Source organism: Enhydra lutris, unplaced genomic scaffold (genome assembly GCF_002288905.1).
Source record: "Enhydra lutris kenyoni isolate GAN:26980312 unplaced genomic scaffold, ASM228890v2 scaffoldscaffold5, whole genome shotgun sequence".
Classification (NCBI taxonomy): domain Eukaryota; kingdom Metazoa; phylum Chordata; class Mammalia; order Carnivora; family Mustelidae; genus Enhydra; species Enhydra lutris.
In genome coordinates, this window is record NW_019154089.1 from 50,395,007 (window position 1) to 50,467,095 (window position 72,089).

General features: G+C 41.5%; 1 pseudogene; it reads right to left on the reverse strand.

The window, feature by feature from the left end:
• Positions 1-1,705: 1,705 nt before the first annotated feature.
• Positions 1,706-30,316, reverse strand: LOC111140781 (annotated as a pseudogene).
• Between the last annotated feature and the right edge of the window lie 41,773 nt (positions 30,317-72,089).

Genomic DNA, 72,089 nt, shown 5'->3' on the forward strand with positions numbered 1-72,089 from the left:
TTTGTACCTGTGGCTCCCACATACGGGGCTGTACTGATGAACAGGGTGACAAAGTGATGGAATTTAAAATGGCCTTTGCTCTCAGAGGGAGGGACATGGACCGTACTGGGCGTCATGTTGTTTGCCTGGAAGTGGCTTCCCCATTGCAGGAAGTTTCTTTCCCTTGCCCCCTTTTTCCCTGAATTCCGGGTTCCGATTCCGTGGCATTATTTTTCCTCAGGGTCCTTTCAGTGTCTGCCTAATGAGACCGGTGGTAGCTGAGTGTGTGACTGACACTCGGTATGTACCGCTTGTATTCATCTTCCTGAGAAAGGGCATTGCACAATAAAGGATTGCCAAGGGCAACTGTAGTGGCATTTCTGGGAGCCCCAGCAGCATTCCCAGCAGCTCCGTTCTCCACCCCAGTGGAAGGAAACACCACCCCCCCCACCGCCCCCGGGGAACCCGTGGGTGGAGGGAGGCGGGGCTTCGAAAGTAATTAAAATATTCTTATGCAGAGAGACCTTGAGTTCTTTGCTCATTAGACCTCTTTACTTTTTACCCACATACGGTTCTCCTGATTTCCAGGACACAAAGCCAAGTCTAGGCTGGAGGGAAATACTTTTGGAGTAAAATCAAATCAGTTGCAAATGAGTTACAACATCTCAATTGCCTTAATAGATCAAACAAAACTGCACTGTGTACTCCAGGCACCAGAAATGATCCCCCTCAGTGGAGTTCCCCAGCGCAAAAAAAAAAAAAAAAAAAAAAAAAATGCAAATCTTTGGCTTGCCTATAGCGAAGTCCAGGTCCGAAGCAATGCCCTTGAGGGCTTACCCAGTGGTAGTAACTTGGAAGAGAGCTTGCTGCGCATGCGGCCTGCCAGGATGGTGTAACTAGCAAGCTAGCTGGAACAAGCTGTCCTGCTTCAGGCCAGGGAATACTTACGTCAGGCCAGAAGTAGGGAAAATGGATTTTTCTAACTTTGTACCCTGTGTATTGCCTGCGGAGACGGTGGGCAAATGAAGCAGTTCTTTTGTGTTGGTAGCTCCAGCAAGCCTTGCTGCCCATACCCTCCGCCCTTCCAGCTTCTCTCCCTGTTCTGTCTTCAGAGCGGAATTCTGCATGTTGCACGTAAATGTGCATAGAGTAGGCACATGCCTCTGTGTCTCAAGTGGGTCCCTCTGAATATAGCTGGATGGTCCTTCAAATTCAAACTTTAAAAGCAGGCAGACCGAATGGAGATTTATAGAAACGATCTTTCAAATTGAAACAAACAAACAAAAAAACAAACCACCCCAAACTCCGTTTCGTTGATAAATGTGGTTTACTGATTGACATAAAATAAACTTACATACTTAAAGTATACAGTTTGATAAGTCTAGACATATGTATATACCCGTGAACTCATCACCATAATCAAGCTAGTGGGCATAATCATCACGTCCAAGACTTTCCTCTTGCCCCTTCCTAACCCACCCCTCTCTCTTCTTCCTGGCCCCTGGTCACACGCTCCCACACACTAGGCAACCACAGATCTGCTTTCTTTCCTATTAGAGTTGTCTTCACCTTCTAGAAATTTATATAAATGGAATCACACATGTATACTCTTTTTTGTCTGGCTCCTTTTACTCTATTTTAAGATTTATTTATGCTGACTGATTTTTTTACATCTAATCTTAGATTAATTAATCTTATGTTAATCTTTTGTTTCTCTTAGAAAATCTCATTTTTGATTGGATTCACACCTCGAGGTAGATGCTCCCAGAATGAACAGCCTCCTTCTCTGAGCAATCTGTTCCTGGTGTTTTTCTTTGGCTTTCTTTAGTCTCTTGGCCAAAAGTATAGCATATTTTGCAGCCTCCTCCTTATTTTTCTTAATATGCTATTTCATTAGGGCAATATGCTGACATTTGTGTCGTGTGACTCCGGGAGTAACACGATTTTGAATCTTGATTGCTCTGGTTCTTGGTTTCTTACTGTCTTTGTTCAGGGGCTTTCTCACTACTTACTGGTGGGCATTATCTTCTTTAGAGAGGTACGAACGTTTGCGGATTCTTCTAGCTCTTTTGAGTCCCAGGCGGCAGGGCACAGTAATATCAGTGAGTCCAGAAATATCCTTCTTTCTCTCTCTCTTTTTTTTTAAATTAACAATAACCAAGTTGAGAACACTAAGATCAACATCCACAGTGCAACCTGGAATAGATTTGTGCTTTCTTTCTTCAGTCTTCCTTGGTCTGTAACAGGAATGTCCCTTACACGGTAGCGGGCAGACATAGCCATGGGTTAAGACACCCTGCTTTACGCGGAAGCCTTGTCTGTCATTCCCACCACTGACTGGGACCACACAATCCTTCCATTCTTCGCCCAGAGCATCAGCACCCACTTCTGTGGTCATATCCTTCTCATAAATTTGCATTTATTGTCCCCTTCAATGAGTTTCTGGCAGCCAGTAGCTGGGAAAGAGATGTTCAGCTTCACCCTGAAGCAGCCGACCACTTCTGAGGTGCCATGAAAAAGAACCACGCTGAGTGAACCTTGTTAGTTTGTACCTTTCAAAGAATCGGTCTATTTAAAAATTGTTAAATTGATTGGCATAAAGCTGCTCATAATAGTTCCTTATGATTCTTTTACTATCTGTAGAATTTGAGGTAGTCACCTCTGTCATTTCTAATATTATTAATTTTTGTTTTCTCTGTCTTTTTCTTCTGATGATTCTGTTTAAAGGTTCCTCAATTTTATTGATATTCTCAAACAAGCAGCTTCTGGTTTATTGATTTCTCTATTATTTTTCCTGTTTTTGGTCATTAATTTTTGCTCTGATATTTATTCCTTCCTTCTTTCTACTTTACTTTAATTCTTTGGTATAATTTTTTTTCTTTTTTAAAATTTTTAGAGTGGAAGTTGAAGTCATTGATTTGAGAACTTTTTTCTTTCTAATACAGGTAGTTACAACTGTATATTTATCTCTATGGACTGCTATAGCTACATCCCGCATATTTTGATATTGTTTTTCTTTCTTTCTTTCTTTCTTTTTTCATTTTAAAATACTTTCTAATTTCTCCTTCATTTCTTTTTTGATCCATTAAGTTATTTAAAAGTTTATTACTTACAAACCTTAAATATACACAATTTTGTGTCAATTATACCTAAATAAAACTGTCAAAAACCTATATTACTTAGTTTCCAAATATTTGGGCATTTTCCAAGTATCTTGCTGTTATTGGTTTAGAATTTAATTTCACTGTGGTCAGAGAAATACTTTGTATGACATGAATCCTCTTAAATTGACACAGATTTTATTGCTCAGAATGTGGTCTATGGTCCGTGTGCAAATGAAAAGAATATGTATACTGTTGTGTGGAATGTTCTAGAAATGTTAGGTCAAGCTGACAGTGTTGTTCAAGATGTCTGTATCTTAACTGATTTTCTGTCTACTTTTTCTAGTAGAATTATTAAGAGAAGGATATTACTGAGAGATAGATATTAAAATCTGTAATTATAGCTATAGATTTGAAAAATTTGTTCTAAAGTTCCATCAAATTGTGTTTCATGCATTTTTGAAGTTCTGTTATTAGATACAAACATTTTTGGAATTATTTTGTCCTCCAGAAGAATTGACAGATTCCTTTATCATGACATAATGAGCTTCTCTATCCCTGGCAATATTCTTTACTCTAAAATCTGTCTAATATTAAAAGAGTCACTCTAGTTTTATTCTGATTAGTGTAAACATGGCACATCTTTCCCCATCTATATTAGTTTCCTATTGCTGCTGTAACAAGTGACTACAAACTTAGTGACTTTAAACAATACCAATTTGTTATTTTATAGTTCTGGGTTTGAAGTCCAAAATTGGTCTCCTTAGGTTGAAGTCAAGGTGTCATCAGGGTTGGTTCCTTCTGGAGGCTCTAGGAAAGAATCCATTTCCTTGCCTTTTCTAGTTTCTAGAAGCCTTGGCTCATGGCTTCTTCCTCCATCTTTATAGCCAACAGCATAGTGTCATTACATCCTCTTATCTCTGTTTCCACTGTCACATGGCTTTCTCTTATAAAGACACCTTCCTGTCTCTCTCTTATAAGGACTCTCATGATTACAGTAGGTCCACATGGAAATTTTGTCATCTCAAGATCCTTAATGACATGAGTGAGATCCCTTTTGCCATATAAGGTAATGTGTTCATAGGTTCCAGGGATTAGGATGTGGATATCTTTCAGGGGACTATTTTTTAGCCTACCAAACCATTTTTTTCCTTTTAACCTGTTAGTTTCTTATATTTAAAGTGTTTATGGAAGCAAGTTCTTTTTTAAAAATCCTTTTAATTACAGTGTTTAGGCTATTCATGTTTAATATGACTATTGATAAAGGTGAATTTAAATCTTCCCTTTGCTTTGTGTTTGCTCTTTGTCTCATCTGTCCTTTGTTCTCTTTATCTTCTTTTGTGCCTTTAGTCTGCTATAATAAAATGCCATAGACCGGGGTGCCTGGGTGGCTCAGTGGGCTAAAGCCTCTGCCTTCGGCTTGGGTCCTGGGATCAAGCCCTGCATCGGGCTCCCTGCTTGGTGGGGGACTTGCTTCCCCCTCTCTCACTCTGCCTGACTCTCTGCCTACTTGTGATCTCTGTCTGTCAAATAAATAAATAAGTAAAATCTTTAAAAAAAAAAATGCCACAGACTGAGTGGCTTAAAAATAATAGAAATTTACTTCCAGTGATTCTGGAGCCTAGAAGTCCAAAATAGGGTACTTGCATGATTGGGTGAAAGCACTTTTCTCAGTTGCAGACTTCTGTTTGTGTCCTTACCCAATAGAAGTAGATGGGGATATCTCAAAAGTCTCTTTTCTAAGGGCACCAATCCCATTCATGAAGGCTCTGTCACCATGATCTAAGCATCTCAAAGGCCCAACTCCCAATGCCATCAACTTGGACGTTAGGATTTCAACATATGAAGTATGAAGGGATAATTCAGACCATATCATGCCCTTCTTTTGGATTAAGTATTTTTTTTTTTTTTGGATTAAGTATTTTTGATGATTCCATTTCATCTCTGTTTTTGGATAATTGCTGTAACTCTGTTGTATTTTTTAGTGGTTGCTTTATGTTTTATAGTAAACATCTTTAACTTATCACAATATATGCTTATGTGATATATAATTTCAAATATGATATTAGAACCTTATTATGATATACTTTCATTTTTTCCTCTTAACCTCTGTGCTATTATTATTTACATTCTATTTTTATATACATTATAAGCTTCACAATTTTTTTTTTTAAAGTCAATTGTCATTCTAAAAGATTTAAACAATAAGGAAAACATCTGATTTATATATATAGTTATACTTTCTGGTGCTGTTTAACTCCATGTGTATATCCAGATTTCTATCTGATAAAATTTTCTATCTGCCTGAGTTACTTTATTTGATATTTCTTATAGTTGTGGTCTGCTGGTAATGTCCTCTTTCAGCTTTTATATCTCTAAAAAACCAATTATTTCACATTTTTTTAAAAAAAGATTTTATTTACTTTAGAGAGAGTGCAAGAGCAGGGGGAGGGGCAAAGATAGAGGCAGAGAATCCCAAGCAGACTCTGCACTGAGTGAGGAGCCCAGATGGGGGCTCAATTCCACTACCCATGAGATCATGACCTCAGCCAAAATCACAAGTCAGACGCTTAACTGACTGAGCTACCCAGGCACCCTAATTATTTCATATTTTTAAAAAAGATATTTTGGTTGGATATAGAATTCCATTTCAGTACTTTGAATATGTGCTCTAGTCCCTTCTAACTTGCATTCTTTTCACTGGGAGTGTGCTATAATTATGTGGTAAATTATCTTTCTTTTCTTTTCTTTTTTTTGCATATTATAACCTTAATAATAGGCCACATAATAACCTCCCTGTGTGTTTTTAAGATTTTCTCTTTATCACTGGAATCTCTTTATTAATGCAATCTCATTATGAGGTACTTCAGTTTTCTTCATGTTTCTAATATTGGATTTTTGCTGAATGTCTTAGAGCTGTGAGTTTATAGTTTTCATTAAATTCCTGACCATTATTTCTATTAATTATTATTATTATCTCCTCTTCCTACTTCAGGAACTCCAATTACCTATGTAACAGACCACTTGAAGTTGGCCTGGATCTCACTGATGCTCTCTTCATCTTTCTCTTCAGTCTCTTCTGTTTTTCATTTTGAATACTTTTGTTATGGTATCACTAAGCTTACTAATCTAACAGTATGATTCTTTTGGGTCTTGCTTTTAGCTTTTGTTAGACAGGACCAGAAAGCTTTTAGTCTAGGACTAATTTTCACCCATTATGAAGGTAAAACTTGAATATGTGCTAATAGCCCTGAATTGTGAGGTTTTCTTCTCTGGTCTGTGGAACCAGGGACTGTTTTTTTGGCAATGTATGACCTTTGGTCTAATTTCATTGGGTATCCCCACCCCCTGACCTCAGCGGGCCTCAGGTAATTTCCTGATACATAAATGTTGTTCAGCACTCAAAGACTTATGATGGGTTACCTGCTGATCTCAAGAGCTCCTCATTAAGCCCTGTTCTTTCCAGTACTCTCCTATGCAAACTCTACCCATTTTGGTCTCCTCAGACTCTCAGCTATATCTCTTCAACTCAGGGATGATGCTGGTTCCAGCTAATTTTTCCTTCTTCTTCCACATCCTGAGAACTCTATGCAGTAGGGTGGGACAATTGCAGATTCATTTTAATTTTTTCTCCTCTTTTAGTGTTCACTGTGTTTTATTACCTGCTGTTCAATGTCTTGAAAACCACTGTGTCATCATTTTATCTGGCTTTTTAGTTGTTTCAGCTGGGAGAGTAATTTGGTTCATGACATTTCATTTCAGTTCATGGTAGAAGTTCTGCAACACTTCACTTAATTTTTTTTTTTTTAACTCAGTGTTTATTTAAGTAGGAACTCCACTATTATATTTTAAGTGTTTATGTATTTCTTTCATTAAGGGATTTGACAGAGAATTGGGTGGCTAGAACATGAGAGCTAAAATAAAAGATATCATTTCCCAAAATGCCAATGAAGTGCCTCTGAAATGAGAATGGAAGTCAATTGGAAACTAGAGTACTCTTTATAAGAATTGATGTACTCATCTACATTTATCCACCTATTACGTAAATATTGAGAGACAATTATCCAACTCTCATGTTTCTGCATTTCTGACCTTTGTTTTAGACTATCTTCTCAAAGATTTTTATATAGCAAGTGTCTTGGAAGATAGAGATAGAATCTTCTAGAACAAAAGACAAGCTTGCCTATAAACCTGGTATAAAAAAGATTTCTCCCACTAGAGCCAAGGTCAGGCTTTTTGCTTTGTTTCCTTTTTGGCCATTATAAAAGATTCAGGTTCTATAAACTTTCCTGTAAAACAACTCCCTGTGTGTGTGGGTGTCACTTGGTTCTCTTCTCATTGCCTTGTGGGAATTTGGGCTTGAGGAACTGGCACCAATATTCTGATGTTTATGCTGTTTGCTGTGCCATGAGCTGTAAAGTCTTGTCTCTGACCCTGGAATCTTGTATCTTCTGCCAGCATCCATGAAATTGTGTAAGGCCAGTTTGTTTGCTTGCTTGCTTACCTCCATACATACCAGATTTTTACTGTTTTGACAGTCATATAGAGCACGTTATACCTAGTCTACAGGCAATTTGACTATGTTTCCTTATACCAACAAGATCCAAACTTACAGAAAGTGGCAGACATGGAGTTGATGAGGAAGGTATGAGAGGACTCCAAATGAGTGGCAGCTATGGTGTGACCATGTTCTGTGGCTCATAAGTAAGTAAAGCATTATTCAAACACCAGGTGGGGTTACTCTAACATACTTATTAAGGAATCTGAGGATATTTGGCATGGAGAAGGGAGGACTTGGCAGGGCGATATAGCCATAACCAACTATGGGAAGAACTTTGAGATGAAGAGTGGAAATATGTGGTGTGGACAGTTAGTGAGATCTAATCCTCTTTCTAATCTTATGTGGGTACTGCACATATAATCAGGTGTGACCCTCAATTAGTGGGAAAGGAACTGCTGCCAAAGACAAATCTCATGTGCACGTCACCACTAGCCATTCTGTTTAAGCTAAGAAATATGAAAATATACAAATACAAAGGGGGAGAATCTCCAACCTTGGGCATAGGGCTAAGGAGGGTCCTCTAGGGATTACTGCTGTCCTTGTCCCCTCTGGCCTTATCACTGCAGTGCCAGACTTCTAACACCCTAAGTCTTTTTTTTTCAGTAGGTGAGAAGTGCCTGAGGCTTTGTTTCATCTCCTCCACACAGCAGTCAACAACCATGACCCATGAAAACTGGTGTATGAATGAATCTTCAGCTCCCTCCCCTCTTGGGTTTGGTAACTTCAAAGCATATGTCCTAAATGACTCTTTTTTTTTTTTTTTAACATTTTATTTTATTTATTTGACAGAGAGAGATCACAAGTAGGCAGAGAGGCAGTCAGAGAGGAGGAAGCAGGCTCTCCACGGAGCAGAGAGCCCGATGCGGGGCTCGATCACAGGACCCTGGGATCATGACCTGAGCTGAAGGCAGAGGCTTTAACCCACTGAGCCACCCAGGCGCCCCCTAACTGACTCTTCGTGTTCCCAAATGGAGTTTCGCTCCAGTTACTTACAGCAGAAGGGAGCTCTGTCTGGCACTGTTTATTTGTTGCCTTCTTTCTCCTGTTTCATCTCCTATTTCTTTTTCCACTGTTACTGGGATCACCTCCCCCACAAACTCCATGTACTTGACTCCTTTTATCAGGATCTGTAAACAAGCTAAGCAGGTAAAGGGAAAGGGATATGGACACATTAAAAAAATTCACATTTGTTGTACTGTCCCACTACTAATTTGAACATCAAAAAGAAAGTTGATAATCCTCTCTGTGGGGCTCTGGAGCTAAACTCTAATGCAGTTATTGGCAAGAGGAATGGGTTTTTTAAAATGTCCCTTAGGACATGTCCCCTTTGAAGGAGAAAAATGCCCTGAAAGTTGTGGTACAATGCATACTCAGGAACATAAAACAGATGTCTTTAAAACCCTATCAGTGAGGCTGAGAGTCCAGAGGGCTGTGATGGCTCCCGCCTTGTGCTTTATTTGCTGGCAAGATATTTTGGATCTACCAGAGCTTCTGGGGTTGCCATAGTATTTGTAAACAAAACTGTGATCAACAGACTCTGGGGTGGTACAACAATGCTAAGGGAAGTTTGGGGGAAGACAGGGTACTCTTGCTGGGAAAGTCTAGAAAAATGACATCTCGGTAAGGTCATAGAGCACAAAGCAATGGAACTGGCTGCTTTGCTGATTGGAGCAGTCACACTGATTCTGTTCCCTCCCTCTCTTCCTCTTCCAGCCTCTTCTCAGCAGATGTTTCACTATTCTTCCATAGAGATGGAAAAGAAGTTAAAACCATATGAGGAGATTTTCTAGGTGCCACAGAACATGTGGCAGAGGGAAAACCTCCTCTTAAGTCTCTGAAAATGAGTCAAACATTCTGTTGAGTAGTTCAGAACTGTCTGCTCTTCTCTCTTCTCTAAAAGATATTCATTGCACTTGGGGCGCCTGGGTGGCTCAGGCAGTTAAGTGTCTGCTCCTTGGTTTTGGCTCAGGTCATGATCTCATGGGTCTTGAGATCCAGCCTGGAGTCTGGCTTGGTGCTCTGTGGGGAGTTTTTTGAAGATTCTCTCCCTGCCCCTCCCCCAGTCTCACGCTCTCTCGGTCTCTCTCAAATAAATGAATGAATAAATAAATAAATAAATCTTTAAAAAAAAAGATTTTAAAAACACTTATTACACAATTAGAAAATGCAGAGCTCTGCACCAAATACTGGGGGAATATAAAGATTAAGATACAGCTCCTGTCTTCAGGAAGCCACTGACCACTAGGGGACACTGTAGAGTGATGAACACATTGACAGTGACACCAGTCGTAGGGGTCAGCAGAGGAAGGAGTGGGTAACTTGGGGGTGGGCTGTGTCTTCCTTGAAGGGCAGGATGGGCCGGTGATAACAGCATTTGTTGAGCACTTAGTATACGCCAGGCATCATTCTAAGTATATACACGTATTAACTAATATAAAACTGCACAAGTACTATTAATATCCCCAGTGAGTAAATTGAGAAGTTAAGTAATATGCTTAAGGTCACATAGCTGAGCCAGAATTCAGTGCCCCAGAGTGCAGTCTTAATGACCACACGATGCTGCAAAAAACCATCTCTGGCGCTAAGGATAAGAAAAGTAGGTGTAGGTTAGTGATCTTTAACACATTTTATAGGTGCTCTGGTAAGAGTACAGAGTCCTGGATGTGAGACTAAAATCCAGGATTTCCCTGTTATATTAGAGTCCTTAAGCAAAATGACCACAAAGTACCTATTTCAAGAAACTGTGTTTCTAGAACCTGTTTAGAAATTCCTCTTCTCCCAAAGATGGTGATTAGGATTCAGGCAGGCTGCCAGAGGTTTATGCATCAAAATGTAAACAAGACAGGATCTTTAGAGTATCAAAAGCCATAATTTTAGTCCACAAGTCTTCCCAGAGCCAGAGATCATTGTCATTATCTTTTTTTTTTTTTAAAGTTGGCTCCATGCCCAGTGTAGAACCCAGCATAGGGCTTGAACTCACGACCCTTGAGATCAAGAGTTAGATACTCAACTGACTGAGTACTCAGGTGCCCCTTATTATCTTGATCAAGATCATTATCTTGAAAATGGAGACCCTTGAGAGCTTTGGAGCAGAAGAGTCCCAAACAGGAGCTACTATGCCAAGACTGGCCTGAGGCAGAGCCAGGAAGAAGCCAATTTGCAGAGGGAAAATGCCTAGAAAGAATGAGTGTGTATTTAATTCAGAATGAGTTTTCTGACAATGTAGAGATATTGGGTGGACCTGAGGCAAGGGGAGCCTTGATAAAAGCAAAACAGAAATGACGGGAAATGGGCTTCTAGCATGTAGGTGGTGAGGACTATGACTTGGCTTACTTCAATTTCAACAGGGAGACCTGGGCCGGGGTGGGACAGAGACTTCTTCAGGACCATGGAGGGGCTAGAGGAATGACCTCATCCTTTGCTATAGGCAGGGAAGTCAGGTATGCTGGCCAGCAGGACAGTCGCCTGGAGGGTCGAGGCCTTGTGCCTGGCAGGAAGAAGGAAAACAGGGAAAGCTTGGATGGACTTACTTAAATGTTTAAACAGAAGCCAAGCTACTGAGTAATGCACCGTGGTGTTCAACTGTCCTCACCATGAAATTTCCTCAGGTATGTCAAAGTTCATTTGGGATCTTGAGCTGACTGTGTATGCTGGACTTTAAAAGGCTAGATTCAGAGAGGAGAGGAAGAGCAGCAAATTGGGTCTCGACATGCTCGTTAATAGAAAATCCCTCCTTCCTACTTTCTCCCTCCTTTCATTAAAAAAATAAATAAATAAAAGGAAGGAAAATAAAAGGAAATAAAAGGAAAAAAAAAGGAAGAAATGCACACAATTTGAAAGGACACAGAGGTCTATAAGATTAGTTAGGAGAAAAGCAGCAAATTGTATAACATGCCTGTCTGGGGAGGGGCTTTGGGGGTCTGACTCTAAAATGTAGACTTTCAACCAATCCTGTTTATTTTAGCTACCTTGTTCAGCCCCTCTTTCTAGAGGTACCTGCTGGGTAGCTTCTAAAATTTTCAAGGATTCTTTGGTACAAATCAAATTGTTTCTTAGCTTTCTGGTTTAGGGAATACACTACTTACTTTTTTTCCCCCAACATTTTGCTCTTAGTTCCTGCTTTCATGGACTACTGGCCTTTTAGATTTATGTCTTAAGAAAAAAATAAATATATAAAATTTTTATATAAATATATAAAAAAATATAAAAATAACCCTCTCCTGGCATTTTTAGGGGTGTTTTGGGAGGGGAAGATAGTAGACAGCTCTATTCCATCTGCAGATTTTGTCAAAAGTCACTTACCTCCATTTTTAAAAATCTTAATTTGGTGACTATGAAAAATCAACTGTAGAAGTCAATACAGGTGGGATGTGGGTTCAGTTGGGAGCCTGTCTGGTTGGTCAGCCAGCCAGTCAGTCAGTCGGTCCATCAGTGTCTTATCCAATGACCCATTTTTTGTGTTAGTCCCAATGCTTTTAGCTGCTACTGGTTTCAAAAGAGATATTAAATCAGATGGGAAGTAGGTGTGCAGAGATAAGATCACCTCATCATCTTTTAGGGACAAATAGTGAATTGCTAGGCTCTCTTGCACTTTTTTTTTTCTTTCAAAGATTTTATTTATTTATTTGACAGAGATCACAAGTAGGCAGAGAGGCAGGCAGAGAGAGGGGAAAGCAGGCTCCCTGCTGAGCAGAGAGCCCGATGCGGGGCTCAATGCCAGGACCCTGGGATCGTTACCTGAGCCGAAGAAAGAGACTTAACCAGGCACCCCTCTCTCTCTCTTGTACTTTGAAGCAAACTTTCCCCTACTGATTTTCTGGATCCATACCTGAAGATTCATATCATTGAAGAGACAAACCATGGCACCTCCAGGAGGTAGAAGAGCAGGGGTGAAGCTATCCATTGGCTAGATGCCTCCAGCTGAGGGCAAGAGGCCCAACAAAAACCTCTCTTCCTACACTGTTAACTGATTCTCTGTTATCACTTAGGAAAAGCCAAGAAGAGGTGACAAGAAAGGAGAAGTTTTTGCTTAAGTATATTGGAGAGAGCAGAAATTCTCATTCATGTGCTGATATGAATTTAGGGAAAGGAAGAAAATGCCTTTATCCTTCACATTTTCTATAACTGATACCTCCTTGCTTGGGGACACAAATGTACTTGAAAAGGGACTACATCATGTACCCTGATGGGTCCTAGTCCATCAGGTGCTCTGGGTGGTGAGTCTGCAGGTCGCACTGGCATAGGGTCCAAGATTGTGGCAGGGAGGGAGCGAAGAATACAGATGCTGGAGGAAAACTTGCCTAGCTTCCCAGCTGTGTAGACAATGGATGGACCCTACTGGATGCTCATAGTGCCAGGGCAAAAATCTTTTCCTTGGGGCAGTGGCATAGGTGAGTTGGCTCATGGCTTAATGGAATGGAGCCCCAGGAACAGCATTTGGAATACAGCTTCTCTGGATGCTAGCCTTCCTTGGCTTGTCTTAGCGCCTCATGCCATGTGGTCCACTTTAGAGATTTCACTGCCAAGACTTGGAGAATTTAGGATCGTCCCTTCTCAGAATGAGTCAGCCCTTCTCCACAGCCACCAAGAAGTTAGAACAAGAGTGTCCATAGGAGCTGGGGATGGGGGCATTACCTAGGACTTATCCTCCACGCTCTGAGGTCATTCTACAGATGTGGGATAACATTTTCCATGGAGTAGCAGACTTGAGGAACAACTGAGAGTGCTAGTTAACAGTGAAAATCCCATATTTTCCCAGTAGAGTTTCTTCAGTTCAAGTGGTCATGCCTGGCCATCTTCATTTCTTAAAAACCAAGTCCTCAGTCAGTTCTTATACATGTTAAACATCTGAGACTGAGGCTGTTTCCCAACTTCATTAGATTCACCTACTTTTTAGGCTTCTTTCTGCAAGATTTAATCCAGAGCGTCTGGAATGGAGTATGGCAATTCATATTTTCAGCAGGTATGCCAGGTAATCCTTATCAGAAAAGTTGGAGAAACCCTGCCCTAGGCTGAGGGATGTTGGAGAGTGAGGACTGGCCCAGGGCTTCTCTACTAGGCTACTTCTCAGAATTACCCAAGGAGTTTAAGAAGGTATGTACAGGTATCCCTTACTTTTCAAAGGTTTGCATTACACCACTTTGCTTTCATGAAAGCCCTACATTAGTGCTGTACCTGTTTTTGTTAACTGAAAGAAATCCAAAGATGATTTGCACTTTTTGTGATGAAAAGCAAAAATAGCACTGAGCATTTGCTTTGCGGTGGGTCCTTATAGGGGCAGCACCCCCCTAGCAATAAGAATGTCTCTGATAAGCTTCTTCCCTGGGAACCACACTTAGTGTCTCAGCATCAGGAGGCTAGAGCTTGGAACTGTGCTTGATCTCTGTTTCTTTTGTGCATCTGTTAGCAAACTCTGTCCTAGGATATCAGAAAGGCTGTCAGAAAGAGAGGTTATGTTTTGGATCTTGGCACTAAAAAAATTTTCCTCCTAAATTAACAGTAATTGTTTTTTCATTTATGACATCTTGGCTTACCAGAGATGTCATAGGAACATTCCACTTTTGAATAGTGGGGGAAACATGTAGCCCACTCCTCATAACTAATTCAGTAGGTTCTTATCATATAATTATGATTATTATGCACACATCTGGGCGAGAAACACCACCTATGCCCTCCTTCCAGCTGGTCTGATTTCCATGAATTGCAGAAGGCAGATTTTACCACCAGCAGGAAGTATTTGAAAAGAGCCTCTTTTTTCTTCTGGAGCAGGAGTTTCCTTGAGAAACAATGATGGCGGTTTCATGTCAATTTACAGTTGACATAGCACTTTTGCATGCTTTATCTAATTTGATTGTCACATTATAGGGCTACAGGGGAAATATTTTCATTCTGTTACTCTGCAGATGAGGAGCCTGGGGCTCAGAGAAGATGAATAACCTGCCCAAGGTCCCACAGCTTGTGTGTAGGTATGTGTGGGAGCAACTCATTGTCTCTAGTCTTATTTAAGTAAGGAGGGGAGGCAAGAATATTAACAAAGGCTCATTTGCCCAAGGGATTGGGGTAACACTGAGGTAGGTCTCATCTGTGGGTGAAAAGGCCAGCTGGGGCTTGGACAGAGAAGAGGAGGAAACAGTTATGATGCTAATATACTCACTTTTATTTGCTCCTGCAGTCACTGGTAGCCTTCGGTGGGATGTTCCCTTTGAAGTTGCCCACCTCCCTGTCTTCCAGGGTGAACGTGACCTAAACCAGCCTACACTCTGCTATGATCAGACCGAGGCCACACTGCAGCCCTTGACCGAGGACAGGGGGAATTTGGGCTGCACAGAACATTTTTCTTATACAAAGGATGCTGGCCTTTTGGGGACTAATCCTTGACATTGTTAATACCAGTGAACATGGCCAGATGGACCTACCTACCTTGACCATAACAGCAGTGACATAATCACCACTGACATTTCACAACTTGTCAGATACTCCGGGAAGTTGGTGAGGTTTGGGAGAGGTGGACTTCTTTTTCCTGTGACTCCTCATTAGAACCCACACCCAACAACGGCCAGATAAACATTAATTGACAGGAACAGAGACTCCAAGCGAGGTCCTGGGATAGGGGACCAAGGGATGAGAAGACCCTTTAATCCCCACGGTGGAGACTGGGTCACCCTGGGCCCTGCCTCATACTCTTATTCGCAGGAGAACAACCATATTCTTCCCAGCCAAGGAGGTCCTGGGGAGAAGCAAAAGTTTCAGAGAAGAAAGAGCGACAGGGGCCTCAACACTGTTTGCCAGGCCCGTGCTTGTGATCCTAGTGTAATTTGCTCGCTGTTGTAATGAAGAGGGAAACAAGAGTGAGGGGTGAAGAGTGAGGTGGAGCCAGCCGCAGAGTGATCCAAGAGTGGCTGGCTCCCTGGAAGGTTTGATTGTATTGGCCTGCGTTTCTTTGGCTGCCAACGTATTCGGATCCAAAAATGGCATGGAATTGCTGGCACCAGAATTCTCCTTACCACACACTGGGAAATAATCCCAAACCGTTGGAGCAAAATGTGAGGGTAAGATTTGGCTAGGTAAGAGGTAGAAGGAGCAGAGGGGTGCAGAGCAGGAAAGGAATTCTGAGTCAGGAAGAAACAATATTTGTTTTCCCATCTCTGTCACCAGTCAAGTCTCCAGCCCCTGAGCCGGCGTGAGAAAGGGAAGAATGAAGGTGGAGTGAGAAAAAGAGAGTGGAAGTGGAAGAAAGAAACCTGTAGTAAGGAAACTGACCCTGAGGAAAGAGGGAAAGAAGGATGTGGCTTGGTTTCTGGGCGTGTGCATGAGTGTGTGCACATGTGTACACATGCATATGCACACACACACCCCTCTTTGCCAGCTTTATGCCTGCAAATTAGCCACGAATTAATTTTTAGATTGCTTGTCTAAACCATCCCCTTTTAAAGTATGATCATCATTAAAAACATTTTTTCCCTTTATGAGTCCCTTTCCTTAAACCACACTAATGTTATTTGGACCACATTAATAGCTAATTTCATGTTTACTTATTTTTCTCCCTTGAAGCCACACTTTTGACCTCTAACTGAACATAAATACCTTTCATGGGCAGAGAAAGTATTGTTTTACTTATTTCCTACTCTGCACCCTGGAGCACCATGCATGTTCCTTTGCACAGGGCCACATGCTTTATAAATGCCTAATTGGTGACATCATCAGAGGAAGGAAGGAGTCATGGTTTTCCTGGGCAGCATCAATAAGGAGCTGGGAGATACCAGGCCAGCCGCCGTTCTGCCAGTGTGAGCTTTGCTTTGCATTCCGGAACGTTCAGCCCACTTTGTGGTCACCTGGTCCCTCAAGGCTCAGCATCTCGTCTCGTCACAGACGTCCGAATCTGGTGTAGCTTGGAACCCTGCACTAGGACTGCCCTTGAGATGTGCTTTCCAGGCCCGTGTTCTCAGTGATACCGTGTCCTCATGCGGTACTTCTGGTACTTGCACTAATCTGACTTCCTTGGCTGGGGCCCAATGAAGGCCTCTGTAACCCTGTTTTCTGAGCCAAGGGGAGTCATGTTATAGCAAAGATCCAGTGAAACAAGAATGCCCAACTACACTTTGAAAAGAATTTCAGAAAGTTCCGAGTCAAGCTTGCCATCTGTTGAAACTTTTTTTTCCTCACTAGCCCCACCCACATTGATGAATGAGATTCCTAATTCACTCAGAAGCACATCCCAGTCTCCTCTCCAACTCCTAAGGGAGAGAGAACGTACACCTGGTTGCTGTCATGCCTGCTTGGAGTTCCCACCCCAAGAATTCCTAAGGAAACCTAACAGAAGGTAAATGAAAGAAGAGGCTCAGACAACTGGATCCCTACAGGCTGCCTCGCTACTGAAATTGTACTAAACTAGGAGAGGGCCGAGGCCCCGTGTTGGTGCCTTTACAGACGACATGGAGAGACAAGGTTATTGGTTCTGGGAAAAAATGTAAAATCCCAATGTTGCTTGGCCAGAATGCTGCTCCTAGAGATTCTGGCTCAGAGGGGCTGAGGCCCAGCTGGGAACCTGATGGAGAAAATCTTCAGACTGTGTTGTCAGAAACCCAACATTGGTAAATCCCAAGGCTGGACGTTGGTCCTCGGCACCTTTTGTCACCCTTACTGCCATCACCACTGCCATCTGGGGAATATTTATTGTCTAATGGCCCAGGTTCAACTCACTGCAAAGCAAGCACATTCCTCGCCAGACCATATACGTTTCTAAGGCCCCCAGCACCTGCAAGATGCTTGTGTGGTGTGTGCACCTGAAATATAGTCGTGAGACAGAGGAACCGAAGATTTCATTTTATTGCTTCCTAACTTACTTGAGTTTAAATATAAAGAGCTACCTGGGTCCTTTGTCTATCGTGTGGCATAGGACAGAATTAGAGGCAGGGAGGAAGAAACTGATGGGCTCCTGGTTTGGGATCAGATCACTGTTTCCAAAATCAACCTCACTGGAAAACACTGAGTCTAAGAGCTGAGAGAATCTAGACAAATACCTAGGACAGCTTGGATGATATGTGAGAATTGACTGCTTCTCCCAACCCTCTCTGTACACAGCGTGATACTGACCTTGACAATCACCCACCTGCTTCCCACTCACGGAGCTCTTATATTGGAAGGGGTTATGCTACCTTTTCCAGTAATCCTAGGAGAGCAAGGCTGGGAATGGGGGAAATTGAGTGTGATGATGAAGTTAATCCTTGGGGCTACTACAGCTGATTTATTTGACTGATCCTTAGCAGCATGGTATAGGAAGGAAGGACCTGGGTCCCAAAGCCAGGAAGCCTGGTGGAATCTTACTTCTGCCACTTGAGATCTTCTGTATAACCTTGAGCCAATTACTATTCTATACTTTAGTTTCTTTACCTGTAGAATGGGGATGATAGCAGTAATTCCAAATTCACAAGGCTGCAAAATGTCAGCAGTCCTCCCACTCTTTAGTCTTCTGACCCCTTTCCACTCTTAAAAATTAATGAGGACCTTTCAAAAGGACTTTCTTTGTGAGTTAAATGTTTATATATAGTATTAGAAATCAGAAATAAGAACATTAAAGCACATTTATTTAGATATGAAACCATAACATGTTAGCATAACATGTTATTATAGAAAATCACCATATTTTCTAAAACAAAAATAATTAGATGCATGACATGTTTTACATTTTTGCAGATGTCTTTTGTGTCTTATTTATGGCTAAGTTCTTATCTCTGTTTCTGCTTTTCATTTGTTGAATGTTTTTTTTTTTTTTAAAGATTTTATTTATTTATTTGACAGACAGAGATCACAAGTAGACAGAGAGGCAGGCAGAGAGAGAGAGGGAAGCAGGCTCCCTGCTGAGCAGAGAGCCCGATGTGGGACTCAATCCCAGGACCCTGAGATCATGACCTGAGCCGAAGGCAGCGGCTTAACCCACTGAGCCACCCAGGCACTCTCATTTGTCGAATGTTTATGTTAGGATTACGCTATGCTGTTTTGATCAAAGTATATAAAGAAACTCTGTCCTCACTCAGGTATTTACTTGGAAAAAAGAGAAGTATTTTCATAGTCTTTTCAGATAATTGTGGACGTTTTTCTTTGCTACATAAAACTTGAAAATTGAGTGTTTTTAAAGATTAATTGCAGTGTGGAATCTGAAACTATATCAATAAATTTTTCATCTTTTTTACACTGAAATCTATTTTTCCAACATGTACTTTTAAGGCATCTTTTACCCATGCATAATTTTGTGACATCATGAATTAGTCATTTGGGAAATACTGGTTCATTAAGTTATCTCTGATTTTCCAAATGTTATCATATTTTATTATGTAATATCAAAATATCATATTGATAATAACCACCAATATCATCTAAAAAAGCTTTTGAGTGATGGCAATTTTATAGGACAATAGTGTTTGAATTCTTCTTGTGGCCCACAGAATCTTAGGTTTATCCCAATAAAACAAGATGAAGATGTCAATGAATGGCATCAGGTTTCTTTTTTTAAAAATCTCTCTCTGATTATTATCTTTCTAGTAGTTAATTTTGTTGCATCTAGTATGTTTTGAAAAACCTTATGGGAAGAATGTCTATTCTATTTTTTTTAAGAGTTATTTATTTGCGAGAAAAAGAGAGGGAGTGGGGATGGAGGGGACAGAGGGAGAGGGAGAAAAAATTTAAGCAGACTCCACACTGAACATGGAGCCCCATGTGGGGCTTGATCTCATGACCCTGTGATCATGACCTAAGCCAAAACCAAGGGTCAGATGCTTAATGAACTGCGTCACTTAGGGCAGCCTAAGAATGTCTATTCTTTGTTCAGTAATAGAGGATGTTGGATTACATACTTCTGTAATTTCTACAGAGATGAAGGACTCATGAAGAATAATCAGATTTATTATAGAGGATATCTCGACACATAGAATGATTTTGACTTCCATGTAGAAAAGGAAGTAGGATGATTTGTTCAGGAGTTAGGTAGGTACTGAGGACCAAATCTTTAGGCTGATTTGGGGATTATTTGATTTATTTAACAACTGCATAACAAATCACCTCAGAACTGAGTGACTTAGTACAAGAAAAGCATTTCTCATTTCTTGGGCTTTCTGTAGGTCAGGAATTTGGGAATTGCGTAACTGGACATTTGGGCTTGGGAGCTGCATAAGGTTTCAGTCAGATGCCGGCTTTCAGCAGAGAGCCCCAGTTCCTCAACGTGCAGCCTTCTCCATAGGGCTCATTGAGTGTCCTAATGCATGATGGTGGCTGGCTCTGCCCACAACAAGTGACCCCAAAGAGGGCAAAGTAGAAGCCACATGTCTCTTATGACAGACTCCAAAGTCACACGTCATTTCTGCAATATCCTCTTGGTTATCCAAATCAGCCCTTTTGAAAGAAGAGACTCCCCAAGGGGGTGAATATGAGGAGGAGATGGAGACTGGCTATTACGGATGCCTGTTTTAGGTAGAGGGTTGTCTTTTCCACCTCTAGAGCCTCTATCTAGGCTCCATTCCTTAGAAGCTTACAGAATACATCCTCAAGGGCTGCCTTTCCCACGGAAACCCACACAACTCAGTGTCAGACCAGGGGACCCATTTCACAGTGAGGGAGGTGTGGGAGTGGGGCCATCACAATGGACTCCATGTTTGTAGCACCTACTGCGCCATCCAGAAGTGACTGGTGTCTTAGGCGGCACAGTCTTCTAACAATGCAGCACATCCTCCAGCTCTGAGCTAATACCCTGTGATGATGGGCTGTCTTCCTTCAGTGTGTAGAATACGTATTCAGTCGTAGGTCTCTATATGATGCCGTGTCACCCACAGGAAGAAGAAATAGGTCTGGGAATCAAGCAGTGGAGGCAAGAGTGGTCTCACTGGTGGAATTTAAGTTTCTTGTCCTTTTACATCTACTTCTGTGGAGTTGAAGGTCTTGATCCCCAGAGTAGGAATACTTTTGCCAGGGTGCCCAGCAGGGTGGCCACTGAGCTCCAATTACAATTCCAGTTGTGTCCAGGTTCCAGTAGGCAAGAAGAGAGTCATCATCCTGACAATGGTAATTTACAGTCAGTCTGGGTCCTCTGAAAAGCAGACACCAAGGCAGGATTAAACATGTAGGGATTTTATTGGAGCAAAAGCCAAGGAGAGAAAATGAGTCATGTGAGTCTGGGAGAGTGGTCAGACTGCATGCAAGTCTCGTCCTGAAGGAAGTGGAGAGGGAGCAAAGGTTGGGCGGAAGGGTCCTAGACTGCTGTGCTGTCTTCAGAAGTTCAACAAGCTCACTGGGAGCCCTTAACCCAACGTCAGCCACGAGTGGAGTCCTGGGTCTCCCAGGAAGGGCTACCGTAGTATCTCTGCATGCCAGGTCACTGGCCAGGAGCAGCCTGTGGGAAGGGCAGCCTTAAATTTCAGAGCCAGCAGCTGGGGCCCTTGGTCAGTTATACTGCCTGGAGTTGGAGCTCTGCTGGGTGCATTCTCATGGCTGCCCCAGTGATCCCGATTAGCGGGAGGAAGTAGGACTGCTTTTATGCAAGGAGGAAATGAGGAATACACATGTAACCTCCCCATACTTCCTTGCTTCATTATCGCTGTGAATGTATGAATATGTGTATGTATTTATCTGTGTACAATTATAAGACCAGGAAGAAAATTATGGAAGGATACAGATTAATTTGTGAACATGGTATGGAAGACAATGCTGATTTATTGATGGAAGCCCATCCCAATCCCATTTTCCATAGCCACTTTTCCAGTCAGGGATGGTCGTGTAGCACAGGTCTGGCTTAAGAGATGTAAGAACAATTCTGCTGGTCATCATGTCTCCCTCCCCACTCTGGTTCCTGACCAGGATATGTGCTTGATGCGTGAAGATGTGACAGCCATTTGAGACCATGAAAGAGAGGCCAAAAGAATTGCTAGCAGTGGAAAATCTCTAGAAGTCACTGAGAAAACACTAGATACCTTTTGTTTTACTCACAGTAAATGTGTATCCTAACATATAAGAGATCTTTGGAAGGGGTAGGTCAAGACTTAGATAAGGACATACAAGATCACTTGAAAAATCATGTATATACAAAATTTTTTTTAAAAATCCCCCCCAGAAATCATGTATATGATCATACGTCATCCTTACATGCATAGCTGTGCCTATGTTTTGATAGATGTAAAAACCAGTAAAATGATTATATATCAAAATAGTAATGTCCATTTACTCTACTTTTAAACTTTATTGGTATGTTACTATATATTTAAAATTCATTTTTAGTTATGCCTTCCTTTAAAGTTTGTAATGTTGTGTATATTTTTTCTGTGCCAGATGTTGATTTAACTCACCTGAAAAAAGCAAGCAAACCCCACTTAGATCTGTAGACCTTCTTCATTGTTTGTTTTCTAATTCATTAAGTCCTTACTTACCTTTGTCATTTCTTTCCTTCTACTTTCTTTGGGATACTCTGTTCATTTTCTTTTCTTTTCTTTTTTTTTTAAAGATTTTATTTATTTATTTGACAGACATCTCAAGTTGGGGGAGAGGCAGGCAGAGAGAGAGAGAGGAGGAAGCAGGCTCCCCGCTGAGCAGAGAGCCCGATGTGGGGCTTGATCCCAGGACCCTGAGATCATGACCTGAGCCAAAGGCAGATGCTTAACCCACTGAGCCACCCAGGCGCCCCTGTTCATTTTCTCACTCTTTGAGTTGAAGGGTCAACAATAATTTTTAGCTTTTTTTCTTTTGAATGTAATAAATCCTGGCCCAAACATGAATTTTGGTCTAACACATTTGGTGATAGGCTCCCATTTTCTGCCCCAGCCCCTATTCTTAATCAGGAGGTGGATTAAAGTTCTCATCCTCTGTGTAGGTGGGAGAAGGCTGAGCAAAGGGGAAATGGCAGGCAATGGGGACAGGAGGGACGTCCCCAGCCAGTTATTCTACCCAGAAATCTCCTAGACAATACTTACGCCCCGGTAGACAGTCACCACCAGGTGGTGCCCAACCTCAGCAGGGACCGAAATGATTTTAGAATGGAATGGGAAAGAGGATCTCTAGATCTTGCCCATGGGCTTCTTTTTCTTTTCTTCTTTTTTATCCTTTCTTTCTCTTGTTATATTGTTTGTTTTCATTATGCTATTCCTCCACCTTCTGTATTGCCTGGAAAGTGTTTCTTGTATTTCAAATATTTTACTAGTTACAGTGAAAATGCTATCATGCATACCTCATTAATTATGCAATCTTTGTTTTCATTCCCCAAATACAAGGATTTAAGATACCTTGTCACATTTTCCATGTTATTGTTCTTTAGTCTGTCAATAACTTGCTTTTGGCAGTTCCAGATCAGCTCCTATTGTTGCCTTCATTAGAAGTCAATGCTTACTTCTCTGCTCATTTCTTCATCTTTCTTTTGAGATTCAATTTGGGTGTCTCTCTGAAACACATCCAATTAGTAGCTTTTTCATCAAAGGATGTCAGTGATAAATTTTTTTTTAGCCTTATTTGTGAAAATACCTTTATTTTACCACCCTTGTTCAGGCACAACAGTTTAGTTGGGTATAAGAGAAACTCTTCTGTTCTTACTAGTGATAATTTTGTGGTCAACTTAGTTGTCATTTTTTATTTTTTAATTTTTTTTAGGTTATCCCTCTTTTCAGGAGATTTTAAGAGTTTGTTTGTTTAGAAGTTTGACTCCTATGTATGTATCTCTGGCTTTTTTGTTTATTTCCTTCTGTGCTACTTTCTTTGAGTTTCTTTAAACCCCCTTCCCTCCATCTTCTGCTAGAATTTATATTTGGTTTAGATTTAAAAATCCAAATATATCAGTCAATTCTTCATGGTCTCTTAAACTCTTTTTTTTTTAGTTAATTGAATGTATTTAGAAAAAAGTATACTTAAATGTGTATGAGCAGATATCTAACTTACTTGCATTTTTCAAAATCAATCTTTCTCACATTGCCAAGAAATAGAATTTCCTCTCCTCACCACCCCATTATTGTTTTTTATTTGAAATATGTTATAATATAGAAGCTAATGAAGTATTAAAAAAGACATTATAAGGGGTGCCTGGGTGGCTCAGTTGGTTAAGCATCTGCTTTCAGCCCAGGCCATGATCCCAGGGTCCTAGGATCGAGCCCCACATTGGGTTCCTTGCTCCGTGGGAAGCCCGCTTCTCCCCCTCTCACTCCCCCTGCTTGTGCTATCTCTCTTACTCTCTCTCTCTCTGTCAAATAAATAAATAAAATCTTTTAAAAAAAGACATAAATGCACTGAGGGGAAAATATTTATATTACTATTATTGTATAGATCTCAGGGTCCTGGGATGGAGCCTTGAGTGGGGCTCCCTGCTCAGCGGGGAGTCTGCTTCTCCCTCTCTTTCTGCAACACTCCTCTCTCCCCACCACCCCCGGCCCCCACTTGTGCCCTCTTTCTCTCTCTCTCTCTCTCTCAAAAAAAAAAAAAAAAAAAAAAAAAAAAAAAAAAAAAAAAAAAATCCATGTAGAAGCAGACCCATGCAGTTGAAAGCCTTGACATTTAAGGGTCAAATGTAACTTGTTCTCCCTAAAGTATCCAAAATTATTTGCTCTTGCAGAGGGAATATCCACATACCTTCTCAAGAGAATCAGATGAGGGAACTCCAGATGAAAAGAAAATGGATGTGTGCAAATTTTTTTTTCTGAGCTATTACAGAGTCAAGCTGAGTACTGAGGAGCCTCATAAACTCTGGGTTAGTTTCCTGACTTAGCATTACTGCTCAGTCCAGGCATTCTCAAGAAGCACAACTGTTTAGATATTTCACTCTGTGCCACTAGACCGAACTGAGGTGCTGCCGTGGTTTGGAATCTGTAACGGCCCCCGAAAACCAAGGCACATCATTTTTGTAGGTTAATTAATGCAAAATTCCAATTCCATTTGCCTTATTCCTAATGGATCTTGTATGAGAGCAAGGAAATTTAAATACAAAGATGAGGGGCGCCTGGGTGGCTCAGTGGGTTAAGCCGCTGCCTTCGGCTCAGGTCATGATCTCGGGGTCCTGGGATCGAGTCCCGCATCGGGCTCTCTGCTCAGCAGGGAGCCTGCTTCCCTTTCTCTCTCTCTCTCTCTGCCTGCCTCTCCATCTACTTGTGATCTCTCTCTGTCAAATAAAAAAATAAAATCTTTTAAAAAAAAAATACAAAGATGATTTTTTATGCAACATTATGTTGGATTTTTCATTATATCAAAGCAAGCATTAAAATTAAATGAACTACACAATACTAGTAATATTAAACTTTTTGATATATTCTATGTTCTTATTTTTCTTTGTTTTAGTCTGGGTGATTTTCTCAAATCAATCTAATAGTTCACTAGTTCTTTTTAAGTGCATCTCATCTGCTGTTTAATTTGATTTAAAAATTTTAATGATTATACTTCTCAGTTCTAGAAGTTCTATTTGGTTATTATTCAAATTGCTCATTTAAATTTTTGAGTCCTTTTTTTAAAAAAAGATTTTGTTTATTTGAGAGAGAGCATGAGTGGGTGGGGGAGGGGGAGAGGGACAAGCAGACTCTCTGCTGAGCACAGAGCCTGATGTGGAGTTTGACCCAGGGCTCCATCCCAGGATCCTGAGATCATGACCTGAGCTGAAGTCAGATGCTTAACTGACTAAGCCATCCAGGTACTCCTGAGTCGTTTTTTTTTTAATCCTCCCAATTTAAGCATACTTATTTTGCAGTGTCTTTCAGATTATTCTGTTTTTTTTGTTTGTTTTGTTTTGTTTTGTTTAGTTCTTGGGTTCATTATTCTTCCATGTGTTGTATTAGCTGATACTCCTCCCTGATACTTTTTCATCATATAGTTAGTACATTTTTGCACTACACTTTTACTTTTTCTTTTGGCAAGAGTGCCATTCACCCTGGACTGTGGATAATTCCCTGCAGAGCAGTCTCGTATTGACTTCTCTCCACCACCCTGGAGAGAAGCAATGGTGCTTTTTTCCCCATGGTTTATACTGGCCATGAACCAATAATTTTGTTAACTCTTTGCTTGGGAGTCCTATGACATGGAGATAGCTTAAGTTCATACCCCACACCTAGATTGGGTTTGGGACTTTCCACAGGACACCTATTCTATTTCAGTTAGAGCCCAGAAGAGATAGCTTGCTTCCCCGTTGCTTCTTTGTGCTGTAGACAAAGTTCTTTGAGTGTTCCTTTCAAGTCCTGGGAGGATTTTCAGAGTCTTAGTTTTAAGCAGAGATCTCAGTTCCAGCCTGAACAGCTTCCAGACCAAATTTACTTGGGACCTGTGTCCAGGCCTGATTCTTCCTTGGTCTCTTACATGTAGCTGGAGGCCTATATCTCTGGTTTTGAATTTCCTTTTGTTTCTGGCACCTGGGAAATGTCTTGGCCTTTTTTCAGGTTATGCATTTTAAAGTTTTAAGATATTTATCTAGCATTACATGTATTTGTGGTGGGGAAGAGTCTTTGTTAAATCAGGCTGCCATATTACCAGCATTGAAAGCCTTCTGTACTCATGTTTTGGTTATGCTTTTCTCACTTAAATGAATCTGGACATGTTCCCCTGACCCTCACTGATCTCACACCCCAAAGAAGTTGGACAAGCCAGGAACATAAAATGGCCTACTCAAGTTTCCTTTTCCATGTCATTTGCATTATTTCTCAGAAACAATTAGACAAGGTTGGAACTGGGAGGGACTTTGCAATCCTCTAGTCTGATATGCTCAATATTCAGATGAGGAAGCAGGACCTAGCTGAATTTTGGATTCTATGTCTGACAGACCTTCAAATTCACTATCTGGAGCTGAGTATAGAAAAAGGGGGCACTGGACTTGGAATCAGAAAACCAAGATTTGCAGCCCAGGTTTGTACCTGACCCCTGTAGGCTCTTAGATAAGTCACTTAGCCCTTTGGGACCCAGTGTGTTATCTTTTGGATATAATGGGAGCAGAATGCATGGGATTTTTGATTCAGCAGTTGTGAAAGGTCTCGGTACATAGTAAGCATTAAGTAATTGGTTTCTTTCTTCCTTATGATTAAGACCCCCCTCTCCTCTTAGAAACATCTCTTTGCAGCTGTTTATTCTCACAGAATCTGCCTGGAAAAAACTCACAAATAACCTGGAGACTTACGAAACTGGAAGGTGTAAAATTGGGAAAGAGGAGGTTATTTCCGTTTCTCTCTTTTTTTTTTTTTCCAACTCCTGAAACTTTGTTTCTAAAGGCTACAGTAAATCTGCCTTCAAGAGTTACATATAGGCTACACAACTGTAAGTGAAGCCATTGCAGCCTTAAAATGATATTCATTCTGGGGGCACCTGGGTGGCTCAGTTGTTAAGTGTCTGCCTTCGGCTCAGGTCATGATCCCCAGGGTCCTGGGATCGAGCCCCATGTGGGGCTCTCTGCTCAGCAGGGAGCCTGCTTCCCCTCCTCTCTCTGCCTGCCTCTCTGCCTACTTGTGATCTCTCTCTGTCAAATAAATAAAATCTTAAAAAAAAAAAAGATTTTCATTCTGATTTCTTATTCATTGGCTCCTGGCTTTCTTAAGGTGATCACAGAGCAGATTATAGGCAGGGGTTGTTGGCAAACTTATTCTGTAAAGGGCCAGATAGTGAATATTTTAGGCTTTGAGGGCCACAATTGGTCTTTGTCACATACTCTTCTTTGTTTTGTTTTCAACCTTTCAGACACGCAAAAGGCATTCTTGCCTTGTGGACTATTCAAAAGAAGGCCAAGGGGTTGGTTTGGCCCACATATGGGTCTGGCTATAGTTTGTGGAAGCCTGTTCTGGACAGACATAGCCTCCTGACCAAGTCCATGAAGACCCTCTTGACTTCAGGAAACATCACTCAGTGCTTAGGGGCACTTAGCCTAAATACCCTGTCAAGTTTGTGCAACCCTCCTTCGTCCTCTACCCTCCTTCGTCCTCTACCCCACCAGCTGCTGGTTTTTTAGCCTAGTTATCCTTGTCTAAGGGAAAGAGGAGGAATATGCATTGAGTCATTCATTGACTGGGTTTCCATGCACCCAAATGACTTTGGCTTTTTCATCAGAAATAGATTTCCTAGGTGGCTAAATTAATGCTTCCCAACACATTCTATGACATGGCACATTTGGAAAATGATAGTAGTTTGTACAGCTCAGGACTGTTAGGGGGAAGTGGACAGAAGAGGATTGAACAGATGTGACTGCTCATGTTTGGAGGCAACTGGGCTTCAGGAGGTCTGATGGGATCAATGTCTCAGCAAAAATATTAGGATGAGAGCATAACCATGATGCTCAAGTAAACCTGGGAGTCAGACAGTCCTGTATTTAAATCCTAGCTTTGCTTCTTGCTAACGATACAACCTTGGCAAACTTTTAAACCTCCTCTGTAGAATGAGGATAATAATAAAAGCACCTATCTTATAGTGTCTATTTTCATATAAAAATGTGCTTGTAATATATGTTTGTACTGCCCTTACTGAGGTATGTGTTTATTGATCCTAAGTAGAATGCATTCTCCTTCTAAGTGAATGGTACTTTTGCATTAAATGAATTTTCTTTATTGAAGAAAGTCTCCAGGAAGTAATAACTTCTAGCCCTTTGAACTTTAGTTTAAAAACTAAATTGTTTAGGGGCGCCTGGATTAAGCCTCTGCCTTCGGCTCAGGTCATGGTCTCAGGGTCCTGGGTTCGAGCCCCACATAGGGCTCCTTGCTCAGCAGGGAGCCTGCTTCTCCCTCTCCCTCCATCTGCTTACTTGTAATCTCTATCTCTCTGACAAATAAATAAATAAAATCTTTAAAAAAAAAAACTAAAAAAACTAATTGTTTAAAAACTATTGCTTTTATTATAAAGTTTTTTTTTCACTTTGTCTTCCAAGTTTAAGCCTTTGTGGCCTGCATTTTTTATGCAACTCTTTTTGCTGTTCAGACACTCAAAGCCAAAGAGTTCCTGCCAGTGGTACCCAGAGGACACCATGACGAGCAGCAATCTGCAGTTCTTTCTGGCCCATCTTCCTGCTTTCGAGACAATATACTAGAGGCGCTTACGTCCTGAAGTCCATAAAGAATTAAAACACAATCATAGAGGGTAAGAATTAAACAGAAAGTATGAGATGACATGAAAAAGTCTGGCACATGGTATGGGTTTGCTACATATTGCATAAACACTTTAAATTAAGTAAAACTTTGGGTTGAGGAGTGTGTCCTTAGTGCCAGCAATCGAGTCATTAATAACCACAATTTGCCGATGGATCTGCAGCTGAGCCACCTGGGGGCAATCAGCATTTGGCAGTGCCTGGAGAACGCATCCTCTGTCTCTGAGGCAGGAACCCTTCCAGGGGTCCCGAGCTACAACCACTGCCATAGCAGTAAGAGAGCAACAATGTCAGGAAGTGAAGGATCCCCTTACAAGTGGAAACCACAGGAATCCTGGGCAAGCAGGAAGTAATCAGGAAAATGGCTTTTTGGCAAGGTGACATGGGTCAGCTCTCCTGGCCTCAAGAAGAGGGCTCTGAGATCTGTTGTGGCTTTAATCACATTCAACCACTCTGTGGTTATGGGAAGGCTGGTTGTAATGAGTTCACAGTACAATTTTGCTTTACTCTGCCTAATGCTCTGTGGGGGTGAAGAAGAGATGGAAGATTTTGTTTCTTCACCTAAGATCCTAAAGTTGGATGGTAGGTCGGTACTTCACACTACAGCACTTAAAGATAGTTAAGTGATGGGAATCAGGAACTCCCGGCTAGAGGTCCTCCAAATTGCTCTAACAAAACAGTAACAAAAAGGATCTGAGATAAAGAGAGTCTGTGAAGCTCCAAATACTAAATTCTCTCCTAAGGAGTCATAAAGAAGTGACCATATTAAAGGATCTGAGAAGTCCTGCATTAAATACAAGATGGCTATATCTAACCGAGTTTCACAAGTGTAATTGACTTTGGTACCTGCCTTCCTCACCCTCTGCAGTGATATGGAGTTCTTTGATTCTTTGGCTGAAAGCAGCAGATGCCAACTCTAGCTAAGAAGATGAAAAGCTAATGTTCTGGAGGAATATTGGAAGCTTATAGAATTGTCAGGAAGGCTGGAGAACCATGCTGCCTCCTCCTGTGGTTGTCTGAGAGTTGACGTGACTTAGATTTACTACTGAAAACTGGATCGTTGTGAAGGCTGGAGGGAGACCATGTGAGTACCCAGAAGAAGAAGCTGAAACTGGCAGAAGGGAAATAGCTTAACTCAAGTCCTCTGGCTGGTCATGGGAGAGTGAGGTAGTTGCTATGTCTACCATGCTACCTCCTCTCTTTTATTCTGATCTTTTCTTTGAGGGGAGAGGGGGCTTCCTTTAAAGCACTACACCTCCATTCCACACACAGAGGAGAAGGCTACATCCTGAGTGTTTGCTTGGGAACCAAGAGCTCTTTACTGATATTTGTTTCTACCTCTACCTAACTCCACGGGAGACCTTATATTTTTACAAAATGACCAAAACATGTTTTAATTTATTTCCCATTTGCTTCCAAAAAGGAAGTATTTTGAGGTGGCTTGATACATCCCTATGAAAAAAATTTCATTGTTCTTTTGAAAGTTGTTAGTTTCTTATGGTCGTGGCTCATCTGAGGTTAGAGGTTTACTAGTCCTTGCTTCCCTCTCTTTCTTCCCTTCCCATTAACCCTAATCTGAAGAAAAAGTACTCATCTTCAGGACTCACCTTCACTATGAATCATATCCCACTACTTCCTCTCTCTCCTCATCTAGAATTGCCAGATAGAATACAGGACTCCAGTTAAATTTGAATTTCAGATAAATGATGAATAATGTTTTAGTAAAAGTATGTCTCAAACACTGCCTGGGACTTATACTAAAAAAGCATTTTTTGTTTAGCCAAAATTCAAATTTCACTGGGGATCCTGTATTTTTATGTGCTAAATCTGGCAAGTGGAGGAAGGTTTACCCTCGGTAACACGGATGGCTTCTTCTCTTGTCTCCCTTCTCTGATAGGACAGGCCAAGCTCTCAGCATTATGTCTAGCACTGTCAATCATTTTTGTTCTCACTGTATTCTGCCATAGTCCTTGTAACACTTCAACACTCTACTACCTTCATGTGGTTTGACCTTGACTTTTCTACCAGTCTGCAAATCTCATGTCAGGAGGAAGCATGTTTTTACACCTTAACGACTGCACATTATTGATGATTAATAAATGTTGAATGAAAAAAAGAAGGAAAGAAAGACACTTGCACAATAGCTAGCTGATGTAAGAAGTAATCTAAGGAGAATACCGGAGCGACATGTCAAATAAATAGTGTTTTTAGTCTGTTTTGGCATCTGGCAGTCTTGGGTTTCAAGTCATAGCTCTACCGCTGACGACCCATGCGATCTGAGATACAGTGGTCTGTCATCTTCAAGATTCCAGCTCCTCATCTGTGAAACGGGGATAATGCGTTTCTCCAGCATCCTGAGATTGTTCTTGCCTGGACCACATAGAGAAGGTTCCGCCCTGGTGCCCCCGGCAGTTTCCAGGCAGCTTCCGCACGCCCGGGACTTCACCCGCCTTCAGCCAGTTGACCGCACTGATATGGTGTGAGGAAGCAGAGGACTCATTTCCTAGAAAAATAGAACCTACCTTCTAAAGCACTCTTACTTTTCCCCTTTATCCATTTTAGGAGAAAAATCTTCATAGATGATATACTTTTTGTTCTTCTGTCTTTTTCTGTCTTCTCGCACTTGTATTTCTTTTTTTTTTTCATATTAATTAACTAATTAATTTTTTGAGAAAGGGAGGGAGAGCATGAGCAGGGGGAGGGGCGGAGGCAGAGGGAGAGAGAATCTCACACACCCTTCCTGCTTAGCGTGGAGCCCGACGTGGGGCTCCATCCCAGGACCCCCAGATCATGACCTGAGCTGAAATCAAGAGTTGGGCATTTAACCCACCAAGCCACCCAGGCGCCATTCACACTTGCATTTCTTTTTAATTTTTTTCCTTCCCTTAGCAGTGACAGGCCTCAAGTTCCAGAGCCTCCTTTTTTGGCACCAAGCAGTGTTTATTTCTTTTCCCTGCTTGTGTGAGAAAGGAAAACCTAGCGGGCTGGGGTTTGTCTGGTTTCCTCATCTGGGGGAGCCCTCTCACAGTGTGTGGGTTTGTCTCTGGGGTGCACATCCTGCCTTCCAAAACATTTTGGACAGAATGTAAACCATTTTTGGTGGTGCAGAATTATCACTTTGGACTGTGGCTTTGAAGAGACCTAGGACTTTGAGATTTTGACTGAAAAATCAATTTATAACAGGAGGAGAAAGAAAGTTCCCTGCTTAACTAAGCAGGATTTACTGTAGTTTAATCAGAGACTACCACCCTTCACCAACGAGAGACTTTCACCCAAGAGCAGGTGGTCAGTAGGTAACACAGCACCTCAGCTCAAAGAGACAGACTGTCAGAACGCAGTCGGCATCATACGGAAGGATCCCGGTTTGAAGAAAGTTAACTGTACTCTGGGCACTAAATTTGCCTTGCATCTCCCACCAGTGCAGAGAGTTAAGTCTAGAGGGAAGTGGTTAAGATCTATGGGCTCCTGAGAAACGCTCTCGGTCCAGATCCCAGCTTTGCCTCTCGCAAGCTGCAATGTCTTAGGAAAAATGCCTAACTGCATCTCTAAGATTAGAATAATAATAGTGCCTTCCACTTCAGTTGTAAGGATTAAATGAGATCATGCTCATAAGAAAGAATGGCACAGAAGCATTTAATAAATATTAACCTTTATGATTCTCATTTTAGAAAGAAAACTTAGTAATGAGTAGAGCCAAGGTTGGACTCCAGATCCCACTTTCTTTCCATTTCGCCACAGGGCCACTGCCAAAGGATAGAAGGGAAGTGGAATTTGGGGGCCTCAATGAGATCCCCCAAATTATTTCCCTAGTTAAAAAAGTTTCACTAGTTGATTATTTAGGATGTAGGTTCTGCTGCTAAAACCCCAAATATCAGTGGCTTAAACAAGACAAGTTGATATTCTTATCAAGAATCAGAACAAGCATAAGCAGTATAAGGTAGTATGGTGGCTCATTATGTCAGTGACCCAGACTCTTTTTATTTATCTGTCATCCTAAATATGTGGCTGCTTGTCCCAGCTCCAGGCACTATGTCCACACCCAAGCCAGCAGATGATGAGAATGGAAAGCATCAGGCTTCCTTTCAAAGAAGGACATGACCCAGAAGTTGTTTGTATCACTTCCATGCACACCTTATTGGCCATACCCAACTGCATGGGAAGATGGCAAAATGTAGTCTTTGTTTTGAGCAGTCATGTGCTCAGCTATTACACTAAAATTAAAAAAAAAAGGAAGAATGGTTATTTGGAGCTTAGGTGAAATAGTTCTTTCAATTGATTTATTACCTTTGTCTTGTTTTCAACCCATTCCACTCCCACTCTAGGTATGGCACAATCCATTTCGTTGTCAGTGGAGTGAATGGGTCTCTTTATTTCTCATTAAATATCCTAGACTGCAAGAATTCTTGGAGTCCCCTTTTGTCATGTTTTTACTGCCTTTTATTTTCCATGTCATTGCTAGACTATCCATTGGCATTTTCCTTGGCTGCCCGTCCAGCCATTAGAGACTCTCCTTTCCCATGCCTGCCTGGTCCTTCCCTTTCTTCACATACGTATATGTCTGGCACTTCTATTTTTTAAATTTCTAGGTAGAATTCTATGTAATGCAAAAGGGAACTGGTTTGAGTGGAGGTTAAGTCATCACAACTTTTGTGCTGAGTCCATGTAGGCAATGGGTTAGTGCTTCTTGCTTACTTCCTGGCTCTCAGTTCTGTTAGAGTAGCTGAGATTGCTAAGTAAGCAAGGAGTCTCGGTATTAGAAGAAGAGAGGAGGGGCGCTTGGGTGGCTCAGCGGGTTAAAGCCTCTGCCTTTGGCTCAGGTCATGATCCCAGGGTCATGGGATCGAGCCCCGTATCGGGCTCTCTGCTCAGCAGGGAGCCTGCTTCCTCCTCTCTCTCTGCCTGCCTCTCTGCCTGCTTGTGATCTCTCTGTCAAATAAATAAATAAAAATCTTAAAAAAAAAAAGCAGCTTTATTAAACTTTAAGAAATAATTAGAATTCCTGAATGTGGATGTCTGGAGTGACCCTCGCGACCAGGTTTTGTTCTAATTGGAAGCACAATCTGGGGGCGGGGAAGGGTCTTCAGTTTGCTAAAACCGTGGTTGAATTCATGTTGGGGAACGCGGGATCTGGAGCTAGTGCGCGGTTCATCATCCTGCAAGCTGAAAAGAAGGCCATTGAGATGCTGGTCACCCAGGACTCTGGCAAGGAATAATCAGGGAGCTGAATGCTGGTCTTCGCGCAGGCCATTCTAATCACTGATCCTCTTTGTAACGGTCAATTTACATGTTAGAAGATCTAAAAGGCAGGAAGCATAGAAATGGGCTTTGAATTTTCTTCCTTAGAGCTTGTTTCCAATTAATCTTTCTGAGACAAGAATTGCAATCCACCACAAACTGTTCCGAAGCTTTTCAAGAGCAGGTTTTGCTGCTTCAGACAAGATGCTAACATAGTAAAAAGGAGGAAAACAACTCAGTGTTTGGTTGGATATCTTCCCCCAAATATGAAAACCACCTCTCCTTATCAATAAAAGGGTAGTACAGAAATTTCATTTACAGGGGACTTTAGGCAGCTTTCTTAGAATCACAAGGCTGGAGAGGACTGCTCAGATTTTTTAGAAATGAAAAACCCTGAGGCCCAGAGAGGCCAAGCCATTCTCAGAAAGTTGCTCAGCAAATTCATGGTAGCAGGAGAACTAATCTCCTGATCCCGGGGCATAGCGTACTGCCATTTTTTCTCAGAATGTATCTGTAATGAAGAAAAACGGGTGGCAACCTAAGCCTGATCAGTTTCTTTGAAATTTTTTTAAAAAGCCTACATTTTATATGAGTGGCAAGGTTTTTGTGTTCAAAGAGAAACAGTGCAACCCAGCGAAACTGCCCTTGATCTTATGTAGAGGCTGTTGGCTATGATCTGAAAGGCAGTAACAGGACGTTTCCTGCTCCAGAGTCTTTCCTACCTCTCTTGCCTCTGGCCTGAAGACTCTCCCATTATTATTTTCTGAAGCAAAGATATTTAAAACATTTTTTTAAAAGATTTTATTTATTTATTTGACAGACAGAGATCACAAGTAGGCAGAGAGGCAGGCAGAGAGAGAGGAAAGCAAGGCTCCCTGCTGAGCAGAGAGCCCGATGCGGGGTTCGATCCTAGGACCCTGGGATCATGACCTGAGCTGAAGGCAGAGGCTTTAACCCACTGAGCCACCCAGGTGCCCCATGAAGTAAAGATATTTAACAGATGGTGGTTTCTCCTTCACATGGTGTTTAAAATGTAAACATGACCTGGGAAGAAAACTTCCTATAATTATCCGCTATTAATATTCACCATCAGTGGTTTCAACCTTTTGTGGGGGTCATGGACGTATTTCAGAATCTATTGAAATCTATGGCTCTTTTCTCCAAAAAATGCACAAGCGAAGCTGTTATATCTTACGGTCTTCGCTGCTCTCTGAAGCCTGTCTTGGGAACCAGGTGAAGGACTCCTGTTTTTTTAAGTAAATTAGCTTGTCCTAATAGCTGGCTGGTCTTAACGAGCAGAGCCTAATGGGCATGGAACTAAGTTTCCATGGGAGAAAAGAGCCCAAAAAGAGCTTCCCTGAAGGAGTGAGAAGCCAAGATAGAGTCCTGGGCAAGCTCGAGGGAAGGGGACAAAGGAGAAAAATCAAAGAGGAGGGTTCTCAGGGAAGTTTGGAGGGAAGCCAAAGATAAACTTCTCAACTTCATTGCCTTGTCTATGGTTGGTGTAATTATGATTTTCAGACTTATTTAACTTACTTAGCTGACCTTGTAATTATTCTAAATTCACACATCTTCCTGGAATCCTTCCCCAGTACACTGACTCTCAAAGGCAGCCCTGTACTAATGAATAAGATATCTAGCTGAGAGCTGAGTCCTTGTTTCCTGGCATCTTGCCATTTTATGCTGCTCATGGATCTTTTGGATCCCTAGAAGAGGTGGGAAGACCTTGCAATAAACTCTGGGGAGATGATATATCACTAAAACCGAGACATGATCTTGGCAAGCTCACCAGGTGGTGATGCATTGATAAACATCAAAAGAAATCGTGAATTCCAAGAAAGAAAGTGATTTGGAGTAATTCCAGTAAGTCAGAATTTTTTTTTTTTTTTTTTTTTTTTAAAGATAGAAGGTGATTTGTACTGCTCAGCAGGACATGTTTGAGAAAAGTGTTCAGGCTCCTCTGAGCAGTAGAAAGCCACAGAAAAGGACCCAAGCTGTCAGGACATATCTGTGCTCTGCACGCCCTAGCAGTTCCAAAGAAGTGAGTCTGGGGTGAAGCTTGGGTGCTGAGCAGCCATTTCAAAAACTGAAAAGTTGCAGCAACTTTTCATGGGCTGCTTATCAGAACTCCACTAATGCCATTTCAACGGGCAGGTTCTCAGAGACTGGTAATCCTTACGGGAAGAAAGGGAGAATGTGGGAATCCCAGTTAAAAGCAGCTGGAACATACGACTGGATATTGGGACTCCAGGTGACTGGCTGCATTTGGTCAAAACTGTCTAAGAGAACTTATGTTCTATAATCTGACTGCCCAGTGGGTAGCCAATAGCCCCGTGTGGCGATTAGTACTTGAAATGTAGCTAGTGCAACCAAGAAGGACAAAAATCTACTTTCACAAGGTGATCCTTCCTGTTAGGACACAGATAGTTGGGACAGACCATTGCTCCCATAATAACATGGAAACAAAAGTAGACAAACTTAAAAAAAAAATCATACTAAAGAAGACAATTGTAGACAGGAATAAATCCAAGAGGATGAAAGTGTCACAGCAGAGTAACATTGTAGCCTTTGCCCATCAAAGTGGAAATGAAAGAGAAGGAAACAGGCCAGTTTAGCTAAAGGAAAAATCCCTAGCATCGACAAATAATGACAAATACATATCAAGCTTGTATTTTGTGTCAGCCACTTTCTAGGCACTGGATCATGCCATAACTGATCAGCATCCTGTCGTCCTCTTCTTCCAGGATCAGGACAATTCCATCTGGTGTAATTCCTAGTTATCTTCCTGCCATAGCATTACCGTGCCTACCACATGAGAGGCAATCAAAAAATATTTTTGAATGACTGACTAAATAACTCCATGAATAATTTACTAATGAGGTTGGCCTTGTATTATCTCTCAATGTCTCAGTGGAGGGCATGATGCTGCCCTGTTTACCAGGCCCTGCCTCCCGCAGATACTGGGCTGCTGCCTGGGCTTAGCCTGGGTCAGAGCCCTTATTCCATCTCTGCTGGGAAACCCTGCTGTGCTAAGGGTGGCATTTCCCTTCCCTACTCCCTGTCCTTCCCGGCGAGTGAGCACAGACATTTTTGTTTAGATGTTTGTATTCTAGAGTTTCGAACACATGAATCAAGCAAGTCTCCTATACTTTCACGTGGCTGTCGATAGAGCTTTTCAAAAATATTCCTGTTCTGTTGGTGTTGATATTGTTAAGATTTTAGGGTTGTTTTTGTAACATAATCTAACCCATCCAGACACATATGTATGTGTTTATGTACATATATGTGTACGTATATATAAATATATACACTATTTTTATATGTATGTATATTATACATATTAGTGTGTGTATACATATATATATACACATACTCTGTGTGTGTGTGTATATATATATATGTATATATATATATATATATATACATTATTTTCTATCAACTAGTGAATTTTTTTACTAAATTTTTTTAATTAATTTTTTTTCTTACTATCAATTGAATCTAAACTATCGCTTTGCCTGGTCATTATTTACCTCTGCTTAGATACAAATACAGCCGTAAGGATCAGACTCAAGATAAAAAATTTTGGACAGCAAAGGAAACAGAAAAACAAAGAGGCAACCCACAGAATGGGAGAAGATATTCACAAATGACACTACAGACAAAATGCTGATATCCAAGATCTATAAAGCACTTTTCAAACTCAATACCCAAAAAACAGATAATCAAGTCAAAAAATGGGCAGAAGACATGAGCAGACACTTCTTCAAAGAAGACATGCAAATGGCTAACAGACACATGAAAAAATGTTCATCCTCATTAGCCATCAGGGAGATTTAAATCAAAACTGCACATGGAATCTTCTGCAACTTGTATAATTTCTGATTCTTTGCTTCAAAAAAAATTCAAGAATGTAGCAACTTGTCAGCTGATAAACTATTATTAGTTCAGAAAGAGTTTAAAGGATTGATGACTCTGCCATAACAAAACCCCTTCCATTTCTACATAATTATTTATATAAATAAGATTTATCAGGACTTTCACATATAAAAATGGAATATGTTAATATAATGGGGCTGAATGCTGACTCTTTCTAATGTTAAGTATTGTCTATCAACAGAAATAATTAGAATAACTCCTATTCATTTAAAGCTGTACTTCTGATAAAATTCACTTTTTATATTTAATGATTTGTAATATATTTATATTGGTTTTACCTAAATTACAGTGTTAACTAAATTCATAAGACATCTTTCAACTCTTAGATCCTTTTGGTCGTTGGGAATTATGAAGAGCACGTTACATACTAGACTTTACATATATCTGCATATATCTACATCTAAACATATTTCTATCTCTAGGTGTATTTATATATAGTAAAGAAAGTAAGTATGCTGGAATGGCCAATAGAAGACTATAAGAATAAAAATATAATAGGATAAAATTGTATGGAGGAAGTCAGATGGAAGTACCAGTCCAAAAGGAAAGACTTGTTCATGTATAGTTTATATAAATGAATGGATGATGGTGAATACCAAACTGTAATACCTTCTAGATTCCCTTTGGTACATTTAAGGAGTCATGTAACATTTCACTTAAAAATGTCAAAGTATACAATATGCCAGAAATTACATACTTCGCAATGATTTAATCTCATGATGAAAAATGTTAGATGTCTATTTAGAAATGAGTGAGCTTGCTTTGAAATTTATTTTGAGGGACGCCAAGCAAAACAGGTTGAGGATTACATCCTGTTACATAAGGTTTGAGTCTGACCAGCAACTCTGGTGATGATACCAAGCGACCAAGACAGGAGCAGAGGTTGTCTCCATCCCTGTTCTAGTTGCTTATTCTAGTAACTGAGAGTGAGCCCGAGCTTAAACGTGAGGTGGGAAATGGCCCTCTGCATGAGGGGTGTGAGGGAGCAGAGTCCGGGAAGTCAGGTTACTGCTGGTTGTTTGGCCCAATACCTACTTCTTCCTCCTTCCTTTCTGCCTGGTGTCAAGGGGTGAATAGTAGCCTAAAGCTGCAGACCTCAGCCTTCACGCTTGGAAGCCTCTCATCCACCAGGGGCCTCCAGCCGCCAGGTGGCTGCTTATCCCTAAAGTTTCCTGGGACTTCCTTCCCTCACTGCAGCTGTTTTCAGCTCTTACTACAGGGACCTTCTCTTTCTCCAAAAATGTGGTCCACCGGGACACCTGAGTGGCTCAGTGGGTTAAAGCCTCTGCCTTCGGCTCAGGTCATGATCCCAGGGTCCTGGGATGGAGCCCCGAATCGGGCTCTCTGCTCAGCAGGGAGCCTGCTTCCCCCCCAGCCCCTGCCCTCTGCCTGCCTCTCTGCCTACTTGTGATCTCTGTCTGTCAAATAAATAACATTAAAAAAAAAAAAAAATGTGGTCCACCTGTCTAGAATCACCTGGAGTGCCCATTAAAGTGCAGGGATTTTGGTCTCACAACAGACCTATTATATTGGCATCCCTGGGGGGTGTGACATAGGATTCCATATGATTAACTCTTCGGTGTAAAGTTTACTTCTTTGCCTCAACTCCTTTTGTCCAGCCAAAGTTTCCTTCCTTAGGACAGGAACTTGAGGTTGAGGGTTTGGATTTAAAACACTAGCAAATAGAGACGTGGATCCAAATGGATTTCAGCCTGCTTTGTTCTTGGACGGCTGGCAGATACTGGGGACGTCTTGGCTTTAACCTGAAAGAGCGGGAAGAAAAGAATAATGTTCAGAGCAAGATAAAATGCATTAAAAAAAAAAAAAAGAGGAACAGGAAAATCACAAAGCAAGCTGTCTTCTAATCTGATTCTTAGGACCATGACATTGGACCAATATGTAACACTGACAAAAGAGCAGATGGTTTCCAGCACTGTACCTAACGCAGAGTTGGATGCCATCCCAGTCCTGGGGTTGAATCAGAGTTTGAACTAGACCAACACAATTATAAGCAGAGGCCAAGAATGGGTGCTCTGTTCAGGGGAAGCTTAGGAAAGAACCGGGTACTTTGGGGTCTGTACTTAGCAGGATCAGATTCAAAGCCAGCTGATTCTGGGAGGGAGCCTGAAAGAAAGGCCCCATGAGGAACAGAGCTGGGCAGATGGATCCCTTTGATGGCATTGAAAGGGGTTTACCTCAAGAGTCTAGTAATATGGAGTGGGGCAAACTCAGGATCTTTCTCCAATTTTCTACTTTTAAAATTCAGCAACTGTCTCTGAGTTAGAATTTTCAAATTCCCTGATCAGCTACTTAGGCCAGGTTGAAATGCAAACCACAACCCTTCATTTTTCCTAAGTTGACTACCTGGTGCCTTGTGGCATGGACCATCAGAATGATGTTTTCAATTATTTAAAATAATTCAGGCAATGCAAAAATGTTTGCTTTGTGCCAGACCCAACACACTTGGCTTCCTTCTTGTAGCACAGAAGTCTCACCTCTTTGTGCTATTAAGAAGGGAAAAATCAATCCCAGGAGGATCCCTACAAGAATGGAATAAAACAACGGAGGAATTGAAAAAAAAAAATTCCGTTGTATAGTTCCAACTTTGGGGAGGGTGGAATTCTCAGAAACAACTATCTGTCTGGACTATAGAGGAGTTTTAAATTTTTTTTGGAGACTTATCATTGCTTCTTTGATTTCACAACACTCTCTTCTCTTATTACCACCTTGTTTTTATAATAATTTGGCGAATTAAAGGAGTTTGTTTTGGGAAATCAGCGAAGAATTTTGTGATGCTTCTGGGAGTGAAATGGAAATTCTTGTGATGATAGAACCAGGAATGAGAATTGCTACTCTTCAACTAGAAATATCTGAGAGTGGTCTCTAAGGGTTCTGTCTTCAACCTTGGACCTTTGTCAGGTAATACTTTGGTTTCTAGCACACATAAACAATTTGTTTCTAGTCTTTTTTCTTTCTTTTTTGATATCTTACTTGCATAGGCAACATTCTTTCCATTTATTATATTGACTTAAGAATTGTTTTAAGCCACCAAAGCAAATAGGTAGGCACAGATAACTGCTGCAATGTTTTATTTTTCTTGTTTGCTATTCAAATCATTCCCTTTCTCACTTTAAGGACACTCATTGTTTTCTTACCTATTTGACCCATCAGTCTGAATCACTTTTGCCTTGTTAGATCACGCATTCATTTATTCAGTTGACACATGGTTATGGAGCACCAATCACATTCTCAGAAATGGATGAGGCCGAGGATAAGGGCAAATGTGTCTCCTACTCTCCAGGAGCTCGCATTCCACTGGAATTCTCTTAAGACCTCTGGGGAGATGACATTCTCTTGCTTCTCTTTCATCAAGGACTGGTGGGGACACTTCTTGGCCTCTCCTTTTTTATCCCAGCTATTTTTCCAAGGACCGGAGGCAATGCCCTTTGGCCCTTTCCTTTCTTCACCAGGAAAGAGGCTAGAGGCTTCCTTATAGGCTCTTGACCCTGACTCACAATGGGAGGTCACAGAAGAAGAGTTCTCCTGGAATGCTTGGAAGCTGACGAAGCACCCTACATAAAGAAAAGAAATCATAGTTTCATACCTGGGGGAGATGGAGGTGTCTGACTACAGCTGAGTCGATAAATATGTCCTTGGGTGTTTTGCTGCAATCCTGAGGATTATTGACCAAATCTTCCATGAGAGCAGCTGTAAATCAAAGAACAGAAGGCCTTCGTGACACGAGGGGGATAACTCTGCATTACCAAATGGATTTGAAAACATCCAGGCTCAACTCGCAATGCAAGGGGCTCCAGCTAGTCAGCCTGGTGCCCCATGTTTGTGGGTCTGCTGGCTTCAGGGTCCTCCCCCTCAGGCGGCTCTCCTCTCCCAGCTGTGACAGAATGGATTCATTTGGCCGACTTGATGAAAGTCTTTCCAATTTCAGGTGTGGAGAGTTGAGTCGACTATAATGTTCAGCTCCTTGCACACTTTTATCATTATCAGTACATGGCCCTTTTGTCGATTTGGTGTTTGTTTTCTCCTTCTAACCTCATTCTCTACTCCCTTTCCTCTTCGTCTGTACATATTTGTTCTCACAAATTATATCGTGCTTGGTCTGCATGGGTTTTCCTGAGCTTTTAATTATAGCCACATTCAAACATAGTGTAAGGTTGAGTGGACATGCCCACGCCTATACCTGATCCTGCAGAATGTCCTCCATTCTGGATTTGTCTGATAGTTTTCTCCAGGAGTTGCATTTGTTCCTTTATACTTTGTATTTCTTGTCAACTGGAAGTTGTATCTAGAGACTTGATCAGCTTCTGGCAAGCGAAGTTCATGGGTGATTATACTTATAGATCATGCTTAATATCACATCCCATTCAAGAGGCTCATAATTTTGAAAATAGTCAGTTGTTTGATTGTAATGTTAAATTTGATCTCTTGGTTAAAATGATGCCTACCAGATCTTCACATCGTAAAAGTAGTTTACTTTTTGCAAATTAACAAGAAATATGTGGGGATGATACTTCGGTGCCCTTGCACATCCTGGTCTCCAATAACCTCTCCCTTAATAATGTTAGCATCTGTCAGGGATTCTTGTTGGAATAAATGATCTTATTAGCAGCTGTAGAATTGTGATATTCTACAGCTATGATCCTTTCTGTACTTATTAGCTGGAGCTGTTCTATAAAGCAGAGCTTTTCTTCCTTGACTGTGGATAAACTCATGTCTCCTGCTTCATAAAAAGGTAGAATAAGATATTCAAGTATTTCCCTGTAACAACCAGCTCTTGGAGTAATGGGTTAATGTAATAGTCGCCTCCAAAGATGAAAAATGAGATTTTTTCCCCCTCTTTCTCTTTTTATTTTACTCCATAATTTGAATGTTCTATATATACCTATAACATATAAACCTATGGGCATTATTTACTCAAGATTTTATAACCAATTATAGTTTTTCTTTTCTTTTCTTTTCTTTTTTTTTTTTTTTACTGCTCAAATTTATATTTTCTGCCTGATTAAAAGACAGTATATCCTGGACACCACTCTATATCGCTACACAGAGGTCATCTTCATTCTTTTACATGGCTGCTTAGTACTCCATTATATGGATGGACCGTAGTTGGCTCACTCTTTGCGGATCAACTTTGACGTCTCATTTCTCTGCCTAGGAGTCAGTATGATGAGAATCATTTGTTTCATTTGTTTTCTTTTCTAGTGGGTGACATTGAGCAATGAAGGTCACTTAACCTCTCTGTGCTTCAAGTTTCCCATCTATAAAATGAGGATAATAATGGTACTGACCAATAGGGTTGTTGTGGAGATTTAATGAGTTGATATATGTACAGCTCCCAGAGTAGTGCCTAATGTATGTTAAGTACTCAATAACTCTTAGCCATCATAAGAATAGCAATTATAATATAATTGTCAATTATTATGACTATTGTAACCTTCACATATGTATTCTTATCTGCTTGCTACTAGCCCTGGGCAGTGTGAAGATGAGCAGAAACTTTTAAGGGGGACAGTGTGGTTTACAGAAAAGAGCACTGGGCTTGGAGCCCTGAGATGTGGATTCTAGTCCCTGATTTACTTCTAAGCACTCGGGTAATCCTGGAGGAGTCATGAAACTCTCCTGATGTTATCTGTATAAAGAGGGAGCTGGAGAGAGGAGCTTAATTCTCTCCCTGCTCTCTGGTCTGTGTATTTTACTGGATGACTTATTTCACATTGGCCAGAGGACAGGAAAATCTTCTGCTCTGAAAACTGGAACACCGTCATCTGTCATTGGAATTGACAAGCCCTTGGCTTTCTTCCATTCTGTGGTTTTGTGATGCATCAGAGTTAGAATAAAGGTTGTTCAAGAGCTTTCCTCCTGGGAGGAAAGGCAAGAAGGGGAAAGAGAAGGGAAAAGGGGAGGAGAAGGAGGTAAAGCAGGGGAAGAAGGAGGAGGAGAAGAAAGGAGGGAAAGGAGGAGAAAGAGGAGAAATTTCAGCTTCTTCTCAATTTCTTGGCTGTAGAAGAAATTTTTTGTTTCTGCAAATGGGCGCCATACCTCTCTGTTCACAATATGGACATCTCCGAGCACGGTCACTGTTAAAAAACGAACAAAAAAACAAACAAAAAACCCCCAGTAAAGTCCTGAGCTGCGTATCTCTAAAAAGGAACTTTTTGGAAAATTAACACTTGAGATTTCCTTAACGTGCCTCCCCCCACCCATGAACATTCCAATCTGCGGGCTGTTCAGTCCCAGCAGTAATAGCGAGGTTTGGGTTAAACTTTTGAACTGCAAGGAGTGTCTCAAGGCAGTCATTTTTGTGGTGTGCAGAGCTGTGTGTGACCTCGACCGCTGAAAGCCCAGGCGCAGAATTAATGAGAGGTTCCATGGGCCCCTAAAAGAACATCTTACCAAGAATGTATTACTCTTGTTTTTGTATGTTCTCTTGAAACCCTTCAAATTGGTGGTCAGATTGAAAACTTCAAAATTTCCTTTAAAAACCTCTGCCTCGGGCATGTGCCCTTCTCTATATGTGTGTTACATGTCAAAGAAAATGTTATAAAGAAAGAAAGAAAGGAAAACAAAAACTTGGCTTCAGTCTTACTTTCTCTAGGATAAACCTAACATACCCATCATTCTTTACCATCAGGATTTCCCCACTCAGTGCTTACGAAGACTTTACTTGGACTCTGGAATTGACAAACTGTAGTGTAGTGCCAAGAGCTCTCAGTTCAAGGTCAGCATTCCTGTCTCCAGAACTTCATCTGGGTTTTTTCACCCAGGAGTTGCCCATGGTCGGGGCAAAACCCTGGACCTTGTTAGGGCTCCATTCTCTCAGCTACGAGACAGGTGTAATGTGGACTGCCATGAAGCATGCTGTTATAAAGATCGGATATGATAAGGGATATAAAAATTGCTTCATATATAAAGTATATATATATATATATATAAAGTATATATATACATAAAGTATATATATATACTTCATATATTAAAATATAAATATAAAAAATGCTTCATTATCAATAGGAAACAGCAAAAAAGAATTACAATTAAGGTTTATATCTTCCTATTATTTTTTTCTGGTCTGTCATGTTATCATCTGACTTCCTGGGGTCTGCCCTGGGCTGCCCACACTTCTTTTCCACCAAGCAGCCAGAAGGAGCTTCTGAATGCACCGTGTCTCTCCTAGGTTCCAGTGGTCCCGTTTCTCTCTCAACCCTCTGGGCTCCTCACTGCCTCTCTGACTTCAATTTCTTTCTTTTTCTTTTCGTTTTTTTTTTAAGATTTTATTTATTTATTTGACAGACAGAGATCACAAGTAGGCAGAGAGGCAGGCAGAAAGAGAGGGCGGGAAGCAGGCTCCCTGCTGAGCAGAGAGCCTGATGTGGGGCTCGATCCCAAGACCCTGGGATCATGACCGGAGCCAAAGGTAGAGGCCTTAACCCACTGAGCCACCCAGGCACCCCTGGCTTCAATTTCTACTCTTGCTTCTCTGGCTTGTTGTCTCCCAACCCACTGGGTTTTCTGGATGTTACTCCAAACGTCCAATTCCATCCTGCCTCTGAAACTTTGCAATTTATTCCCCCGGAAATGCTTTTCTCCCAGACATCCAAGTGGCACACTTTTTCACTCCCTTCAAGTCTTTTCTTTTCAGTGAGGTCTTTTTTGGCCATTTTGCTATAGTTGCCACCCCAGCTCTCCCTAACCCTCCTTCCTGCTTTATATTTTGACATCGCTTATAAGCCTCTAATACACTAAGTCAGTGACTTCTTTTTTTTTTTTTTTAAGATTTTTTTTTTTTAATTTATTTGTCAGAGAGAGAGGGAGAGAGAGTGAGCACAGGCAGACAGAATGGCAGGCAGAGGCAGAGGGAGAAGCAGGCTCCCCGCCGAGCAAGGAGCCCGATGCGGGACTCGATCCCAGGACGCTGGGATCATGACCTGAGCCGAAGGCAGCTGCTTAACCAACTGAGCCACCCAGGCGTCCCAGTCAGTGACTTCTTTATCTTGATTATGATTTGTCTTTCCCTACAAGACCTAAGCTCCACAAGAGAAAGAATTTGTGTCTGTTTTATTAACTGATGGATCCCTAACACCCAGAGCACAGCCTGACACATAGTAGGCCTTCAGTGACTATTTGTCTAATAAATGAATGAAGACAGTTTCAGGCTCACAATTGGACAAAAGATGGAACTGGCTTTTTGGATACTTTTCCAGATATCACTAGTGAAAATGAGCCCTATTGAACATTCTGTGTGGATTCCGTATCTTTCCCCAGGATCTTGACCACCTGGAAGATAATTGTATAATCTCTGCATGCTTTAAAATTGAGGAATGCTGTTTCTGTTCCAAAGACATGTGGAGAGGCAGTAAATGCAGTGGAGGTGTTCTTTGAAGAAATAGAACTTGAACCATACAAGGCAAATTTGACCCAATGCACTGATCTACTGTATGTTACTATTTCCCCATCCAGGTTTGTAGTATTTCCTTCAGCAGCATGTAATTTGGTCTTGCAGCTTCTTAAAAGGTAGAATGATGAGCCCACAGCATTCCCCAAACTATGTGCCAGGGCACACGAGCTCTAGGAAATGCTTACTGTGCTCAAAAAGAATTAAGGGCCCCATAGTTCTGATTCACTATACATATTTGCATCTTTAAGGTTCTGGGGAGTCACATTGCTTAATATAAAAAAAGGGTGGGTGGCCTGCTTAATAGTTATTAATTTATTGGACTAGGGAAACTTTTTTTCACTCTACAGCTATTAATACCTTACCCCTCTCCCAGAGAATATAAATGAGTACTAACATTTATGAAGTTTTATTTAATATCTTGTTAAAAGGCCAGGCACTAAAATAACATGTATGCACCAAATCCAGGACATCATGCCAGCTTATTTTTAAAATCTAGGCAGTTTTGAATTCTGCTCCAGTACATTCATTCATTTGAAATAACAGAGTGATTTTGAAAGACACTACCTATTTTGTGGCCATGATCCAGACCTTTCCAACTTTCATTTCCCATAGATCTCACTGCATCCTTTTGTTTTTGTTTTTTTAAGATTTTATTTATTTATTCGACAGACAGAGATCACAAGTAGTCAGAGAGGCAGGCAGAGAGAGAGGAAGTAGGCTCCCTGCCGAGCAGAGAGCCCGATGCGGGGCTCGATGCCAGGACCCTGAGATCATGACCCAAGCGGAAGACAGAGGCTTTAACCCACTGAGCCACCCAGGCGCCCTCACTGCTTCTTGTATATGTTTTATTTTGCTGCTAAGTCCTGTTTAGTACTCCGCAAACTTCCCTAAGGAAGGAAATCTGTGAGTGGAGTATCCATTATGTTAATAATATATTCTCTGTGGGACTGCAGTTCTATTTTGATTTCTTATCAATGAAGAACTTATGAAGCCCTGCTCCTTACTTTATGCCAGGAATCCTGTTAGGCACAGTGAAGCTTCCAGGGGAACAAGATGGGACAAGATCGTGGAGTTTGCATTCTGGTGTAGCTAGGCAAAGACAACAAGTAAACGAACCAATAATCAAATGTTGAGCCAAGGGTTTTAAAGGAAGAGAGGAGGAACTGAGGCATAGTAAGGTATGTGTGAGAGTGTTTCCTATTCAAGATGAGGCAACCAGGAGAGAAGGATGCTCTGAGGTAAGGACATTTGAGTTGAGGTGTAAAGATCAGAAGGAGCTGGCCATGACAATATGGGAAGAAGAACATTTGTTTTAGGCAGAGGGACTGGCATGATTAATGGCTCAGCCACAGGAAGCAATTTGCTAAGAATTAAAAGAAGATCACATGGTTGGACCATTGTTCATGAGAGTCATGAGATGGGGAGAAGGGTGGCATTCAATGGGTACACACAAATCACTCAGAGCTTTTGAGGTCATGGATTGGACTTTGAGAAAGCAATATGCTCAAATTTATGTTTCAAGGATACTTCCTCAAAGCAGAATATATCTCAATGTACTAAAGTTTTTGTCAAGTGAACAATGGACATTTTAGAGTGCCTTTAACTACCTCAAAAGGCAGATTAGATATTTCTCCTTCTCTCTATTCCAAACATACAGTATCTTCCAATCCTATGTGAACCACTGGGTCTTGGTGAGATGTTGTTATTCTACATCATGTTTTATACATGAGTTTTCATAGCGAGGCTCTCTCCGCCATTCTGCTTTGGAGAACACCAGTTGCCTGAGGCATATGTGAGGATTTTGAGGTCAAAGTCTCCCTTCAACAGTCCTGGAGCTTGCTTTGGGGGCCTACCCCCACATCATGACCTTTCCTTCTTCCAAGCCTTCAAGTATTCCTCTGATCTCCGACCCACCTGTTCTTGAGCCTAGTTCATGCGGAAATCCGTGTTAAAGCGTTCATAGGTAATGATTGTGTCAAATGAAGTACGTTGAAGTGTGATCCTGACCAGAAGCATTTTCATTTTGAAGATAATTCTTTAGGGCAGCCTTGGCACCTAGGGTGTAGAGAGAAGAACCATAGGGTGAGTAGGTGGGGCAAGAGGAACTCCTGCTCTGGGTGCTCTTAGAGGGTTCCCCACATTAGAAGCACCCACACAAAATACATTTTTTAAGTCATACATTGGTGTCTGTCCCTTGGGATTCTGTGCCTAATATTGGCACAGTGTGATCCATACCTCTAAACACCCATTCTCATGACTGACACCATTCAGGCCCCAGGGAAATGCTTTTCCACATCTCTCACCCTGTGCTCCTGCAATACCGGCGGCTAGGTCTAATGATGTGTGGGTTGTTTTACTATTGAAGTCAGAGATAGATGCTACTTTGGTATATAGGAAGGATTTGAGCAATGAAAGAACTGAAGTATGACAAAGTCAATTTTTCAAATCTCTCCTCTCAGAAACCATGAATTTAAGAGATGGGTTGTTTTCCAATAGTGCTCAACATCCATTTTCTTGCGACTTAAGGCTTCAGTGAGTGGTTCTGGAGGTACCCATGAATTAGCACGATACTTTTAACACTTGTCAAATGGCAGTTAAGCAAATAATTCATGTAACTCTTAAAGTCATATTTATGTCAGAACAGATATAACATGCATGAAGTATGGTGGGAATCCTTTTTGTTGGCTACTAGATGAACCCTGAACTCTGGAAAAGCAAAGCTTTATTTTTATAAAAAATGTTTAATAAAATGTATTTAAATTCTCATAAATGAAATTTAGATTTCAGCTTTCCTTGAATAATTTGAATTTCACATGTTGATATTTCAGTTGTAATTTATATTTTGCCTTTTAATTTTAATTGACAATTCTGAGTACTTTGGAAGAAAACTGACTTCTTTGGAAAACTTATAAAATAGTTTTTACTTTTCTTTTTCTTTTAAAGATTTTATTTATTTATTTGAGAGAGACAAAAAGAGCATGAGTGGGGGAGGGGCAGAGAGGGAGAAGCAGACTCCCCGCTGAGCAGAGAGCTCCATGTGGGGCTCCATCCCAGGACCCTGGGATCATGACCTGAGCCAAAGACAGATGCTTAACCAACTGAGCCACCTAGGTGCTCCAAAGTAATTTTTACTTTTCCAAGTATTTTGAATTTACTATAAATTGCTGAATTTGATGAAAACCTATTTAAGTTTTCTAAACTTGAAATTTTAATTTAAAAAATTTTTAATCTTTTAGATTATTGAGAATGAGTATAAATTGCAATTGTGATGGAAATTAAAAATATAAAACTCCACAAAGTGGAGTTCAGAGAGGAGAAAAGGCTATAAAGGAAAAGTTAGTAAATCTTCAAAGAAGCCACCTGCTTAAATTTTTAGAAACTGTTAAAAAGTAAAGTGAGCAGGCTTTCACCAGGTATGACCCACATGAAATTTTCAAATAGGGCATTACAACTTAAGTCAGGTTTTTGAGATATAATTTACATGTAGGAACAGTCACCCTTTTTAGGTGTTCAGTTTTATGTGCTTTGACAAAATGTATGTACTATTATGTAACTGTGACCCCAATCAAGGGGTCAATGTTTTCCATCAACCCAGAAAGATCCCCCATGTCCTTTTCTAGTCACTCCCCTCACCTACCTCTCCCAGTTCCCAGCTCCTGGCAACCTTTGATCTGATGTCTGTCCCTGTAATTTTTAATCTTTTTCAGAAAGTCATGTAAATGAATTCATACAGTATCTAATCTTTTGTATCTGGCTTCTTAGCATAATCCTTTTGACAGCCATTCATGTTTTCCAAGTATTGATAGATCGTTCTCTTTTATGGCTGAGTATTATTCCATTAGGTGGTGGAACTACAATTTGTTTAGCCATTCACCAGTTGATGGGCATCTGGGTTCTTTCCAGTTTGGGAGGATTACAAATAAAGCAGCTATAAGCCTACTATACATATCTTTGTGTGGCTATAGTTGGCTAACTAGTTGAATTACAACTTGAACCCAGGTTGTCTGATTCCACAGCTTGTGTGTTCAATTTCTAAGTTATATTAAGTGAATACAAAATATGTAATTAACTCCTAGTTGACTGAGAATATCTTATACCCAGACTGTCTTTTGGAAAAGTTGACTTGCCAGCGTGATGGGCATTAGAAGATAACCCAAATTTATTTGAAGGTAAATTACTCATTTCTCTTGGGTAAATACCTAGGAGTGGCTTGCTGGGTCAAATGTAAGTGTATGTTTAATTGTGTGAGAAACTGCCAAGGTATTTTTCAAAGTGGCTATCTATTTTGCCTCCCACCAGCAGTGTGTGAGAGTTCCCCTTACTGTGCACTTTGTATTACTAGGTGGTTTGTTAGTTTCTTTCTTTTTAACTTAGCCATTTTTAATAGGAGGACCATTCTCTAATTACTGACCAAAACAGTTAAATTGAACAAAAAAATTATTCTCATCAACAACACAACTCGAATAGGTTAGATGAAATCTTGCCATTTGTTACTACTGGTTAAAATGATAAGAATATGTGCCAGCTTCCATTTGTTCTCTTGCCCAGGGCCCACAAATGATAGTAGTGGTGAGGCTTTCCTCACTATATCCTTTCCTTCTGCTCCAAAGTTGACTCTTTGAGGAGGTGCGTTGCTTTGGGATCCGAGACCCAGCTACCACCTCGCTCTGCCGGCTCTAGTGGAGGTGGAGACTTCAGGATTCAACTTGTCCTCTCTGCCCGCACTGCCCCCTCTTGGTGAGGGCTGAAAGGAGAGTCAGCATGCCCCTCTGGAAGGCTGTGCATAAACTTGGACATAATATTTGTCATTTAGTCACATACAGTTTATCTACCAGTAATATTTTATGCAAACCAGACTTTGAAACAGGGAAGTATTTGAAAAAAAGAAATCTAATTCCTTATCATTGTGATACAAACAACTAAAACTGGTTAACTGGTTTTAGGTCATATATTTGAGATGCGAAGTAGTACAGATCTGTAGTTAAGTAATACGACAATTCAAAGAATATTAAAATTAAATGTTTGTTCAAGGTTACAAGTATCTATGGAAATTTTCGTACTCACAAAGCAGGAACTGTAGCTTTAGTGGCGGTCAACATGCCACTCTAAGAGGGTGCCAGCCCTTGGTCTAGAAGACAGGACCTGTGTTTAGGTAGCTTTCTCTGTAAGAGACCTAGCATGGCTCCATGGGCCACCTGATGGAATGGCGAGTGATGCCATGAACAGTCTTTGAGCAGCTGAGCCTTCATTCCCCAAACTGTCACCGCGAGAAGCCTTGTGGGATGTAACAAACAGTAGCATACTCTATTTTTCCCATCACTGTGAGACCTTGTGCAGAGTTTCTCATTGGCCAAGAGTTCAGCATTAGGATCCTGAAATCCTGGAAGCAGGGCATTGGAGAAGGCTGGCCTGTGATGGACACTGATTGGCCTCTCCTAGTAGGGGAGGGTGAGGAGGTGAATCTGAAGCTATCTAATTCACCCTGACAGACTCTAAACTTTTAGTAGTTTGTAAAGAATGCCATGAGGGAAAAATGGACTTCCTCATTTTCAGATTCAGCAAAAAAAAAAAAAAAAAAAAAAAAAAAGACACTCAAAAGATCAAACTGTTGCCTCTTCCTACCCACAAGAATGTGTCCCCACAGGAGCCGTGTTGTTTTGTCATCTACCAAATGCATGCTGGGGTAAAATATTTCCTGATTTGGCATTTGGGGAACCTTCAAATATTTAAGGGCACTTGTCCCTTCTCTCAGTTATTTCTTCCTTCAGGGATCAGAAAAACCTTGGGAAATGTCAAGCTTTCTTACCGTATTTTCTTTACTGAATTCAAGATCTCAACTTTTTTTTTTTTTTTTTTTTAGCTATCTAATACATTTGGGCTATCATCTAATGCCCATCATACAGGCAAGTCAACTTTTCCAAAAGGCTATCTGTGTGTAAGATATTCTGGGTCAACTAGGAGTTTATTACTTATTTTGTATTCACTTGATGTAACTTAGAAGCTGAACATGCAAGCTGTGGAATCAGACAACGTAGGTCCAAATTATAACTCAACTACTTAGCCAACTATTATACTCTCTTAAAATCTAAATATACTGCCAACCCATTTCCTTATTTATTTATCTTTGAAAGTGCTTGACTGCTTGTGTTATCGCTTCCCTGTATACAAGCAGTTAAGTACTTTCAAAGGCAAGTAAACTTATCCCATTGGTCTCACAGTAAGTAAATAGTTTTATTCTTGTAATAAAATGCTGTATAATCTTGGGCAAGGCACTTATCCTCAATGACACTCTTTCTTTAAACAAAAACTTTTTAATTGAGTTGTAGCAAACATGAAGTGTATCAATCATTGCACAACTTGGTGAGTTGTTGTATATACTCACGTAATCACATTAATTATTGTTGTATTTTGCTCTTGGAAAGATAAATATACATTTAAACTTCAGCTGCTGGTGGTTAAATATGCAAAGCATGAGAAGAGAGTGGTATTCCAAGTTTCATCTAGTTTTCATCTAGAATTCCAAGTTTCATCCATTTACTTGACTGTAAATGAAAGTGAATATGTGGGGGCACCTGGGTGGCTCAGTCATTAAGCATCTGCCTTTGGCTCAGGTCATGATCCCGGGGTCCTGGAATAGAGCCCTGTGTTGGGCTCCCTGCTTGGCGGGAAGCCTGCTTCTCCCTCTCCCACTCCCCCTGCTTGTGTTCCCTCTTTCTCTGTGTCTCTCTCTGTCAAATAAATAAATAAAATCTTAAAAAAAAAAAAAGGAAAGCAAATATTCAGATACTAGCAAAATTCCTCATGAGAAATTTTGTTTGTATGATTGACATCGTTACGCTAATTCTATGTGATGTTAGCCTAGGTGATCTTGAGATTGAGTATATTATAAATTTTGATCGAAGAGCTCTCTCCATATTTGTCTGTGTTATACTGCTCGAATATGTGATCTACAGTCTTAAGTGCTACTACGAAGCCATTGCCATATCATATGACTCAACAGCTCATCTTACAATGAAAACAACATAAAGGACGGCCTTAAATCCACCTCTCTGACAGCTGCATAATTAGTGGGACCTGGACAATGGTGAAGATCTGGATTTCATAGAATAATGTGAAATTATTCTCACTGACTTTGTCTTTCTTTGGCCAGTAAGGAAGACTGAGAAATAAAAATTAGCTGAGATGGTAAAAAAATCTGCCCTGTTTTTCATCTGACTAGAATACAAAAACCAAGATAAAGCTAGTCGCAGAATTAATAGAAAACATTATTGCCTCCGAGGACATGCTTCAAAGTGTCACAATAACTCCTTTCTTTGAGTGACCACTGCTTTCTTATTTACTGAGAAACTTTGCTGTTTGAACTGAGACTGGTTTAGAATAAAACATCTCACTCTTGTCCAGAGGATTTAAGTCACTGACACAGAGGAACAGTCTTAGTTTCCAGCCCAGGGGCAGAGCTTGAGATAAGAGGTGTCTGGACTCAGCATTTCCCATCCATCTTGACCTTGTAGTTTCCAAGGAAACCAGACCCTGCTTTCACTTGATAGCCCACGCTTGATGTTGACTTCTTTGAGTTTATCACCATGCCACTTCAGTTAAATTATACTTAATTTTATCTTTCCCCCAAACCCTAGAATAACCTATCTTTTCCTTTGTCTGGTGCCATATTTCATAATTCTCTGATGTGTGGTTTCTCTCTTTCCAGTGGATCAATAAGTTTGCTTCAGTTGGCCTATGGGTTTGTTCTGGAAATGCTTAAGCTGATTAGGCTAGGACAGTAGGTTTCATTATTCCTGTTTTTCTGGATAAGGGAACTGAAGCTCAAGAAGGTTAAATAAAATATAAATGAGGTCATGGATAATAAGTGGTCACAGAATTCAAACCAAGATCTGAAGTGCGAAGAGTGAAGCCCCATCCTTTCCCACTATACCAGGCGGACCCTCTACTTTTGCGTAACAACCCCACCCGCTGTGAAGCCACATAATCCACTCATGCCACGTTTCTCTTCCTCCTCATAGCTAGTATCCAAGTTCTGACACACACCTCTGTTCCTCAGAGTATGACTTCAGTTTTATAGTGTTCCTTTCTGCCAGGAAGCTGAATGAGCCATCCAACAGTTAGTTCAAAGTTCCTTTCTTTCTCAGCCACACCAATCAGCACATATTTCTAACAACACATTCTGAGTTTTCACACTTGCCTGCCTGTGCTTGTGCTGTTCCCTGATCTTGGAATTCCTTGTACATAACTCTCTGCCTGTACAAATCTTAAAAAAAAAAAAAAGAAAGAAAGAAAAATCACACCAAGGTTTTTACTGCAAACATCAGAAACCATGCTAGTTTACTTTAGCAGACAAGTACTTTACAAAGAATATTGGGTATTTTTTCACAGAAACTGTGAGCAGTTGAACCTTCATTGCCCAAACTCATTATGAGAAGAGGATGCAGCAAATGGTAGCATGCTCTGTTTTCCCATAATTGGTGAGACCTTGGGTAGAGCTTGGGTAATATTTCACAGAACCTTTGGAAGAACCAGCACACTGACTTGAAGGCTACTCTGCAGGATGGGTCCAGGGTAGGCAGCAAAGCTGCCAAGGACACAGGTAACACAGTTTCCATCTTCTCTGACATAAGGGAGTGCTAGACACTTTCTTGCTGCTGTTTCATAAGCTGGGTGTCCCTCATAGGGACTAGTCATGTTGGTGTCTTATTTACAACCTGAGCCTCCAATTACATGACTGAATTTTCTAACCTTTGTCTAAGTATTATTACTTTGTAAAACAGCCATTCAGGAGGGTTGTGTCTCATTGTGGGCGCACACTGAAGAATGATTCAATTACTTGGGGCCCTTCAGTGTTGAATGACCTGCTAAAGGCCTTGTGCAAAACACTTCATGAGAAATGCTGGGAACAGACAAAGGGATCTGTTGGACCCTACAGTGGTCTCCTTCACCTTGTACCCCCAGCTTGAATCCATGCCTGAGTGGAGTAATCCTTTTCCTGGCCCCCTTCCTTGTCCCATAAGATGGGCTCCCCACACTCAGAAACAGCTTTAATATGAGTGGTCTTTTGCTTGTTTTATCCTTGTGATTTTGGTTTTGAAAATAGGCCCAGTGTCTTTGGCCAGGGGGTATAATTTCAATGGATTTGATGGATACGACAAATAAAAGGAATGATGAGTATTATGTAACAGCTGGCAGACTCTGAATGGTTTTGGCTGTGATTCTGGAAAAGAATGAGGGAGGGATATGGTTACACAAAAAGGTGAAGTTTGAATGGATCCATCCTAACTTTCTTTGGGATATCAATATTTCAGCAGGAGGCTAAAGCAGGATGGCACAGAGTTCCTCTCCCCTGGGCTCCCTGCCTCTCTCACAGGAGTGAAGAGGTTCCCAGACTTCAGACACTCTTGCGTGATTCTGGCAAGGCATCCCCTCTTCTCTACCCACCAACACCCATCTCAGTGGCATTATCTTCCTCTGTATAAGTCAGTTACCACAAGACTTCCAAGACTGCCTCCTCATTCCCCATCTCCCAGATTCTCACTTCTGAAAGATCTGAATAGCTCCTTAACTGGCTCCATCTCTCATCCTTTTCCAGAACTCAAAATTCTGTCTCTGTGCCTCTGAAATTCAATGGACAGACAGAAAACTCTTCTTCTATGTGTTCCTTTTACCTTCTAGTCCTAACTGGCTCTTCCCTAATGACACTGCTCCCACTGTAGCCCCCTGTGAAGGTAACTGGATTCTCTTCCACATCTCGTATCGGTGGGCCTACAACAAGACAGGTGTCCTCTTTGCTTCTTATTGGTGCTTTCAAACCACCCTCTTCCATAAAAACAGACAGCACTGAAATTCTTGATATTGGAATTTGTCATCTGCCACCTTCCTTTTGGTGACCATTTACTGTCTCCAGTGTCACTCCCTCTTCGTTCCTGGCTCACTGTCACCTTCTCTGACATCATGTCTACTATGTTCTTGGTGAATTCAGTACCCACTTTAGATAAATCTTCCAGTTCACTGGCCTTTCGGCTCCTTAATCTCCTTTCTTCCAAACATCTCCTACTCCATCCTACCTCAGCCATTCACTTGCATGGACATACCACATGACCCTGTTCTTACCAAGAATCTTATCCCCTCCGCTATCTTAATTTCAAGCATCCCATTATCGGCACCCTTCTTATTCTATTTTATTTGCTTCTAACCTATGTCTCCCTTCTCCATCCCATTTCCTTCCCTCGTCTTCATGAGTAAACACTATCCCTAATTTTGCACTTTTAATTCCCCTGATATTTAAAATGGCTTTATCACATATGCATGTATTCCTAAACAGTATATTGTTTAGCTGGGTTTTTTTTTTTTTTGGAACTTTATAGAAATGATGTTATACTGCAAATAGTGATTTGGAGTTTGCACTTTTTATATGCTATTTATACACAAAATGTCTCCATGTTGTGTGCAATGGCTGTGGTTTGGTTTTATTGCTATAATATATTCTGTGGTGTGAATACAATAAAATTTATTCATTCATTCCTCCCAAGGCTATTTCCAGCTTCTTGATATTATTAATTCTGCTGCTATAAGTAGTTTGTACGTATCTTCTGTTGCATATTTGCTAAAGTTTTTCTAGGAGCAGAATGTATGGGTTCAACTTTAACATGATGCTATGTTTTTTTTTCCTAAAGTAATTGTACCTCACTTCCTATTATTCCACTAAATCCTGATTTTAAAAATTTGCCATCCCCAGGACCTCTAACAATTGACTGTACTATCTTCTTGCTTCCTTCAATTTCTATTTACGCAGCCTATATTTAGTCTGTGGTCTGTCGTAATAGTCATTCCTTCATATACACCCTCAGTTCCTTTGGCTCCCCTTTCTTTGTCATGCTCATCCGGCAAAACCCTAGCTCTGACCATGGCCATATCTCTGTCCATGCACCCACCCAAGAGAACACGGTTGCAGACAACTTCACAGCCGGGCTGGCTGCTCTCACTTTACATTCATACCACTCACCTCAGCCTTGCAATCATACTGTACTTCTCTTGTCTATTAACTCTTCCATGCTTCTGTCTTATACCTTCCCCTCTCTCCTCAAATCTCTATGACCTCTTGCTGTATCCTTGCTCTCAGCAGATGACCCTGTTCCCTTCTTCACTGAGAGAACAGAAACAATCTGAAAAGGTACGCCATTGGCTCTCACTTCTGCCATGCTCATCTTTGCTCATTGTGTTGTCCATTGCTAGGTAACAAATCACACTGAAACTTAGTGTCTTAAATAATGTCATTTATGATCTCACAGTTTCTATGAGTCAGGAACCTGGGCATGGCTTAGATGAATCCTCTGACTGTGGGTCTCCTAGTATCCTCCTTTCCAGTGGTCACATACATTGATCAGTAAATAAATAGGCCAGTTGTGCCCCAGCCCCTGAGGACAAGTACTTACTACTAATAATGAGCTGGATGAGAAAGGCCACACACACTCTCCTCTTCCTATAGGAGACACACTAGGCAAAATAAATTTTGTATTATTAGTAAATTATAAAACTCTCTGACATTAAACTATGTTTTCCTTAAATTACCTCTATGGTATTAGAATAATTAACAGACATCTGGAGAGAGAAAGTGGAATTCTTGCCTCACCTGAGTTCAAAATAATTTACAGATGGATCAATGATTTAACTGTAAAGAAAAGAAAGTATAAAGTACAAAGTACCAGGGGGAAAAAAGGAAATAATTTTTCTTATTATCTCACAATAGGAAGAAAGACCTCCCCAGAGTACAAAATCCAAAAGTCATAAAAAAAGATGGGTAAATTTTATTCTATAATAGTAAAAATGTCTACAGGGTGAGAAAAATAATGAACAAAATGAAATGACAAATTATAAACTAGGAAAGTATTTTCAACTTATGTCTTAGACAAAGGATATGCAATATATATAATTTATACTTTTAAAACACTTGACAAATCAGGGGCGCCTGGGTGGCTCAGTGGGTTAAGCCGCTGCCTTCGGCTCAGGTCATGATCTCAGGGTCCTGGGATTGAGTCCTGCATCGGGCTCTCTGCTAGGCAGGGAGCCTGCTTCCCTCTCACCCTCTCTGCCTGCCTCTCTGCCTACTTGTGATCTCTCTCTGTCAAATAAATAAATAAAATCTTAAAAAAAAAACCAAAAGCACTTGACAAATCAATAAGTAAAACATCAATAATAACCTAATAACAAAACAGGCAAAGGATATAAACAGACAATTGGAAAGTTCTCAAATTCACTCAGTTAAAGAAATGGGAATTACAGCTACAACGAATACACATACTTTGTGTTAGACATCAGACTTTGCATGGATTATGTACAAACATGTGTTTATGTATTACAAATATTTAACTCATTTAATCCTCTCAACAACGTTATGAGCTAGGTACTATTATTATTCCCATATTGTATATAAAGAAACTGAGGCGGGGCGCCTGGGTGGCTCAGTGGGTTAAAACGCCTCTGCCTTCGGCTCAGGTCACAATCCCAGGGTCCTGGGATGGAGCTCCCCATCGGGCTCTCTGCTCAGCAGGGAGTCTGCTTCCCTCCTTTCTCTCTGCCTGCCTCTCTGCCTACTTGTGATCTCTGTCGTATAAATAAATAAAAATCTTAAAAAAAAAAAAAAGAAACTGAGGCTCGGCAGTTTGCTCAAAGACAGCTAAAAAGCAGTAAAACCGCTGTGCTTCTCACATTTTTGCATGTGCAGAAAGTGATATTGACTGCAGAGCATGGCACAGGGCAAGCACTGGGTAAGTGTTGGCTCGTTAAGTTAAATAAGTGCTGCTTATAATAGCAAAGATGGGCAACAATCTACATGCCCCAGGAGGAAACGGATTAAATAAATATGGTGCAGTTAAAAGAATGAGCCACTGAGTGCACCCATAGAGAATAATCTCCAAGACTGATTACTGAGGAAAGCAAGATGCAGAAAAGTATGGATGACATGCGTATCAATTACATAAGGTAAGGGACATATTTGTAAAAGTGTGGTCCATCTCTGGAGCTATTCATGAGAAATTCATAAGGAGGTTTGCCTCCCAAGACAGAAGAACTAGGTGGCTGGCTGACAAAGGAGAGATGAAGAGCACTTTTCATTATATTCCACCCCTCCTACCTTTTCTTTTTGTTTTCATGTGTGCATCTGTTACCTATTTAAATGAATGGAAAAAATTAAACGTGAAGTAGTGATAATTTTAAAAGAAATAAAATAGTCTATAAGCAACGGTATGGAAAAATAATAGTATTACAGCATGAGCTGTTCCTTACTGACTATGAAAAAAATAGGAAGGAGTGGTTTTATGGGCAAAAAATAGACGTGGTCCAGGATGGTAATAGAGCATAGAAGCCAAATATTCTGGATTCACCTTTTGCTTTTGACTTTGACTGCTGGCGCCTGAGGCAAGAGGATTAAGCCAGTCAAATCTGGATAATAGTACTTAATGATCAACCTTACCTCTGCACTGTAAAAACCAATTACTCAGTGTTGGTGAAATGCTTTGAAGGTGCAGCATTCCATGGTTCAAGGCAGAGCCTGTTGGGACCTGTGTGCTGTCATGGGAACGAAGACTCTGGAGTCAAGGCTTTGAGGAGACTTCCAATCACCATTTAGTTACACAAATGTTTTTAAAGTGCTGGTGCTTCCAGATATTTCTTAAATGTGTGTGCCCAGAGAATTAGCTTCTTTCAGTTGAGTTTTCTGCAAACACTGCCAATGGTCCAGTGAGTACATTTTGAATATAATGATTTCAGGAAAATAGTTCTTTTCAGAGAAGGGAAGGGAGGCTTAAGACATCACAGTGTATAATTCAATAAAGAAATTGTAAACCCTTTAGAAAATTACCCTGAGTTAGGGGCTGATGTTGGCTTTTTAACAATATTAAATGAATCTATAAAAATATAACATCCACAAGCAGAAATGTATAGTTTAGGAAAAGAAAACTAATGGAAATGAGAATGTTGGTAGATAGTTCTCCCTGGACCTTTCACACTTCTGCTCATCTTGCAAACAATGCACCAACTATCCTGTCTGGAGTGTCTTTTCACAGATGTTTGTGGAATTAACAGCCTTGGAAGACAGAAATAATGTTTTCTTCCAGAGCAAAGACAGGTTTGCCGACTGTGTTTTATCAAAGATCGAAGTTTTCTAAATTCCACTTTCTTTCCTGTGGGGCAAGGCAGTATATCTAGTTCTTTTCACATCACTCGTGGTAACTGGGGTTTGGGTCTCCTAGTATCTTCCTTCCGAGTGCTCACATACCTTGATCAGTAAATAAATAGGCCAGTTTTGCCCTAACCCTCGAGGACCAGTACTTATTACTAATAATGAGTTGGGTGAGAAAGGCTACACACACACACTCCTCTTCCTATAGAAAACACACTGGACAAAATAAATTTCCTATTACTAGTAAATTGTAAAAATCTCTCACATTAAACTATTTTTTCCTTAAATTACTTTTATGGTATTAGAATAATTAAAAGACATCTGGAAAAAAAGAAAGTGGTAACTAGGGCTTATGTCGGAATGCTGATACTCTGACTACTGCTGTCACTATGAATAATAAACTATCTTTTGTTTTTGACCCGGGAGTTTCGTATCTTCTACCAGGGTCCATGAAACTGGGACCAAGTGACTTCTTAGGTTGCAAGTAGAGTAATATCTCAAATTCTTCATAGCTCTTGAGAGAAAAGTACTCTCTAGATTGCTGCTATACAATAGAAATTCAGTGTAAGTCACTCATGTGAGCCACATACATCATTTTCAATTTTACAGAAGCCACATTAAAAAGATAGAAGTAGGTTAAATGAATTTTAATAATATGTTTTATTTAACTCAATATATCTGAAATATAATCTCAACATATAATCAATAAAAATTATTAATAAACTATTTACATTCTTTCTTTAGTACAAAGTCTTTAAAATCTGGGGTGTTTTTAATACTTATAGTACATCTCAATTTATACTAGCAACATTTCAAATGCTCAGTAGCCACTGAGTGGCTTTCATTTTGGACAGTACAACTCTAGACTGTAAAATATGGCAAAATGAAAATAAAAGTTTTCAAGCCTGAAATAGATTTTTCTTTTAAAAATATTAAGTCCAGAATGTCAGTGATATCACTCATCAGACCTATCACTCTGGGGACTCTGAACCATGTTTCGCCTGTTCCAAAATTTAAGGCTGACAAACCTGTCAGGAAATCCTTGATGCATTATTTAACCCTCCTGTGCCCTTTAAGGTACAATCACGATGGCTGGTTCTTCTGCAGCTGCATGTAATAAGATAGGAATGTAGGGTAAGAGTCATTAAAGACAAATATGCTACCAATCCATCAAGCCAAGCTTTGTCCTCTTGTTTCCAGAAACTGAAATTTCAATGTACATTCACTTTTTATTTAATTTTCTCTTTTGAGAAGTTTATCTGCCTACCTAGAGGAGGGGGGCTATTCCTAACCTAAGCCCATATTATATTACTGTTTGAATCAGAGATCAGAGATGAGTACTTACACAATTTTGATGGAGGAAAAATGATTGACTTTGGCCAGACTCACTTTGCCTCACATTTGCTCATCTATCCTGTCTAGTCCACAGGGTTGCCACGTGATCACAAGGAATAATGGCAGCAATGAGGTGTTGGCAAAGGACAGGGAGAGCCTGAGATGTAAGCTGTACTGATGATGAATATAATCTGTACTTATTATAAGGTTTTTGCTGAACAGCATTCTTCAGACCTCAAAATCTTGCATGAGTTTGATTATGGGAAAATAAAGTAGATAACTGCAAAATTTTAATCTTTGGGACTGAAGGAGATATAATCCAGACAATATTGAGGTTTCAAAGCAAAAAATATGCATTTACAAGCATCATGCACGCTGCTCCTCATATATGCTCAAAATCCTCCATAGATGAAAAAATGTAGAAGTTAAAGAACTTTATTTATGTTCTAACCTCATGAAATCCAATGTTCAAGAAAAGGACTCAAATAAAAATATTATAAGATTTCATCTAAAATATTATAAGATGTCATCTAAAATTCCAGAATCCTTTTTGGTACAATATTGGCACTGGGAAAAGATGCTTAATCAATCAAAGTCTTTTTTTTTTTTTAAGAGTTTATTTATTTGACAGACAGAGATCACAAGTAGGCAGAGAGGCAGGCAGAGAGAGAGGAGGAAGCAGCCTCCCTGCTGAGCAGGGAGCCCGATGTGGGGCTCGATCCCAGGACCCTGAGATCATGACCTGAGCTGAAGGCAGAGGCTTTAACCCACTGAGCTACCCAGGAGCCCCTCAATCAAACTCTTTGTAAGGGTACTGTAACATTGGCAGTGGCTGAGTTAAAAAATAACCTAAAGTGTGGTCAAGCACCCTACAGAATAGTATCTCAGATATCTTAGATCTCAGATGCTGGACACCTCAGGACTTTCCCATGGGTCTGTGGAGGAGATAATCTGAATCCCAATATGAACAAAGGGAAAAATTCACCTTCACATAGATTTTCCACCAACTGATGACCTATTGTTATTCGTATCATTCTATTCCTTACACGAAGCTGGCAATTGGTCCAAGACTCTCACAGAGGTTCTGCCTGTCCTTCAGAGTTCTATTCAAGAACTACTACCAAGGTGCTTCTGTCACATTGTGTTCTTTTTTGTATGTACCCTTCTTTTTCATCTAGTACCTTGACTTCCCAATCCTCTCCTCAAGAGTCTTTTCATTTCTTCTATTGCCATTGTCCCAGTAGCACCACCCTTTGGGTTTCATACCTAGGCTTTGACCAGATCCTTCCTGGTTTGGGACCTCACCCATGTCAACACTGGCACCTTCCAGACTCAGCTTGCCCTCCTTACCATTTGGCTTCAGTTGCTACATCTTTGAGTAACAGAAATGTCATCCTGCATCACCACCCAGTTGGGTGCTCTTTTAGGCAGCCATTAACTTTTGCTGGCAATTGCTCATTCCTTATATTAGACAGTCTTTCACTCTCATTTTTCCTCTGCTGTTCTCCCTTCTCTCTCTCCAATGAATGATGGTGAGCTATAGTAAAAAGCCTATGGAATTTGCAGTTAACAAAGACTCAAGATTGGATGCTGCATGCTGGACTCCATGGTGTCATCTTGCTGTGCAACCTTGGCGATACTTAATCTAAGCTTCGTTCTTCATCTATAAATTTGGGATGATAACAATCAGTGCATGAGTTTCTTATGATGATAAAAAGATGTGTGAGGGCTAGTGTGCAAGAGTCAGACATAAACTGACACATGAGCATGGCATGTTTGAAGGACAATGAGTTGAGAGTTCTAAAATCAATTGACTTTTTTTTTTTTAAGATTTTATTTATTTATTTTACAGAGAGAGGGAGATCACAAGTAGACAGAGAGGCAGGTGGAGAGAGAGAGGGGGAAGCAGGCTCCCTGCTGAGCAGAGAGCCCGACGTGGGGCTCGATCCCAGGACCCTGAGACCATGACCTGAGCTGAAGGCAGAGGCTTAACCCACTGAGCCACCCAGGTGCCCCTAAAATCAATTGACTTTTTGTTGGTCTGACTCTTTCTGCCTGAATTGGATTTTTTTTTTTTTAACACAGATATATGTCTTCTAACACCTGCTATATTACATTACTATGTCTTTGACATGGTCTGCTTTATCTTTCATATTCCTTTCAGCAGTGCCTTGACCATCACAATCAGGTATTTCTTGGCTTGGGTGGAACAGAGTTACTACTGGGGTCATGGCACATAAACTTCCCAAAAGAGGACTTGCAGATGCTGGGAACCCTGGTAGGTTTTTGACCAGGAAGTCCATGGCATAAAAGGAACTTGTAGGAAAGCTTGATACCCGGTGTAACAGAACTGCTTGGAAACAGGGAGGCTAGTGGTCAGAACGCTTGACAGATCTGAGGCTCTACATCCTGTCATCCCTGAGGTTTTGTACAAATTGTTTAGCTCTTCTGCTTTCGTTTCCTTGTTGGTATACTGGGGATCCTAATTATATCATCCCCACAGCACTGACAGGAGGATGTATGAGAGAATCCATGATATTGGATTATCATGGAATCTGGCATGTAAGGCCTGCTCAACACACACTAACTGTGAGGGTTTCAATGTTTCCTTTAAACATCTTCTGAAGCTGTTCTCAATCCAGAGTGATCATATAAAATGCCAATCAGATCACATCATTCTGCTCAGACCTCTCCAATAACCCCTTCCATTCACTGGGAAAGTCATGATCCTTGCAGATACCAATCGAAATGTACTATTATTTCCTTTCTCAGCTCTGTTTCCTTTTTCCCCAAACATGCAAAGCCTCTTTACAAAACATTTAATTTTCTTATTTATTATGCTTACTGTCTATTATCTGTCTCTCCCTACTAGACTGTAAGCTCCGTGAGGGAGGTCTATTCTGTTCACTGTTAGGTCAGTGTTTTAGAATAGTGCCTGGCCAATGTAGGTGCCATTTGTTTGAATGAATGAATGAATGAATGAATGAATGAATGAATTTCCCACAGCCAGAAGTAGATGGTCTATACCTCTTCTAAGTTCCTATATCACTTTGATGGCTATTCTTTTATGCTACTTAGTACAGTCTAAATTACTCTGTGGTATTTTGAGATTTGCCTCAGTCCCTTAACCAGAGTGTAAGCTCCATGATTGGGAATGGTGTCCTATATCATTTTGCATTACCCCCAAGGCCTAGCACACAGTCATTCATGCTCTTATTCAGGAAAAATACCTCTGGAATTCTGGACAATGTTCTCTGTCTTTACCTCACTACTCTCTCCACCATTTCTTTATGAAGATTAAACGTTATTACCAAAAATTAATTTAATTAATTAATTAAAGATCTGGCCTTTCATTTTTAAAGAGCAAATGAATTTAATAAATACCACTTAATAAAATCTGTTAGTAAGTGGTCAAATTTAATTCCTGAACATAAGATTACATTTTCTTCTTAGGAGAAATTAAAACTCGTGCAATGGCCATCTTTTTTAACGTGGTGGTGAGTATCAGATGATATGGACTTGGTGGCAGAAACAGCTCCGCAGTAGGCTCCCTCTCCATGTGGCTGCCTTGCATAGGGATGGAACGTGGCTGCTTCACCCTCTCCTTCCCCTGAGGCCTCCTCGGTGCCATCGCCTGTCATAAAACAGTGTGGCTTAAGGGCAAAAGCAAAAGAAGTGGAAAAGAGCCATTTAAGAAAAGAAGCAGACAAAAAATACAATTCTCTCTCTCTCTCTTTTATTACATAGGGAATTACAAAAATGTGCTTAAATGGACATTTCTTTTATTTGGATACTAAACTTCATCAGCTTTTTGCCCAACTCGTGATCCCAGTAACTGATGTCTATTAAAATTTGGGCTTATGTAAATCTAAAGAAGAAATTCCTGAACTTGAGCTTCCCACACAAATAGCATGATTAAGCCCTCAGTCAGCATCTATGATGCTGAAGAAGGAAAAAGAAGGGCCCTCTTGCACCTCTGACAGAGGCACACTGAGAGTCTCTGAGACCCAGGGTCATCACTGCAGCCCCGGGGGGACCTCCTGGAAGGCAGATGTGCTGATGGCAACGTTTAGCTGCCGCAATCCTCATTTCTTGACACCGAAGCCGTGTCACTTTTATTTGATGTTTCTATTAGAAACTCTTGTGTTCTCCTTGGGACCCCAAAAGGCACAGGGAGGTCTGCATGCTTCTCTTGGTCCCTCAGGGGTCCACTGCCCTCTGTGACACGCTCAGGGACTCATCCTTGGAGCAACATGCATTTCCCAGGCTGCTGGGCAGATGTAATGGCCCGAGGGCTGCGGGCTTCAAAGGCCCAGATGAGCCCCGGTGGCAGGTCAGCCCCCGGAAGTGCCTCTGCGGGGAACAGACACCTGGACAAACACAAAGGATGCAGGATGGCTCTTTATTCCTGCCGCACATCTCCCTGAGCGAAATGTGTCAGAACTACGTTCTCATGGCTCACAACATAAAGAGGCTTTTGTGTGGTGCGGGCTGGGGAAGACGGCGCGTGTTGGATGAGAAGCTTCTGGGAGCTGGGCCTTTCATCTTTAGACACTGAGCCAGCCAGTGCTTCTGGACCTTACCGTGTCCAGCAGGGGTTGGCACCTCAGTGGTCCCTTGCCCTGTCACAGCTAACTCTGCCTGTCGTGGGAGATTCTCAGCCAAACAGCCATTGATCTTCCTCAGAGTGAGTCCGTATCGCTTTTCAACCCTGGGCTCAGTGCCTGATCCCTTCGGAACACAACAAATATTTGTTGAACGAACAAATGAGACACTGAGAAAAACCCTAGAACAATTCTAGAACAAAGCTATCTTTTGAGGAGTTGAACCATTTGTCTTTGTTTGGATTCTTCCCCTTCACCCCCTGACCTCCCAAGAAGCAGACTCTGAAACAGAGACATGAGTGAAAAGAATTCATTTGGGAAGTGACCCTGGACACACCGATGAAGGAATAAGGAAGTGGGACAGGCAAGGGAAAGCTGCCAACACAGGTTGCCTCATTTAGCAAATTGCCTCTGTGGGCAACTGGAACGTAACCCTGCTGGGGAGGTCAGGGAGGCAGGGAGGGACACCTGCCTCAGAGGAACCTTCCCCAGAGACTGAAGGGGCCGAGATAGGTAGGTATTATCCTTCGGCTCCTGTCAGGCATTGACTAAGGGCAGCTCTCAGGGGCATCGTCCATCCCAGCCTGCTTTGTGCCCAGGCAGAGTGGGCTCTGGGGCCACAGAAAACCTTCCAGCAGGGTGCAGTCAGGCTGGTGGACGCGTAGATCATGGAGGGCGTTTGCAGTATCTGCAACAACCATCCCACTACTCCAGTTTCCTCTCCCTCCATCTCCTCTGTGTGATTAGCTCTCAGGGGACACTGAAGGCCACTGGCTCCTTCAGCCCTAAACATAATAGTAAGTTCCAGAAACTACAGCCTAGTCAGACGAGTAATCTCCACTGTCTTATTATATTAGTGGTGTGGCTAATACATTTTGCATTTCAGCAAACCACAGGCTAACTTTCTTGCAGTGCATTTTGGTTGCCCAAAGTGCATTCTCTGCCTTTGTTTCCAGATCTCGATATCTGTGTTTTAGCACTCACAGGATTGAAGAAACAGTGCTTGTGTTTAAAACTGAAGGGGCTGGAAAGTTTAAAAATCAGTAGTGTTGGGGCGCCTGGGTGGCTCAGTGGGTTAAAGCCTCTGCCTTACGCTCAGGTCATGATTCCAGGGTCCTGGGATCGAGTCCCGCATCGGGCTCTCTGCTCAGCAGGGAGCCTGCTTCCTCCTCCTCTCTCTCTCTCTCTCTCTCTCTCTGCCTGCCTCTCTGCCTACTTGTGATCTCTGTCAAAAAAGAAAAAAAAAAAAAAAATCAGTAGTGTTACCATCCAGAGGATGTGAACATATTTAATGGGACTATCATGTCATTTCTCCCAAAACCTGACATACGAGGCCCATGACAAACCTTAGATATTGTTTAAATGAGCTCGTTTTATTGACAATGAGACCAACTAGCAGAGAGATGAAATGATTTGTCCAAGGCCACACAGCTGGTTAGAGGCAGGACAGGATGAAGGCCTCCTCCCCTGTCCCTGTCCCTTTGCTCTGTTGCTGATCACACTAACCATCTCCAAGGTTTTACTCTTCACAAAATCTCTGGTAGGTAGGTGTCTGGGGTGGTCAAAAACTACACACTATAAACTTTACCTCCCCCCCCCCCCCCCCCGCCAAACCAAAAGTAATTTCTTTGACTTTTTTTTTAAATAACTGATCTCATCTTGGTTCTAGAACTTCATTCTCTCTCTTTCTGTCATACACACACACACACACGCACACGCACACACACACACCCTAAAGTTTCAATGAAAAATAGCGGAGTTGCCTAGGGACTGACTCACAAGGCTAATGGTTTTACTTTGTCAATAGCCCAAAACGAGTTACTTACATTTCTCGTGTTCGTGAAGAAACTCCTCTGCTGGCCCATAGTGCACCAAGGCAATCCTGGCCATCTGAATACTGGTGACTTTTATTCTGAGTGTCCTCTAGCTCCATGGAAATTCCAGGTCTCTCTTCTGGTTACGAGATTGGAGATCTCTTTAAGAGACAAATATATTTTTTGTGATAGTGTCATGTTAAATGATTACCATCCTGTGACACATCTAAAAGAATACATTCATCCGTCTGGTCAGAGCAGAGAGCTGGCTATGCAAGAAATAGGAGGCAGGGGGACAGCCAAGGTGTTGGGCAGGTGGGGTGAGAGGGAGAAAAAGGCGGTGTGGGAAATATGCTTAAAGCATGAGGGACTTCCAAGAAGGGCGGGCATGGCCAGGGCTGAGCAGCAGCCCAGTGTGAGGGCCCTGGGAGCTTGGAAAAGGGAGCTCTGAGTAGGATGGCGTCCAAAGGCACGTAGCAGAGCCACTTCCTATGCAGTGACCACTTGGGGCGGGGTTGTGGTGGGGATGACGCTTGGACAGGCAGAAGGAATGTTGAGGCTGGTGCTCACCATCCCAGAGCCAAGAGGTGGCCTTCTAATCCTGTCTGCACTCACATGGGAGCCAGAACCCCCTCTCCTGACGCCCATCCAAAGCTCATCATGCCAGGCACAGATGGCATTACCCATCAGTGCCCAAGGGCCAAGGGGTAAGTTTCAAGGCCCGTGCAGTCCTCTCTGAGCTGTGATTTCCTTTGATTCTGTTGTTCTTGTTCTATCCGAGTGGGACTTCTGTTCCCATTCTGAAGGCCACTGTTAAGTCCTATTCACTCTCAATGGCTCATTTAGTTCAGTGGGGGTTTGGGCTTTTAGAAGGTTTCCTCTTTTAAACTCTTTTTTCCTACCACCCCCCTTTTTTTTTTAAAAGGGGTCATAAAGAGCTTTAAGATGCCATGCATGAAAAGCTCTGGATAAATGCAGCTTGTACTGGATTGTAAAATACTGTATTGTTCCAAGCTTAATTCCTTGTGTGAGACTGGAATCGGTAATTTGCCCATCCTGAGGCAGAGGCCTAGCAGCAGCGGGCTGCAGATTGCACCCAGGGATGGGCGCCCCTGGGGGCCGCAAGGGAAACTGGAGGTCTCCAAGAGAAATTCTCCATTTGGTCCAGACTTGGTTTCCCTGGCTTTTGCATGAAGGTAAAAGAACATTTTTATGAAAAACATAGCTCTGCTCTCTAAAGTGGCACTTTGGGGGCTGGACCAGCTGCCATCTATGGTCAACACAGAATTCTAAATCAGAGAAAAGACCTCCTCCCAAACTTCCTGCTCTGAAATCTCTCCCTGGCTAGTTTGTGGCCATGTTTGTATGCGGGGGGAGTCCCCCATGTCTGAGGAATGGAGACAGTTGGCCCTGAAGATCCTTTTCCCTCCCATGTTATCCAGGATAGGCTGCCTGGTCTCAGGCCAACAGGATGACTGAGTTTCCCTCCCAACTGCCACACTTATCCCTGACTCCTTGTCATTGCCTCCTTTGGTCCTTGCTTGGGGTGCTCCTCTCCTCATCTTCCTCTCTGGCTAGATCATGCTTCCCTGCTTTCAAGCTACCCTTCTTCATAACACTCCATTCCAACTCTACTGGGCTCCCTCTGTGATCTCTGTGGTAGCCATAGTCATGATTGCACATTTTAATCCCTCTGGGCTTGAGTTTGGTGCCCAGGTTAGATTGTAAGTGGCCTCAAGGGCATGCCTTTCCCACGGTTTGTATCTGTCAAATATACTATTCTACGTGGTCAGTACGAAGCAAGAACTTAATGAATTCCCACCATTTGGGCTTTTTTTTTTTTTTTTAATTGCTTGATTGGCTGGTTGATCAATCAATTGACTGATGGTAACCCAGGCACCTCCTGCTCAGATGTGAAGTGTTTTGCTCAGCTGACTCCTGATGTTGGCAGGGGTGTCCCTCGGGCTTTCCTATCCACACATGCTAACTCTCGCATCTCCACATCATCTCAGGAGTGAGATTCAGTCTCTGCTCCAGTTTCTGGAAAAAAAATCCACTCGTGCCAAATGTTCTGTGACTCTTGGTAGACTTTGGCTGAACATTTGGGGATGGTTGAAGGGCTGTGTTGGCAGTGTTGGATCTCACCATCTCCTTGTGTCCATTATACAGAATGACCACAGTGTCCTTGGGCATGAGTCTGTGCACCAGCAGCTGCTGTCAACCTAAAATGTCCATTGGGGACTCTACTCTGGAAGATGTCTAGAAGGACAAGAAAAAACTAAAATTTACTGGGAAGATGAAAAGAGACATCATGGATAACTTGTAATCAGCATGCAAGGGATTTTAGCTCTTCCACCTCCCATTAGATGCAACAGGAAATTCTCCCCCAGCCCCTTGCCGAGCAGCTCACAGAGCATCATTTGTGACTTGAGGATGTCTCGCTTTAGCGACACACTTTCTACCTTGAGTACTTTACTGAAGTGTTTCTTCTCAACAAATCCCATGCTTTCTCTAAGAATAATCCCGGGAATTCTCTTTACTCTCCTTATTCTTACAGTATCAGGACTGAGAAGGGCTGAGTTTGCCATCTCTGGATCCAATTATTAAAAGGATTCATCAGAGAATGCAGCCACTAACTAGGAGTCAAAGAGGTTCCAGAGATCTCCTGCCCCCATCCCCTTAGCCCTGTGGGATACCAAGAGTGAGGTCTGGGCCGCCTGGGAGTCTGGGCATGAAAAAGTAAACAGATCTCCCAGACATGGAGCTCCGGCCCCCCTCCCCATCGGGAGCTGTTCACGTGTGCGATGCTGGCCAGGGGCTGCCCCTCTATCCCACGCTTCCAGGCTTCTAGCCGCTTAATTCAATTCCCTTCCATGCCTTCTTCCTGCCTCACGGAAATAGCAGTTTTATTGTCATGTAATTTTGGCACAGCAGAGATTTCATGTTAAGAAAAATAGAATTGGTGCTGGGTCATTGCCATTGAAGCTATCACACCATTTTACACTTGCTCTGAAAGAGCCCTCCTCTCGACTCCCGCTCCCAGGCTCCCCTCTCTTGTGTAGCCTTTTGTGCGGCTCCTTTGGTTTTTCTGCTCTTCAGATGTGCACACAGTTTAAATAACATTCCTTCCTGAATTTGTCCCTTCATTTCCCCAGCTTCTGTGCTTGGGGGCTCTCCAGCTCCCATCCTTTTTCTTTCTTGCTAATGTTCTCTTCTCCGTCCTTTGTTTACAGGCCAATTTATTCTGCACTGGCCTCCCCCTTCCTCTCCTCCCTGTTTTCCATTCCTCACACTCCCTCTGACAAACACTCCCCAAACAGTTCGTGTGTGTGTGTGTGTGTGTGTGTGTGTGTGTGTGTGTGTGTGTGTTTGGGATCTAGGAGAGTAAAATCTATTTTTGTCCCCATATCCCTGAAAAGGTGGGAAGAAGTATCTCTTCCTCCCCCGCAAATTCTCCTAAATGTCCAGTGCGACCAGTTAAGGGCTGTGTGGTTTGCAAGATGCTGGGAAGGCCACTGCAGCAGTCACTCTTGGTGACCTGCCCATCAGCCATTTCTCCTTTCCTCCTTCCTAACTGAGCCCGGACTTTGGCAGGTGCCTCCAGCTCAGCCCCCCGGCTCCAGCCTAGGTGGACTTGAGCCCCATTTCCCTGCTCTGAATCATGATTGGTCTAACCGATCTTGAGTTCCATTTCCCCTTGTCCCTGATTGGTGTAGGCATGGGCATGCGAAACAAATCTATCCAATGAGTTTGAAGAAGAAGGGCGGGGTGGGGGGGCATCTGGGAAAGATTTCCCTCTATCTTTAAAAGATAACATGCAGGAATAAAAGTTCTTCCTAATGCCTTGGTATGTTGTCTGTAAGCTGTGATGTTGAGA